At 37.4% G+C, this 72,089-nt stretch overlaps 3 protein-coding genes and 2 pseudogenes across 6 annotated transcripts; 2 read left to right on the top strand and 3 right to left on the bottom strand.

The window, feature by feature from the left end:
- Positions 1–4,382: 4,382 nt before the first annotated feature.
- LOC137735451 (rac-like GTP-binding protein RAC2) lies at positions 4,383–8,834 on the bottom strand. The gene is made up of 7 exons (XM_068474874.2): positions 8,323–8,834; positions 8,096–8,183; positions 7,132–7,241; positions 6,913–6,976; positions 6,487–6,551; positions 6,305–6,370; positions 4,383–5,868 (listed from the first exon to the last, which is right to left on the bottom strand). Exons 1-7 carry the CDS (start codon positions 8,467–8,469, stop codon positions 5,770–5,772), a joined length of 639 nt encoding a protein of 212 aa, XP_068330975.2. The 5' UTR covers positions 8,470–8,834; the 3' UTR covers positions 4,383–5,769.
- Positions 8,835–36,864: 28,030 nt separating this feature from the next.
- LOC137734967 (uncharacterized) lies at positions 36,865–39,232 on the top strand. The gene is made up of 3 exons (XM_068474309.2): positions 36,865–37,022; positions 38,482–38,558; positions 38,846–39,232. Exons 1-3 carry the CDS (start codon positions 36,932–36,934, stop codon positions 38,891–38,893), a joined length of 216 nt encoding a protein of 71 aa, XP_068330410.1. The 5' UTR covers positions 36,865–36,931; the 3' UTR covers positions 38,894–39,232.
- A 328-nt stretch (positions 39,233–39,560) lies between these two features.
- LOC137734212 (cytochrome P450 714C2-like) lies at positions 39,561–42,806 on the bottom strand (annotated as a pseudogene).
- A 5,332-nt stretch (positions 42,807–48,138) lies between these two features.
- On the bottom strand, positions 48,139–49,727 carry LOC137733161 (cocaine synthase pseudogene; annotated as a pseudogene). Its single transcript, XR_015964164.1, has one exon. The product of XR_015964164.1 is annotated as a cocaine synthase pseudogene (transcript).
- Positions 49,728–64,063: 14,336 nt separating this feature from the next.
- LOC137735704 (uncharacterized) lies at positions 64,064–68,819 on the top strand. Of its 3 annotated transcripts, XM_088696447.1 has the most exons (5): positions 64,064–64,320; positions 64,416–64,492; positions 65,307–65,686; positions 65,745–66,572; positions 68,564–68,819. In XM_088696447.1, exons 4-5 carry the CDS (start codon positions 66,145–66,147, stop codon positions 68,802–68,804), a joined length of 669 nt encoding a protein of 222 aa, XP_088552573.1. In that variant the 5' UTR covers positions 64,064–64,320; positions 64,416–64,492; positions 65,307–65,686; positions 65,745–66,144; the 3' UTR covers positions 68,805–68,819. The 3 variants fall into 3 exon arrangements, with proteins under 3 accessions (XP_088552573.1, XP_088552574.1, XP_068331249.2); XM_088696448.1 differs by lacking the exons at positions 64,064–64,320; positions 64,416–64,492 and having other exon boundaries at positions 64,893–65,686; XM_068475148.2 differs by lacking the exons at positions 64,064–64,320; positions 64,416–64,492 and having other exon boundaries at positions 65,406–65,534; positions 66,161–66,572.
- The last annotated feature ends 3,270 nt before the right edge of the window (positions 68,820–72,089 follow it).

Here is a 72,089-nt window from a genome sequence, read left to right as displayed (position 1 = left end):
CCAGGATCGACACGTGACATCATCTAAATACTCATATAACTCACATACCCCGTCTCAGGAATATGAATCACAATTCGAGAATCAAATTGCAAAGAAATCTTTCGTTTACCTTATGGCTGCATTTAACCTCCTCGTTAGACTGCCTACATACCCTCAAATAGGGATCAAGCCATTCGTAGTTCATTTCCACAAACCAAACATTTATTCTACCAAGTTCAAGCAGAAAAGCATAGCATTCCTCAATCATTCAATATAACTTGACATGTAATTCCTAGACTCAGCTACATAACCAATCCCCATGAAAACATGATATCTCTCCCATCCAACATATAAATCATTATGTCTCATCATGACATCACAATTCACAATGCACATCATATTTAAGAGCCGACTAACACAAAACCATCCTCTAGCTGCATTAATTAATTAATTTGATCAAAGTAAAACAATCATTCTCATATCTTCTAAATTCATACCTTATGAAATCATAATCAAATCATCAAAATCCCGAAGGAGTCACTCAGATGTCCAACATATTTTCTAACTCAATTACAAGACTCTCGAAACCATTGACACAAATATATATATATATATATATATATATATATATATATATATATATATATATATATATATATAACTAAGGCTAGAGTTACATAATGAGGCCAAGCCTACTTCTCCAAACAATGGAATTTTAGGCCACTCCACCAAATTCAACAACCTTGGGTTCCGAACCACTCAACGAAACCAAACCAATATGATCGCCCAAAAATGTACCATGTACAACTAATCCTCATCACCTCTAGAATGAGTATGGTCCCCCATCGGGGATATACCAAGCAGGACCATAGGCATAACTCATTGTGTTGGCAGTGATCACCCATCGCGGATATACCTTGCACGATCACCCCTGAATACATATGGTTCCCCCATCGCGGATATACCAAACAAGACTATCCATGTATCAACTACTACGTGGTGCAATCTCACCATCACACATTAAACATAATTATACACATACATGCTATCGATTCCACATATCAACCAGCATCAAGTCAGATATGGAGCACAACACAAGGAATTCCCTTAATTACTATTTCTACTAAAAATCTAATAAAGTACCTAACTCATCTCATGACTTCCATCTCCATCCCATGCTATATAATAGTGCCAAGTTCAAATAGGTATCCAATTGGCAAGCATATCCAAATAATTATCAAACAATAATTAGCTCCCATAATTGTCATAACATTCATCATAATTATTATTCATATTAATAACAAGTTAATCAAACACACCTATATCACAACATCATCAATACACAAGCCAAAATTAGCATAGGTCTATGGCTAAATATATAAAATTCACATTTCAATAGAAATCATAACTATAATACCAATTCATATTCACAAACGATACTAATATAAGAAATTAAGATAATAACCATATCACCTATGTCATACAATTACCAAAACTGAGCTCAAGGCATCTAATTTAGCCTAAGAGTGACATCGATGGCCCCTCGGCCACGCGTCGCTGCGGGTGGCGGTCGGCCGCCCGGACTGGCCGGAAAAATCCAACTATTTCCAAGAATTACCAAAATTTACAGGAATGAAGATCTCAATGAGTAGAGTAAACTTTATACCTGTAACCAAGGCCAATTTGACCGGAAAACACCCCAAACTGATCACGAACCGTCGGAAACCCTAAGGTGGGTGTGCTTCGATTCGGCATCCAATTGAACTCTGACGCCTCCAACACTGCTTAGGCTTTGTTCCTAGGGTTGAGGGGAGTCTTTTGGTGGTGGTCATGATGGTGAAACTTGTCGGAGCCATCGGAAAAAGGGATAAAGCCGCCGGAACCCCCGTAGGTTTGTGGCTTCGAACTGGAAAAATAGGAAAGAAATTGGGAAATCTAACGCCAAAAAGATGTAGGGCTCATCAAGGGCTTTCCTGGACATCAAGATCACCCAAAACGGAGTTCGGATGAAGGAGATATGGCCGGGTCAAAATTGGAGTTTTGCGGGTCAAAAATGACCTAACTTGGGTCTCTCTCCTTTCCCCTCCTTGCGCCCCTCTGATTGGGCCGTTTCTCCCCCTTTAAAAATCTGATTGGTTCCATTTTTATTCAACTAACTTAACCTTTAACTCACATGTGGGAATTAAATAATTCCCACAATCTATAGTTCACAATTTCAAACGTCCGTAACTATACCATTATAATTCGGACTTGCAAACGGTTTTCGCTTATGCGTTCGTGGGTTCAAGATCTATTCGAAAATGTTACTTGTGACTTCAAAAGGTCAACGAGTAAATAATAATTTTCCAAACTTCACTTCTCGTTACTGGTTTAATTGAAATCTAATTTCAAATAAATTAATATAAAATCTCAATAATACAAATACATAGATTATAACAGTGAAATCTAGGAACGAGATTTCACATATTTGTTATACTCTCAACTTAACAGAATTTTTTAACGGAATGACCAAAATAATGGATGGTGGACAATTTCAAGGATCAATTCTATTGATTTTAAATCTCAGGGACCAAATGTATGTGTTATGCAAATCTCAGAGACCATTTTGACCAAAAAACCTTATATAATATACATTCATTATATTTGAAGAAAAAATATGTATTTAATATCTAACATATTCATACTACTTATACTCCATATCAAATATTATATGAGCAGAAATGCTTCTGTTCTGTCATTCAAACCGAAAAACCCCTCTCCCGCCTATCATGTATTAATATTTTTCTCATCACTTTGCCACTTTCCACTACTATATGGAAATTTTTGTAACATTGGAATACATCATCATTTGAAATTATCCCTATTATGATATTGGGAATAAACCATACTCTAATAAGGCTTTCTTAGTTGTTTTTTGAGTTGCCCCCACTAGAAGAAATTTCTAGCTCCATCCTAGTCTGTACACAAGGTTATTGTCGTGCTTGTTTACGTTCAGTGCCGGCCTTGAGGGGGTGCAATAGGTGCCACCGCACAGGGCCCCAAATCGAAAGGGCTCCTGATTTTTCAAATTTGCATGCATTTACGTAAATATTGTAGTATGTGTAGAATATTACAAACTAGAGTCTTAGCGCAAGTAGTATTATTGGTTCTTTACAAGGGCCTAGGAAATGGGTTCGAAACTCGTTTCCATCATCTTTTTAGTTTATTTTTATTAAATGCATAAGTTTTCACAAAATAATATAAAAATTCTACACAATAACATGAAAATTCGAACCCTGGCCATCTAAATAGTTAAGGAAAAATAATACGCCACATTTCTACTTGTTGATTTGTTAAATTTTTTTGTGCTATTAGAATTTATAGAAGCTCAATTGAAAACTCAAATTATTTTTTTGAACCAAAAAAAAAAAAAAAAAAAAAATCTTAAGTGTTTTTTAGGATCTCCAATTTACTTTTGCACAGAACCCTGAAATTTTAGGACCGGTCCTATTTACGTCGACGATATTATCTTGGTATGCAACAATTTGGAAGATACTGAAGCTACCAAAACGTTCAAGTTGAAGCGTCTCAAACGCCTAAAGAGCCGGCTCTGTCCTCGGCTCATGAAGCTAATTCAGGTACCCCTAGTTGTGTTTTGACTACTTCCTCGTATAACACTAACTATGTTTTGATTGATCATTCGGGGGTGACAAATCATATGACTTGTGATCCCGGATTAATCGAAGATCTTCGCACATCCACTCAATATGTGGTCTAATGCGAATGGTAACCCTTCCCGCGTAATAGGGGAGGGCTTTATTTCTCTTACAGATTCATTGATTGCAGATTCAGTTTTAGGTGTTCCCCAGTGGATTATAGCTTATTAGTTATTATCTGTTGGACAAAATTCTGATACCCTATACTGTGCTATAACTTTTTGGCCAAAACATTGTTTTTCCAGGCGATTCTCACATGGAACATAATTGGTATGGTACTAGGAAGGGTAAGCTCTACTACTTGGACATGACCACCAACAAAAGTTGATGAGTTGGGTCAAGCGTTCAAGATGAATACTGCGTCTGAGAAACAAAGATTAGAAGTTTGGTTTTGGCATCAAAGTTTATGCCATGCGTCTTTTGGATATCTTTGAAAGTTATTTCCTTTGTTATCTTATAGTTTTAGTGATTCGATTTTCAAATGTGATGTTCGTGAACTTGCAAAAAACCATCGGGTTTCATTCTCTTCAAGTATGATAAAAGTGACCCACCGTTTATGATCATTCATTCCGATCTACTTCTACTAGTGCTAGATGGTTTGCTTCTTTTATAGATAATTGCACACATATGACTTGGATGTGTCTTGTGAAATCTAAAAGTGAATTGTGCTCTATGTTCCAGCAGTTCCACAAAATGGTGGAAACCCTGTTTGATACTAAAATTAAGGTTTGTCATTCAAATAATGGAGGAGAATCTGTTAATTATGAGCTTCAAAAGTTTTTCACAGGATAATGGTATTGAACACCGACGCTCATGTCCTTATACTCCGTAACAAAATGGAGTAAAAAGAACCAACACTTACTGAAAGTTGTTTGTGCCTGTCATTTTGGAGCTCATATGCCTCGATCTTTTTTTGGGGAGACTGTCTGCTCCGCTGCATATCTTATCAACCTGGTTCCCTCCGGTGTTCTACAGTTTCAAACACCACTCCAAACTGTCACTCATCATTGCAAGTTACCTTCCACCTCCAAATCTGTACCATGAGTGTTTGGATGTGTGGTGTTTGTTCATGTTCCTAAGAGCAACCGAGTAAACTGGATCCATGTGCTTTGAAGTGTGTTTTTCTTGGATATGCTCAACATAAAAAAGGGAGGAATTAATCATTGGTGCTCCCCCACAGTGGAATTTGCCTCTTCTTTGCTCCCTGCCTCTGAGCATTAGTAAGCCAAAGGATAGATTGATCTGGCATTTCAACTTGAAGGGACCTTTCACTGTTAAGAGTGCTTATTATGTTGCTCTCAGTTGGATAGAAGAGGCTAATTATGTAGCTTCTTCTTCCATCAATCCAAACCCTTGTGAAGTTCTGTGGAAAAAATCTATGGGAAGCAAGGGTGAAGATGTGCGCATGGAGAATCTGTTGAGATATCATTCCTAGTAGGGAGAATTTGGTGAGAAGACATGTTGGGATGGATCGCTTTTAGGTACTCTGGTTTTCAAGGATAAACAGCCCTTCACCTCATAAAGGATTGTCCCTATGCTATTTGGGGATGGATTTCGACACCACTGGGGTACTTTGACAGAGGAGTGCAATTGAACTCGATGGCAGATGGGCACTTCCCTTGGCCTCAAAGCTAAGTTGGGCAAATTTTAAACTCTGCTGGTGGTTTGGTGGCCAGTTTGGGGCTCCAGGATGACTTCCTATGGAATGCTGAGATGGTGCGACCAGTATCTCCATCTCTCGAGCCGTTAGCTGGTGGCAGAACTACGTAAGTTTTCTTCTCACAGGGAATCTGCTAGTGTAAGAGGCTGGGAGATCTGTAAGTGAGAACTACTCCATGCAGGCCATCTAAAAATTAATACTGACGCATCTAATATACATAATTTGATCACATATTGCAAACACTTAAGTAAACAACACAACAAATATTGCACACTTTTTCTCTCAGAAAAGAGTAAACAATAACCTTACAATTAAGTAAACAACACAACAATATTGCACACTTTCTCTCTGAAAAGAGATGGAAGCACCCAGAAAGAGAATGAGGGATGGAAAGAATGAACAAAGTGTATAATAAGCTCTCAATGAGGAGAGAGGTTAAAGAACGCTGCAGATGCTCAATTTCCTCTTTTGCTTCTCGGACTTTGGAGGATAGAGAGCCAACTTGATAGCTGCATCAAAAACAGTCTTCACATTCTGCAATTTTTAACAATAATTTTTCAACTCATCAGCACAAGCCACAAGACCTAGTGACAGATTACTAGGGCCGATTTCAATTTAGTACCATAAGTTTTGCACCAAAGAGCACTGTTTATACACGGTTTCAATTTGGACACTTTAGTACCCTTACTTCGTGAGTCAACTTTGGACACTTTAGTACCCTTACTTCGTGAGTCAACAATGTGTCCAAATTATTACCATGTGTATAGACATGAACTTCGGTGCAAATTTCGGAGTAATATACTGAAATTAATCCTTAGGTTCCTGAAGAAGTTCCTCAAGAAGACCATGTATTGACTTGAACATAAAAGAACCACATTTTTCCTTCCATGTTTATCTTGTGTGAATTTCATGAGTGCGCACACACGCATATACATACACGTGTATGTATATATATTTTTGTGAGACCTACATGCTGTTTCTTTGAGCTGCACTCTATATACGACACAGCACCTATTTGCTTCTTCAAATCTTCACCCTAAAATATTAGAAAAAATGCAGAAGAATGATTAAATTAGATTAAATTAGATTAATGCAGTAGCAATGACACAAACAGCATTAAAAAGGACCAAAGTAGCTGAAGTGGAAATCTACCTGTTGTGTAGAGATGGTACCTGCCCCGGGGTAATCCATTAGGAATTGTTTGTCTTCCCTCAGATCTGCCCTAGCAAATAAACCATAAGTTGTTGAAAAACAGCAAAGACATAAACACAGAGAAATTCAAAAAACATGAGCTGCTCCGCTGCGTTCAAATTTTAACCTTTAGGGCTCTTCAACAAATAAACCTCTCAAAAGATTATTTCGTGGCAAAAAACACTTCACACTGCTTCGAGAAAAATACTCCTGGACTCAACTGGACTCGACATTTACAGCATTCTCCAATATTTAGAGCATAGAGAAATTTATAAACAAAAAAGAAACATAAACTAGATCAATCCAATTTGCAGAGTTAGCAATTGGTAGTGGAAAGATCAATCCAATTTGCAGAGGTAGCAATTGGTAGTGGAAAGAATGGATTACCTAGTTTTGTCCCTACAAGAATGATAGGCACTGATGGGGCATAATGTCTTAGCTCAGGGATCCACTTCTCCACCATAACAAGAGGAGAAAAGAAAAAGAAAAAGAAAAAAGAGAGAGAAAACAAGAATCTGATTAGAATATACATTTGGTACATGCAATTTAGATAAAGTGATTCTTAAGATGAATTTTATAGCTAAAGTAGAGAAAAAAGAAGCTCACTTTCTTTGATATGTTCTCATAGCTAGGCCTACTTATGAGGGAAAAGGCAAGAAGGAACACATCAGCTCCTCTGTAACTAAGAGGCCTCAATCTGTTGTAATCTTCTTGACCTGCAAAATTAATTCACACAGATAGAAAATCATATTATATATATACATATATATATAAAATATATAATTTGGAAAAGCTTAATTCTGATTTTCTTTGTTTGTTACAGGCATGTTTTCTCAAATATATGCATAACATTTCAGTTTTTCTGTTTTCATGGAACCTGACTTGCTGAATCTGAAAGACCCTTTTAGGATCTCATACAGTAATGCTCATTCACTCCACCTTTTTCTCTTTACAAAAAGCTTGGCATCACACATTTCGCTAATTTTAATTCTTTTAAACAACTCTACTTTTGCAAGCGGCTATCAACATTTACGAAGTAACAGCATTTACCCCAACGTTCGAGGTCCTAAGTTCGGTTCTCTCCTCCTAGCTTGTGTAAAAAAAAAAAAAAAAAAAAAAAAAAAAAAACTCTAATTTCAAAGAATTGGCATTCATATCCTACTTATTAGGATGAAAGCTTTACAATTTATTCTTTGTTTTATTGTGAAGAACACATGGTTCATGGATACAGACTGAAAAATGATGCTGATAGATATATAGGTTTTAGATAGTTTGTTCATTTTAGTCGCATGAAGCTGAAAGATGCAGTCTTAAGCGGATAGTTTGTTCATTTTAGTCGCATGAAGCTGAAAGATGCAGTCTTAAGCTGTTTTAACTAAACCAAAATGAATTATCAGATGCCTTTGTGATGCTAAAATCAAACAAAAGTACCAATAATTTTCATTAAAAAAAAAAAAAAATTGGCAGAAAACTGTAGTACAAGCTAGCAACCAAAGTTTAAAATTCCCATTCAGCATGCAAAATATACATGAGAGAGAGAGAGAGAGAGAGAGAGAGAGAGAGAGAGAACCAGCAGTATCCCAGAGACCCAAATTTACAGTCTGCCCATCAACCAAAACGTTGGCACTGAAGTTGTCAAAAACAGTTGGAACATAATCCTGTTAATTACAAAGAAAGATCATGTATGACTGATGAGAAAACAAGAAGATAATGGGAAACAAATATGAAAAATTCAATGAAAATGACAGAAAGGAAAAAAAAGATGCATAAAGGGGTTGAAGGTAAGAAAATATATACGGTAGGGAAAGTGTTGCTAGTGTAGGAGATGAGAAGGCATGTCTTTCCAACAGCACCATCTCCAACTGTCACACATTTGATGAACTTTGATGTTGATGCTGCTGCACCTGCTGCTGTTGTTCTAGCATTAGCGTTAGCATTAGCCATATGCCTGGCTAGCTACACGTGTGCTTAAATTAAAGTGACAAAATGATTAAAACCCTATCTCTATATCACTCTCAAATGTTTTTCTTGGAGAAAATCAAGAATACAATTGAGAGAAGCCTCAGTGTTTCTATCTCATTATGAAGGTTGTTAGAGAGAGAGAGAGAGAGAGAGAGAGACTTGCAACAAAAGTTTTCTTAGAGCTTTTTGAGAGGAAGGGAAAGATGGTTTGATTATTGAGATCACTTTAATTTGAGCTGTCATAGAGGCAAAGGGAGGCAAAGGAAAGGAAAGGCAAACCCACATTGGAAATAAGTCATAATCTTAATACTTGTCTCTCCCTCATGGAGGAGCTTACTTGTCTCCCCTCCTCTTGAGATTAACTTAGTTTTATCATACAACGATTAGAAATGGAGGTGTTCATTCTTTTTATCATCATCTAAAGATCATTTCTTTACATAATTATTATTTTTTTTTGTCAAATCTTTACATATTTATTTAATTTGGAGATCATTTAACCAGGATGCTGCTTAGGAATGACTAAAAGATCTCCAAATTGAATGACCTTTTGTATAGATGATCTTTAGATGATAATAAAGAGAATGAACAATTCTGATTATGATATTTGTACGATAAAGTTATGTTAGTCATAATGAGAGGACAAAGTGGATTCTCTCAAAGAGAACACAAGTATTATCCATCTTAATTAAATAGAGTGCATGTTAGTAATACAGCCTCCATTTCAATTTCCCGGCTGCCTTTGACATTTCATTTTCCTTTATGTTGTGTGCCTAATACAATTTACTGTCTACCGTTTACTGTTTTCCACTTTTAGACCATCTCCAATGGTTGGGCTAAAAGCCAAATTTTTTAGCCCGAAAAATTTAGCTTTTAGCACAGAAACAGTTTTTCTGCTCCAATCATTCTAGCCTAAAATTTTAGCCCGAGATTATTAAAGAATGAAATTAGGTTATTTTTTTTGTTAAATTAAAATTTTTTTTTAAAAAAAAATAAATATGCAGACTATCATAAATTAATTTTATGAACATTTTAATCTAAAAAAAATTTAAATTCCGATAAATATTGGGTAGTCCACTCCGATTTCTGGGCTAAATTTTGAGGGGAATTTGGCATTGGTTTAGCATTTAGCATTTAGCACAAAATTTCCCCTTGGGTTGGAGTGGATTTGGGGGGAAATTTTGGAGGTTAATTTGGCTTTTAGCCCACCATTGAAGTTGGTCTTAGGGGGTTAATGATGCAATTAAGATGGACCATCTCCGAGAGATGCTGTAAAACAATTAAAATTCTATTTTAGAGAGTCAAATTCAAAATAAGCATTCTTGTCCAAAAAAAGAGTTAAATTAAAAAAATTCAAAATCCATTACTCTTTAAATTTATATATTAGCTAAACATTAAAAAAAAGAAAATGCGGGAGACTAAATTTGTAAACTAAATTTTACAAACCAAATGATGTAATTATTAATGATTGAATTATTACTTAAATATTGATAACTTTCTTATTAATAGTGGTAAATGTCCTTAACCCCCTCATCTATTCTCATCGATCTACAAACAAAAGGTATGTTCCTACAGCATTGTTTAAAAATAATCTCCTCTGCTACTTTTAAGTACTTAATGAAAGGTTTGGTTTTTCTCCTAATCCATTCTCTCCTAATCTGACCTAGTCTTTTAATATCAACCCTTCACAAAAATCCAATGGTTATTAAACATTAATCCTTTTCATTAAACATTGACATTTTTACATTTCCTATACCAATTTTTAATAAATTGTTTTTATTATTTCTCTTTTTTCTGTTGTTCCATATTCTCCCTTCCCCCTCACCATAAATCACAGGCATATGGGGTGTGCAATTTATTATGACTAGTAAATCTCTTATCTTTCTTCCCTTCCCTCTTCATCCATGAGCATGACTGCATGAGTGTCAATGCTATGGGTACCATTGCAGACTCAGTCCTACAATAAAAAAGAACAACTTCTCAAACCATTTAAGGATTAAATGTGTATGGGTTTATACCAAAAATTGATCAATATTAGACCATAGTTCAAGGTTTAATTTTAAAATGTAACATGAGAAGTGCAAACCCCATGCATATGGATGAAGAAGAGAGAGAGAGAGAGAGAGCATGAAAAGCAACTGGAAAAATAAACAAATATGATTTTGTTTGTTTGTTTGTTGAATAAGATATTTTTATTAAACATTTGTAGACATGTAAATTTCGTTGCATGCAAATGATGCATCACAAAACTCCACGTGGCATATGACTCATCATAAATAAACAAGTCATCAATGACATGTGGCACAAATCAAGTAAAGGAAGAATAAAACTTCCCCAAAACTCTGCAAAAGGGGGAAGAAATCCTTTAAAATAGGCAAGGGGCCCAAATCGCTCCCAAAACCGGAAAGAAAGCTAAAACATCTTCACAAAACAAGCAAGAATTGAAGATTGCTCCCAAAATAGGCAAGAAAGCCTTATAATTTGGCTAAACAAGGGAAAGTGGCTGAAATTAAGTCACAAAACATGCCTAAATTCTCCCATGGACGAATCAAGACACAAATCAAAGCCAAATCCATCGAAAGGCAAGCTTTTGAGAAGTCTATAAATGCAAGGTCTTCAAACAAGCATAAGGTTGACAATCTCTACATTCAAGGTCGACAATTCTACATTCAAGGTTGACAATTTCTACATTGAAGGGCCGAAATTCTTAGAAAAGGACAACCTCTGCCAAATCTTTGAAGACTAATACGTTGCCAAAGCTCACTTCGAAGAACGCACAACCCAAGCCGAAGCTTTCTTTCGATCAAAGTCAAAGCATTCCCTTGAAGAATCAACAAGCACTTGTGCCAATTTCTTCAAGACTTTGTTGCAAGCTTAAAACTTGTAATGACGTTCGATTCAAGATCAAGTCGTCAAGACCTTTGAATCAATAAAATCCCACATCAACATCACCTTTGCCGCAACTTTAAGGTGAAGACCATCCAAGCATTGTTTTAAGCTCAAAACTTGAAGCAATCATTCAATCGTTCGTCTGTGATCAAGTCATCGCAACCCTTGGATCAACAACCTACGCATCTACATCAAATTTGAAGACTGAATCAGAGGAAAATTGTAAACATAGATTGTAACCTACAAATTCATCAATACAAATCTACTTTGTACACGTGTTCTCATTTCATTCATTACAGAATTTTTGTGTTTACAAATTTGGCATGCCTAATGGGACCTCTCTACCTTTCATCTCTGTCTTCAAATCCACAAGAAACACACATGGCATCAAGAAAGGATCAAGTTGTTCCCACAACCAACGCGAAGCATAAGAACATCCTTGCCGCAAGTGGTGGCACTTTGGGCGTCACAACCTGAAGTAAGGCAATAACTCTCTCTGCACTTGAGGCATGAGCTTGTAATCACCCTGGCCTCGCTAAGGGCAGCAAGGGAAGAAAGCCCGAGGAGGTACTCCAGGTCATTGACTTCCAATGCCGACTCAAGCAGCAACTCGTATCCCGTAGCCATGCAAGTCATGACTACTGGTGCGACTTCAATCGAAGAGCAGCTAGCACAAATGAGTGATAGGATTAAAAGCACACCACAAAGTAGCACACAAATGTCCTATTAATTTTCCTTATCAACAATAATATTTGTCAATTGTAGCATATGAAAATAAGGGTCTTTCCCGTAGAAGATTGTTTTATCTAACTACTTAAAATGTCACAAAAACTGGGCTGCTGTCCCTACTGACCAGCCACCGAAAAATAATTATTAGACCAACTTACACTTATCTAAAGTCTACGAAATTTTATATACAGATACTAGACACATAGAGCTACACTCACACAAATTTTTGGAGTTGATTTGCAATTTAAATTAAATCGAACAAAAACAGAACAGAAACAGATTTTTAAGTAGTTCACAAATTAAGAAAAACAAGTTAGGGGAATTGCTATCCACCACCAAATAATCATGCAAACATGTTATGTTTCATTCAAATTCCTTTCATTTTTGGATGAAGATGCTCAAGTTGGCTCAATGTTAGAACTCAACCTATTACTCTTTCTTATATAGTATGTTAAGAGAATGGCGTTTTCAACTTAACTTAGTCCCTAACATGCAATCTCGAATGGTGTGTTCATAGATTTAACAAGTAGAAATCATTAAGAACGAAAAGAGTTTGAGTCATCACAAGGCATCGTAAGTACTAGCGTTGTCTTACTAATCCTAGAAATTGGTTCACATGTTAATCACAATTAACAAGTACTACTCTAGAACATATGCAGGTCCTCATTCGACAAGGGCAGGCACACACATATTCATAGCATTAGAATCCTAGATATGCTTACTAAGTATGCATCCGTAGAAAACACATAAAGAATTCATCAATGAGACAAGTAGTGAACCAATTTTCATCCATTCGTAAAAGTAATTCAAACGAAATGTCATAACAAACTTGCAATCATATTCGGGGCTTTAAAACAGCCCCTAACTACTAAAAATTAGTTACACATAATTCTCAAATTAAACCAAAAGAAAGACATGAGTTTGAGAAGATAAAACCGAGATAAGAGAATGCCAAGATTTCCTCCTTCCTTTCCTTCCTTCCCCAACGCAGCAGCCTTGCCTTTTTTCCTTGCTTTCTTTCCTTTTTTTCTATCTTTTTTTTCACACTTCTTCTCCCTCTTTTCTGCTGCAACTTGTAGCCCTTTTCTTCTTTTCTGCTGCCACAGTTTTTTCTCCATAACTCACCCCACTACCAGCCATTTAGTGATGACAATAAATGAGAGGAAATGCTAAAACAATTGTAACTCTTTGGGCAGCCTTTATGCCCATTACTCTCACTTAATTTTTCATTTCCTCTGATATTTGAATAGGTGTTAGCTGGCTTGTTCTTGGCTGCATCAGTTTTGGCTGTTAGTTTTATGGGATTTATTGCTTTCAATGCTTTCTTGTCAGTTACAAACTGCTCAGCCTCTTGGGAACCTTTCAGTGTTAAAACAGCCATAACTTCTTCCAGAAAAATGATATTAACAATCTGCGAATGCTCTAGAAAATAGACATCCGTAGCTTTCCAAGCATAGAAGGCTCATTCTCTAATTCATTCTGAGTTGTCCGCAACTTGCTTCCAAAGTTAGCTGACCTGCACAGACAGTTTTGACGAATTTGTTACTTAAAATTTCACTTGTGTTATTTTTCTTTTCTTTGCTTGACAAATCCTACAAAACACAAAAACAAAGTAAATAACTCAAAAATATAAGGAACTAACTAAGAAAAGACAAGTGAATTTGATATAAAATATATATAAATATGAGCTTGTCAATGAGCGAAGCAATCGCAAGGTTGACAAGGACCGTGGAGGAAAAGGACTTACAGATTGCTACACTCGTCAACCATCTAGAGATGCAGCACGACACGAAAGTTGACCTGAAGGTTGATCCACCAGAGCAGGAAACTGACGAAAATGAGGAGCCTCTGGTGGAGAAAGCCAAAGAAAAGCTGGAGATGGACCAAGCTACCACGTTCATGGGATCTTTCTCTATCCAACAGCTATAAGAAATGATCATAAGCACCATCAACGTGCACTACGAAAGGAGCTTGCGTGACTCTGTGTTGTACTCAAAACCTTACTCCAAGAAGATTGACACCTTGAGGATGCCAATGGGTTATCAGCCGCCCAAATTCATGTAATTTGATGGAAAGGACAATCCTAAGCAACATATTGCCCATTTCATTGAAACGTGTAACAATGTTGGGACGGAAGGAGATTACTTCGCCAAATAGTTCGTGCGCTCACTAAAAGGTAATGCATTTGACTGGTATACCGACCTTGAGCCCGAGTCCATCAACAGCTAGGACCAGCTTGAAAGGGAATTCCTTAACGGTTTTTATAGCACCCGCCGCACAGTAAGCATGTTGGAGCTGACAAGTAAAAAGTAGTGGAAGGATGAACCTATCGTCAACTACATCAATAGATGACATTCATTAAGTCTGGATTGCAAAGATCAGCTAACTGAAACCTCCGCCATTGAGATATGCGTTCAAGGCATGCATTGGAGGTTACATTACATCCTTCAAGGCATAAAGCCGAGAACATTTAAGGAGCTAGCAACTCGATCCCATGATGTGGAGCTAACTATTGCCAATCATAGGAAGAATGAGTCGATCACCGACTTCAAAAAGGATAAGGTGTTTGCCCCAAAGGTAGACAAGATTAGGAAAAAGCCCACCAAGGAAGCTTTTGCCATCTATAATACCCCTATCAAGACCTCCTCTGTGCCAGTCAAGATCTCTTCCAAAAACAAAATGAAAGAGATAAAGAAAGGTGAGCCTTCTTGCACCCAAGACAGGTAAAAAATCACCTTGAGGGAACTAGAGCGGAAGACGTACCTTTTTCCTGACTCTGACGTGGCTGCAATACTAAACGACTTGCTGGAAAAGAAGGTGATTGAGTTACCTAAATGCAAGTGCCTCGAAGAGATGAATCGCGTTAACGATCCTAGATACTGAAAGTATCATTATATAGTGAGTTATCCTGTTAGCAAGTGCTTCATCCTCAAGGAGCTCATCATAAAGCTAGCACAGCAAGGGAAAATCGAACTTGACCTTGAAGACACGACCGTAACACATACTACTACGATTATGTTTGGATTATTCGATCTTGTGCCTCTCCAAGTGACGCTTGAGCACTCCTGTCCATGCTCAAGCTATATGGCACCTTCTACACAACCATCATTGGGGGCAAGTGACCAAAATGCACATACCGACGATGAAGAATGGTGGACACTAACGACCTACAAAAAAACAAGGAAGCCAAGACCACAAGCCATACGGCCAAAGGTGGAAAAAGGGAGAAAGCAATGTTGTCGCAACAATAGGAAGCCCAAAAGGAGCGTAAGAGCTACTAAGCCAATGTACGTAAGGGAACCTATGGAGTAAGAGCCGCGCATTCCCGTCTCCTTTCATTAGTATTTTCCAAATGACTTCTTCCAACAGTGCACTACCGTTGCTTGTCACATGGTTGAAGTGGAGATAGAAGAGCCCTCAAAAGGCAAAGCTATAGCCATTGAGGAAGAGAATGTCCTCACGCCCAAAGAAAGCCTATTGACATACTTTAGCATCGAGGAGGCGTTGCGATTGCCTAAGGAGATGCAAAAAGTATGATAAGCTTATATTTATATATATTTTATATCAAATTCACTTGTCTTTTCTTAGTTAGTTCCTTATATTTTTGAGTTATTTACTTTGTTTTTGTGTTTTGTAAGATTTGTCAAGTAAAGAAAAAAAAATAACACAAGTGGAATTTTAAGTAACAAAAATAGATTGTAGTTCACAAGCTAAGAAAACGAGTTAGGGGAATTGCTATCCACCACCAAATAATCATGCAAAAATGTTATGTTTCATTCAAATTCCTTCTATTTCTGGATGAAGATGCTCAAGTTGGCTCAATGTTAGAACTCAACCTATTACTCTTTCTTATGTAGTATGTTAAGAGAATGGCGTTTTCAACTTAACTTAGTCCCTAGCATGCAATCTAGAATGGTGTGTTCATAGATTTAACAAGTAGAAATCATTAAGAACGAAAAGAGTTTGAGGCCTCAGTCGATTTCTTTCGGTTCTATTTTCTCAAACTCATGTCTATCTTTTGTTTTAACTTAAGGATTGTGTAACTAAATTTTTAGTAGTTAGGGGCTGTTTTGAAGCCCCGAATATGATTGCAAGTTTGTTATGACATTTCGTTTGAATTACTTTTATGAATGGATGAAAATTGGTTCACTACTTGTCTCATTGATGAATTCTTTATGTGTTTTCTATGGATGCATACTTAGTAAGCATATCTAGGATTCTAATGCTATGAATATGTGTGTGCCTACCCTAGTCAAATGAGGACCTACATATGTTCTAGAGTAGTACTTGTTAATTGCTATTAACATGTGAACCAATTTCTAGGATAAGTAAGACAACACTAGTACTTATGATGCCTTGTGATGACTCAAACTCTTTTCATTCTTAATGATTTCTACTTGTTGAATCTATGAACACACCATTCTAGATTGCATGCTAGGGACTAAGTTAAGTTGAAAACGCCATTCTCTTAACATACTACATAAGAAAAAGTAATAGGTTGAGTTCTAACATTGAGCCAACTTGAGCATCTTCATCCGGAAATAGAAGGAATTTGAATGAAACATAACATTTTTGCATGATTATTTGGTGGTGGATAGCAATTCCCCTAACTTGTTTTCTTAGCTTGTGAACTACAATCTAAAGTACTAGTAGCAATCTTGGCGAGGCCCGATAACCACGAAGTGCAAGAAAGCAAGGATGAAGGCTTGAAGCTTCAACCACACAAATATGTCGTGTGTTGTGCCGTCTATGATGTAATCAACTTCATGACGAAGACTTGCTGCTGGGATCAAAGCCTTATAACTGTCATCTCTTCGTCTTTGGGTACGTGAGAGAGAACAAAATCAATTGCATGCTTGTGGATAGTGGGTCAGCCATAAACATCATGCCAAAGTCAACAATGACCACAATCGACATTAAGGTGGATGAACTATCCTGAAGTTGCATCCTAATCCAATGTTTTAACTAAGGAGGACATAGAGTGATGGGCATGATCCCAGTGGAGATGACCATTGGCAAACTTAAATCAAGCATGTTATTCTACGTGATTAATGCAAGAATTTCCTACAGCTTGCTCTTAGAAAGGCCTTGGATCCATAAAAATGGAGTATTGCCGTCCACCCTTCATCAATGCTTAAAGTTCTACCAAGAAGAAGTACAGCTGATAAAAGGCGACACCAAGACATTCACTGAGGCCGAATCACACTTCGCGGATGCCAAGTTCTATATGGACGAAGACATGGTACCTAAATCTCTTCCAAAAGAGATCAAATCCACAAGCAAAGTCGTACCTAAAAAGCAGGAATGACAAGCCATGCCCAAGAAGTAAGAATGGGAAGCCATGCCATCTTCAAGAAAAGACGATGATGTGCCTGCTAAGCCTTCAACAACCAAAATGAGTGTGACGCCCTCAAAAGGACCAAACACACCTATCTTCAGAAACATCCCAATGTTTAGAAAAAGGAATGGGCAATCCCCGTTTGAAACTGGAACAAGCAAAACCGACACACAACTGCACAAGGACAATGTAAAGCTGCTTAAGACAAATGCAGTTTTACCTCTGGCACAACTAGGCGACGTTATAGTTTCAAAACCACCGCAAGGTTTTGTAAAACACGTGCCAAAAAAGGCGGAACCAAGCTCTATTCCAACCAAGAGGATCAAAGAAGGTTTTGACCTAAACCCCTACAAACTTATGTCAAAGGCTGGGTATGATTTCACCTCCCTTTCAAATCTTGGAAAGAAGGTTTCAAACACCATCAACAAAAAAGAACATGACCTCATCGAGACTCAAAAGAAGTTGAAGTAGTATGGTTATGGAGTTGACAACAACAAAGCTGGACTTGGCTTCACACAAAATACGCCCGTGAAAATTTCAAGAAAAGTGAAAAACGCTAGTGTTTAAGACATTAGCATGAGCGTTAAACAAAGTTAGGAGGAGCCTAAACCCACCCCTTGAACATTAGTCTTCGATAGGCTGAACCGTTCAAAACCCAGAATTTCGACACTTGATCGCTTTGGTGGTCAAGACGAAACCTCGGTCTTCAAAAAGCTTAACACGCCAAAAGCTCTATTTTTGAAAAGTTGTCAAAAACCAAGAAACAAAGCAACACGGCTAGCTCTCTTTTGCGACAGTCTGCCTTGGAAAAACTTGAAGAAACCAAGAAGCCTTCTAGAAAGAGGAAGACAACGCCTAAGAAAGAAAAGCTCGACGGTCTAGCAGAAAAAGATGACGTTCGAAGCTTGATTCCTTCAAGGATGAAGCGCCAAACAACCTTGGAAGTCAACATAAAAGGACAACTGAAGGTAAAAAGGTGCACCAACATCCACACTGGTCAATCTTCACGCCAACAATCCCAAGAAGACGACACTGAAGAAGAGGTCTAAGATGTTTTACACAACACAATCTGAAAAGACAAAGAAGATGTAATCCCCGAGGAAAACATCACTGTTACACCACCACAACTCGAGGATAGGGGGCAAACCATAGTTGATGATCTCAAAGAGCTTAACTTAGGCACAAACAAGGAGTTGAAGCCTATTTTCGTAAGTGCACTGCTAAGTACAGATGATATCGAAGAGTACTACTAACTGCTATTAGAGTATAAAGATGTATATGCTTGGATCTACAAGGAAATGCCCGGCCTTGACCCTACCATCGCCGTGCATCGTCTTGCAGTCAAGGCTGGAAAGCGACTGATACAGCAAACTCAAAGACGCTATCGATCCGAGCTTATCCCACAAATTGAGGCCGAGATTGACAATCTAATTGAAGCAGGCTTTATTCGAGAGGTGCAATACCCCAAGTGGATCTCCAACATCGTCATTGTTCTTAAGAAATCTGGACAAATACCTTTTTGCATAGACTTATGAGACCTTAACGATTCTTGCCCGAAAGATAACTTTCCCTTGCCAATCATCGAAATCATAGTGGACGCAACCACTGGCCACGAGACGCTATCATTTATGGACGGCTCTTCTGGGTACAATCAAGTTCGCATGGTTCATGAAATCGAAGAACTAACAACCTTCCACGCTTTAAAAGGTAACTACTGCTACAAGGTAATGCCCTTTGGCTTGAAGAACGTTGGGGTTACATATCAACGTGCAATGCAGATGATCTTCAATGACATGCTACACAAAAACATAGAATGTTACGTAGACGACGTGGTTGTCAAACCAAGAAGAGATTCGATCACTTGAAGGATTTACGAATGATGTTCAACAAACTACGACACTACAACCTCAAGATGAACCCATTGAAGTGTGCATTTGACGTCACATTCGGAGAGTTCCTCAACTTTATTGTCAAACACCATGGCATTAAAGTGGACCAATCGAAGATTAAGGCCATTCAAAGCATGCCCAAGCCAAGGAATCTGGACGAGCTGAAAAGTCTATAAGGACGGTTAGCCTTCATCAGACACTTCATCTCCAACCTTGCTGGACGTTGTCAAGCCTTCAGTCGACTCATGAAGAAGGATGCTCTATTCATATGGGATGACGCTTGCTGCAATGCCTTCGAGAACATAAAACGATACCTCGCAAGCCTACCTGTCTTAGGAGCACCCGTGCTTCGGAAGTCGCTCATCCTATACATTTTTGCACAAGAAGGTTCCATTGGACCACTTTTGGCACAAGAAAATGAAAACCAAAAAGAAAGAGCACTATACTACCTAAGTAGAACCATCACTGGTGCCGAGCTTAATTGCTCACCAATCGAGAAGATGTGCTTTGCCCTAGTCTTCGCCATCCAAAATCTAAGACACTACATGCATGCTTACACTATCTACTTGGTTGCTAAAGTAAACCCAGTCAAGTATGTTATGTCCAAACCTATTTTGATAGGTTGACTAGCTAAATGGGCATTGCTTCTCAATCAATATGAGATCATCCATGTCCCAACTAAAGCCGTTAAGGGACAAGCCCTAGCAGACTTTCTTGCCAATCATCCAATCCCAGCCGATTAGAAAATCTCAGACGACTTGCCTGGTAAGGAGGTGTTCTACGTCGACATTTTCTCCACATGGATGATTTTCTTCGACGGATTCGCACGAATAGATAGAGTGAGGGCATGAATAGTATTTATGTCGCCACAAAGACAAATACTACCTTATTCCTTCTGACTAAGCAAACTAGGCTCCAACAACATTGCTGAGTACCAAACACTGATCATTGGACTCCAAATGGCAATCAACATGGAAATCATACCGCTAGAAGTATATGGTGATTCCAAGCTCATAATCAATCAACTCTTGACTGAATATGAAGTAAGGAAAGATGATCTCGTCCCATACTTCTGGCTAGCAACTCAACTGCTATAAAAGTTTGAGGCCGTAACGCTGGAACATATGCCAAGAAAAGAAAATCAAATGGCGGACGCAATCGCTAATCTAGCCTCAAGTATGGCGTTAGGAGAAGACAAAGCTATGGACGTGCCAGTTTGCCAAGGATAGGTGATCCCACTCGTCATTGAAACACTACTAGATGATACGAACATCATCTCAGTACTTCCAGTCAACACTGAAGAGTGGATTCAACCGCTGATCGACTATTTGGAGCATGGAAAGCTTCTAGAAGATCCTAGACACCGCTCCGAAATACGTCGATGAGTACTTCGCTTCCTTTACTACAAAGGAACACTCTACCGATGTCTTTTGAATGAGTACTTCTAAGATTCCTAGGTGAGGAAGAAGCCAATCAAGCTATGGAAGAAGCACACTCAAACATACGCGGAACACATTAGTCTGGACCAAAGCTACATTTCTAGCTCAAAAGAATGGGCTACTACTACCCAAGCATGGTGACGGATTGCTTAGAGTATGCCAAAAGGTACTAAGCCTGCCAATTCCACGCCAACTTCATACATTAGCCGCATGAACCATTACACCTTACAGTTGCTTAATGGCCATTTGATGCATAAGGATTGGACATCGTAGGAGAAATCATACCAAAGTCATTAACAGGAGAAATCCTAGCCGCAACAAATTACTTTTCCAAGTGGGTTGAAACTGTACCCCTAAGGGAAGTCAAGAAGGAATCTGTTGTCCGTTTCATCAAAGAGCATATCATTCATCGATATGGTGTACCTCGCTACATCATCACCGACAATGGAAAACAATTCTTCAACCGACTCATGGACGAGTTTTATGAGAAATATAAGTTCAAGCATCACAAGTCTTCCATGTATCATGCTCTGACCAACGTTCTTGCGGAAGCATTCAACAAAACGTTATGCAACCTCCTGAAGAAGGTAATCGGCCGAACAAAGGAAGACTGGCACTAAAGAATAAGTGAACACTTTGGGCATATAGGATGACACATAGGACTTCTACCCAAGCTATGCTTTATTCTCTCATATATGGCGTGGAAGCTGTTTTGCCGCTCAAAAGTCAAATCCCCTAACTAAGGATGGCTATACAAGAAGGCTTGATTAAAGAGGAAAACTCAAAGCTACGACTTCAAAAGTTGGAAGCACTCGACGAAATGAGGCTTGAAGCTAAACAACACTTGGAATGTTACCAAGCACGTCTATCCAAGATATTCAACAAGAAAGTCCGCCCCAAGTTTTTCCAAACTGGAGATCTTGTTTTGGCATTACGAGGGCCTATCATCACAACTCATAAGACAAAAAGAAAGTTCACATCAAAGTGGGATGTACCTTATGTAATACAAGAGGTCTACACCAATAGCGCCTACTTAATCATGGCGGAAGAAGGCTTAAAGATTGGCCTCATCAATGGAAGATTCTTAAAACGTTACTACCCCTAAACCAAAAAAGTAATGCTCTTCGCCTGCATGAGCCTAAAATGCACAAGGCACAATGCTCCTTGTTCGTACGAGTTAAAGGCGACACTCAACACTCTTTGTTCGCATGAGTTTAAAAGGCGACACTCAATGCTCTTCGCTTGCATGAGCCTAAACTACACACGGCAACAATGTTCCTTGCCTACACGAGATAAACTGCAAACAACACCAAATCCACACCAAATGCTCCTTGTTCGCATGAGCTTAAAAGGCGACATTCAAAGCTCCTTGCCTACATGAGCCTAAACTGCACACGGCAACAATGCTCCCTGTTCGCATGAACTTAAAAGGCGACGCCCAATGCTCCTCGCCTGCATGAGCCTAAACTGCACACGGCACAAAGCTCATTGCCTGTACGATCTTAAATTGCACATGGCAACAATGCTCTTTGTTCGCACAAGCTTAAAAGATGACACCCAATGCTCCTTGCCTACATGAACCTAAACTGCACACGGCACAAGCTCCTCACCTGCACGAGCCTATACTGCCCACGAAAACAATGCTCCTTGTTTGCACGAGCTTAAAAGGCGACACCCAATGCTCCTCGCCTGCACGAGCTAAAACTACACTAGGCACCAATGCTCCTTGCCTGCATGAGCCTAAATTGCACACGGCATAACGCTCCTTGTTCACACGAGCATAAAAGGCGACATTTAGTGCTCTTTGGTTGCACGAGTTTAAAAGGCGATACTCAACACTCATTGTTTGCACTAGTTTAAAAGGTGACATTCAATACTCCTCGCCTATATGAGCCTAAACTGCATATGGCACAACACTCCTTGTTCGCACGAGCTTAAAAGGTGACACCCAACGCTTTTGGCCCGTAAGAGCATAAACTGTGTACGACAAAATCATCATCAAAATCACCACCAAAATTGTCAAAAAACAATCCATCATTCCTTTGAACTATGTCATGACTTGATTCCTCCTCAACCAAGGGTACGTAGGCAACTTGAAACTTTAAAACTTCAAGTACAATCACATCATCAACAAAAACACAAACACTTTGAATAATAAAGAGCAAATTCGAGAATGTGAATACTTTATTTCTTTAAAGGAATAATTCGGCTACAAAGCTGTATTACAAAATGAGTAAAAAACAAAGATGGCTCATCCAGCAGTTTACAAGGTGCTATTCTAAGTCATAGCTTCGTTACAGATGCGATCATCAAGAAGCTCAAATGAAGCCGGTGGATTGTCACAAACATGGTGTGAAGGATTCAAGATAAGAATGCTCGATGTACACGCCTTCTTCTTTGTATTTAGTCGACCAAAATCTGTCACCTCCCAAGATACTTCAGAAAACCACAACTTGATATGCTTCAACTTGTCTTTCATAGGAAGAACAAGCGCCTTAGGACAAGTCAACGACTTACAAAGCTTTAACGTCGTTCCCTTATCTTGCGAATCGCTTTCCTTTGCAAGAATGGTGATGGTATTGCTCGTAAAACATTTGAAAAATACCATGGCTATAACAAAAAAAAAAAAAAAAAAAAAGAAAAAAAAAGAAAAGACAACATAATCATAAGGTGGGACGACAAGAAAAAAAGAAAGAAGAAGATTGCTTCATTAAAGCAAAAGACATGCGAGACAAAGCTCGTGAGCGTTGGAAGATGACTATGACAAAGTCACAATGATGAAAAGAAATCAGCCACAAAGCTTGAGCAGTACCACAAAGAGGGTAGCTACAAAACGGTTCTTCAAAGCATGCTATAGTAGCAAAGAAAACCAAAATGCTAAGCAATCGCACTACGCAACCCTGCAGTGATTACATAAGTAGTTTCTTGCCATGACAACATCACCACCGAGGGAAAACTGTGACCAAAAGGCACTACACAGCGCAACCTTGCTACAACCTTTTGCATAGCACTGCATGGTAAAAAGTGATGCACTGCAACAAGATCCAAGCAAGTAGCCCACGACAGCAACATCAACAGCACACACGGCACATCAGCAAAGATAATGCATGACAAGGAATTGTGAAAAAAATACACACTCAATTGTCCTATAAATAGGGGTTAGTTTCTTCCTAATGCTATAAGGGAAAGTATATACCAAATAGCAAAAGGAAAATCAAAGAAGGAAGCACATTCCAACCAAAAGAAGGAAGCAAATTCCAAGCAAAAAATGGCAAGTTTCAGCCAATATGTGCAAGTAGGACGTTTTTGGTGATAATTGAACTTTCCGGAGGAGTTTTGATACAAGACCAATTGGAGAAGGAAGCTAAGAGGCTGATGATCATTGTGTCCAAATTTCATAATTTTTCGTAAAGCCAAACGTTCCAGTTTTCAAAGTTAATCCCTCAGAAGTTGTTTTCCTGTCAGAATTGCGCAGCTGTGGGAAAATGACGAGTTGAAGGCATTCCCGATTTTTCCTAGTGGTGTGTGATATATGCCTGAAAAGATAAAAGATAAAACTACGTTTCGCATATTTTTACAGAATTTTCCAGAAGACAAATCGACCTCGAACTTGGCGTGCAAATCAGATGACGTGTTTTCCAAACCAAATTAAAAGCATGCTGTTTTTTACAACAAAATCAGCAAAGAAAAGAAAAGGAAAAAAAAAAGAAAAAGAAAAAAAGGAAAGGGCTTTAAAATTTCCAAAATATCAAAGGAAAGTGCTTTTCCTTGCCAAAATAAGAAGGGAATCCTTCCAAAGCAACGACAATCTTTCAAGTTTCCCAAATCAAAGGGGAAAACACTCCCTCTTGCCGTGGAAAAAGAGAAAGGGAAACAAATAAAATACAAATCCTACTTACCCAAGGATAAACATTAAATCTTTCCAAAACCTTGAAGGAAATCACCAAAGCTTTCCAATACTTTGAAGGAAGTCACCCTCAATACCAAAATTGAAGGAGGTTCTTAGCTAAGGAAGGAAAAACATTTTTTTCCTGCAACCACAAGGAAAAAAAATTCAAAATACACCAAATTTATTTTGTCAAAATTATGAAAAATCAATACGCACAATAAGTATGTGCCGATTTATCCATTTCCAAAATTTCTTTCAAGATCAAGCGTTTACAACCCTTGAAGAAAAAATTTTGTTTCTTTCAAGGTCAAGCCTCTATGGCCCTTGAAGAAAAATTTCATTGCATTCAAGATCAAGCCTCTACAGCCCTTGAAGAAAAATTTCATTTTCACTCAAGATGAAGCCTCTACGACCCTTGAAGACAATTTTAATTTCATTCAAGATCAAGCCTCTACGCCCCTTGAAGAACTGTTTCGTCCAAGGCATATGGGGTGTGCAATTTATTGTGACAAAAGTAAATCTCTTATCTCTCTCCCTTTTCCTCTTTATCCATGAGCATGGCTGCATGAGTGTCAATGTTATGGGTACCAGTGCAGACTCAATCCCACAATAAAAAAGAACAACTTCTCAAACCATTTAAGGATTAAATGTATATGGATTTATACCAAAAATTGATCAATATTAGATCATAGTTCAAGGTTAAATTTTAAAATGTAACATGAGAAGTGCAATCCCCATGCATATGGATGAAGAAGAGAGAGAGAGCATGGAAAGCAACTGGGAAAATAAACAAATATGATTTTGTTTGTCTGTTTGTTGAATAAGATATTTTTATTAAACATTTGTAGACATGTAAATTTTGTTGCATGCAAATGATGCGTCACAAAGCTCCACTTGGCATATGACTCTTCACAAATAGACAAGTCATCAATGACATGTGGCACAAATCAAGAAAAGGAAAAATAAAACTTCCCCAAAACTCGGCAAAAGGGGGAAGAAATCCTTTAAAATCGGCAAGGGGCCCAAATTGCTCCCAAAACCGGAAAGAAAGCTAAAGCATCTTCACAAAACAAGCAAGAATTGAACATTGCTCGCAAAATAGGCAAGAACACCTTATAATTCGGCCAAGCAAGGGAAAGTGGTTGAAATTAAGTCACAAAACATGCCTAAATTCTCCCATGGATGAATCAAGACACAAATCAAAGCTAAATCCATCCAAAGGTAAACTTTTGAGAAGTTTATAAATACAAGGTCTTCAGACAAGCATAAGGTCGACAATCTTTACATTCAAGGTCGACAATTTCTACATTCAAGGTCGACAATTTCTACATTGAAGGGCCGTAATTCTCACAAAAGGACAACCTCTACCAAATCTTTGAAGACTAATACGCTGCCAAAGCTTTCTTCGAAGAACGCACAACCCAAGCTGAAGCTTTCTTTCGATCAAAGCCAAACCATTCCCTTGAATAATCAACAAGCACTCGTGCCGATTCCTTCAAGACTTGTTGCAACCTCAAAACTTATAACGACGTTCGATTCAAGATCAAGTCATCAAGACCCTTGAATCAACAAAATCCCACATCAGCATCACCTTTGCCATAGCTTTGAGGTGAAGACCATCCACGCATTGTTTCAAGCTCAAAACTTGAAGCACTCGTTCAATCATTCGTCCAAGATAAAGTTATCACGACCCTTGGATCAACAACCTACGCATCTACATCAAATTTGAGGACTGAATTAGAAGAAAATTGTAAACAGAGATTGTAACCTACAAATTCATCAATACAAATCTACTTTGTACACGTGTTGTCATTTTATTCGTTACAGAATTATTGTGTTTACAACATCATAGACAATACAAGCAAGCAAAATAGTTATCCAAATCTCAAATGTGAATATCAAAAAATACAACAATGTCTTAATTAATTTGATTACCATCTAAAGCATAATAAAATTACAAAAAAAGTCCTACTAACTATAAAGTACAAAATATTTCTAAGAAAACGGCAGGCTAAATTGTGTACGCTAACGATAAGGGCGTCAGAGAGAAGAACAAAAAAAAAAAAAAAAAAAAGGTTGCTTGAAGAAAACTACTTGAAACAAAACTTCGAGCAAAAGAATAAAGAGCAGCGCACATACCTAAAGTACATTATGAACCACTTAATCATTAGCCTATAACACCTCCAAAGTATTGACTTTAATGAGGCTAAGTCGAACTTGTGTTGACTACCCCCGGTGAGAAAAAGTAGAGGATCACTAATTCCATCTCCAACGCCTGAATCGTCAACAAGCATACGTCATCTACAACTCCAACTCTCTACCCCTGCCCAGATCTCAAACCTAGCCATGGTAACCACAATTGTTAGGATTTGAATAAGAGGGAAACACAAGATTCGAGTTTAAGGTGGAGGAAGAGGGAACGTAGACCTTGAGTAAAGCCATTTGGGAAAGGAGAGAGGGAGTTGAGACTGAGAAATGGACACCCAGTGCGACCTTGTTATACTTCTTCAAGAGTTTTTTGAATCGACCGTTGGTAGACATAAGTCATTGATGGACAAAAAAAGATTTAAATTTTTTTAGGGAAGTCGATGAGGCTTTTGGGGAGAAAAAGTGTAGAGATGTAGGGCTCATTAAACTGACACAAAAAAAGAGAAAGGAAAGTTAGAGAGAGAATAAATGAAAGGTAGAGAGGGGAGAGAGTGAGCCAGACAAAAATATGTGGATTAAGAATAATAAATAAGAAGATCACACATTTTTGCTGGAAATGTCTTTGCAAGGATTGATATTCATAAAGTCATCCCTATCGAATGATATGTTCCCAAAGAACATGTCGTTTCTAACGAACGAAGAACGATATTGGTGATCAACCATTCTAGTGTCTCATCCTTGAAGCAAGGAAGACCCGTTGATTTGAAAGACAAGTTTCCTTGACAAAGTCCTAGACACAGGACCTAACAATCCTAATCTTGAGAATTTTAAGATCTATATCAACTACACTTCTTTGGAAAACATGTGGAAATGTAACGAGATCATCATCGATGACGTATCTGCTTATATGGTGGTCACGAAAATAGTAAAAAGTGATGACGTCGAATCACGATTTGTTGTTGAAGCACAACATCCATCTGACTGGCCAAAATGAGAAGAGGCAATCTAGGTTGAACTTGATCCTTAGCCAACATCGTGTGTTCAGACCAGTCATTCCAACACCCTCAGATGTAAAACCCACATGCTTTAAATGGGTATTCATAAGGAAGCGTAATGAGCATAATGAAGTTGTACAGTATAAGGCCAACCTTATGGCTCACAATGCCTTGGGATTGATTAGAGGATATATGTGCTCCCGTAATGGATGTTATTATGTTTCGATGCTTAATCAGTTTAGTATTTTCCAAATAGTTGAGCATATAGCTTATGAACATGGTCACTATGTATCTTTATGAGGATCTAGATACAGAGATTTATATAAAAGTCCCAGCATGACTAGTTATACCCAAATCAATGCGTTTCGACCATGGAACACACTTTCAATTAGGTTGAAGCATTTGCTATATAATTTGAACAATTCGGACGAATATGGTACAAACATATAAGCGAGTACTTGATCATAAAATGGATATGTGACTTATGACCACCATTTCTGGTTTTGCAATAATTTTAGTATATATCAATGACATGAACCTCATTGGAACTATAGAAAAATCCAAATGACTGCTATGCACCTAAATAAGGACTTTGAGATGATGGATCCAGGAAAGACTAAGTATTGTATCGGCCTGCAAGTCGAGCACCATGAAAACGAGATCTTAGTCCACCGATCGAACTACACTAAAAAAGTGTTGCGTTGATTTAAATTCTTAGAAGTAAATTCATCTAATACTTTGATGGTCCTTAATGAATTAAGAGTGTGCTATTTGGGCTCACTAAGTTTCATTGGGCTAGACTACACTAATTATTAATGTAGTCCCATGTTTGGAAAACACACATATTACGTTTAATGAGATTAAACCCGACTCGCTTCGATAAACTCTTTCATTGGGAGTTCTTAGCAAGAACCCCCAACTTTTACAGGATTGGCTAAGACCGAGCGAATGACTCATCTGCTTGGTTTGAACTCAACCTTGGACTTGTCTGCATCGCTTCAATGTCGACCTCGAACTCGTCGGCTTTGCACAATTGACGGGATCTTTGTGAAACCAGTGGTGGGTGAGCCACTAGTGGGCTTGAAGGAGTATGGGAAGCGAAGAACGCACACTGGGGCCTGCTACGATGATGAATACATTGGCTGGATTAGGAAGACATCGACTTAGGGTCGCCGATCAGTGGTGTGTTCTGCGTCAAGGATAACAGCTTGGGATTGTTGATTTCATTTGGTTTTGATTTAAATTGGGTTTTCATTTCGAATTGGGTTTGATTTGATCTGAAATTGGCATTTAATTTGCCCAGTAATTATGAATTGGGAGTTGGCTTTTGACTGATATACAGGTGTGGAAGGATTTTCGAGAGAAAGGAAGAGATTGTTAGAAAAAAAAAAAAGGAAAAAGAGACTCAATAATAAAATAGTAATAGATATTAGATTAAATAGAATATTATTAGAATTTGTTATTCTCTAGCTTCTTAGTCCATAATGCACCAAACGCTTCATTAAGTCAGTTCAGTTAGTTTATTCTAAGCTAGTCCAGCTTAGTCCCTGAAGCTAGTTCAGTCCAAGATAGTCCGGTGCAACAAATGCACCTTAATAATCTCATGATATTTCTTTTTTCAATAATGTTGTAAAAATGCATGGTAAATATGGATGTCCACTATGTAGTAGGTAAAGGCTTAATGAGTGTAGTAGATGAAGACATTAAGTGAGTGTGGTATGTTTTGATTTAACATTTTGCCTATCCATTTGCCTATATAAGGAAGGCCAAAGTGTAAGAAGAGGAAACAACATCAAAGAGAGGAAGAAGAGATGAGAGAATAGAAAGGGTTATCTTTGTACTCCTATTATTCCAGACTCTCAATGAAAGCACCACTACTGTCCTGATGGCGTATTCCAGTCACACTGACTGTAGAGGAACCTCGCAAATATTGTGTCTTATTTATTTGTTCCACTGGACACATACCGACGATTTTACAATACGTTAGCAGCACGAAAAACTCTCGTGTTAATGGAAAGCACAATGCCACAAATTCAATGAAGCACTACCTACCTCTCACCTCTGTCAGCTGGAATCTCACAGATAAGAAAATATTTTCATTTCATCTTCAAATATTTGTACTACTGATTTTCTTGAAGCAACTATATATATTATTGTATGACTGTATATCATCCTTTGCAGAAGCAAAAGGGTACAGACTCAAAATTCGTAAAAAATCTGACAGCCATGTAAATAGCCTCCAAACTCCAACTTTCTGACGTCGGATTGAAATACTTTCTTCTTAAAAGTTGTTCATTCACCCAGTACCTATAACATATCAAATTTTCAGAAAATTCCAACGGTACGATCGTCGCAGATGTCTGAAAGACCAACCCAGTTTCCATTTCCGCAGAAAACTGGACAGCCACTTTATGAGTACCAAAACTCCATTTTTGATAGCTCAGATTGGAATTGGTTCTTTACAAAAGTTGTTCGGTATCCTCCTATCCATATCATACCAAAATTTGAACTAAATCTAACGGTTTGATCTTCTCATAAGTTGTAGATACTATTCTTGACTCCAAAATTTATGGGAACCGTTTCAATTTTTTCGAAACTCACTAGAGGAGAAACACAAATTGAGACTCATTGTTACTATCACTTCTTGGGTAACTAAAAAGACTTCAGAGCTGTAAAAATAAAATAAAATAAAAGGGATGAAACAAAAGCAAGTGGCGTACAAAGAAAAAGAAAAGAAAAAAATTGATGGAAACTTAATCATCACCCTTTTCTATTATTGCTTTATTTATGTGAATGGTGCTGGTTTAAAGCCCTTTCACAAGTTCCATTTACTTAAAAGCAATTTACTTACAGTGTGAGGAATCATCACCCTTTGCTTTAAGTTTTGATTTATTTATGTGAATAGTGCTGAATTAAAGCCCTTGTCACAAGCTTTATTTACCTAAAAGCAATTTATTTATCATGGCTGGAATTACTGCCTATTGCTTTAATTTATTTATTGTACTTCTTTCATTATGATGAGTATATACAAGACCTGAAGTTCCTTGATCAGATAAGAACCTGCAGCTTCTTGATCCTGATCTTATAAAATGATTGGACTCGAAGTTCCATCATGTAAACAGATCGGACATGAATTTCTTTCATCATCATCATACAAAAGATCGGGCATGAAGTCCCTTGATCCTCAAAATCGAACATGAATTTCCTTGATGGGTACCATAAGTTTGAAGTGCCACAGTGCCACAACTTAATTGTAATAAAGGCCATAAGAGTCTGTTGACCCTAAAAATTATCAAGCCTATATGGCGCGCAGGCCGAATAACTAATAAGCTAACTATGTCCTTCGGTTGATGCGGGGCGTGCCAAATCGTCGGCTGAGCTCGGCCGAGGAGTAAAATGTATTGATGTTGCATTGAGGGTGCTACTAACTTCTTAATCTTGTGATTGCAGCTAAGGAAGAAACATGTCTCGGCCTTCGAGTTCTAGAGCTTGAAGACAAGGCTGCTAGTTTTTCGAAGTTCAGGGATTGTCGGCGCTGGGTTTGGTCATAGTGATTATATTCATAAGAGTATAAGCATGCCGAATCGGTACCAAACTATATGGACACAAGTACTTAAAAGAGATGTGTGTCTTGATGGTGAATGTCGTTTGGCCCTCAGAATGCCGAACTCTAAAACTTACTTGTGAATATCCAATCATAAACAACTCGGCGTTCAAGGTGCCGAGTCCACTAACTTGTAACACATCACTTCGCCGAGAAAGCTAATGAGAGGACCTCTACCAACAAAGACTCAAAAATCCTTGTCAGCCGAAACTTGGATATGTAATCAGTCAGCCTCGACGTAGTGCTGTTTATCCAAACTGAAGATGTGTTGGCGGAAAAGGAAAATAAAAATCTCAAAGTTGTTGAGAGGTTTCACGTTGAGCGAGAGTTTACGCAGGCCAGTTTATGTGTTGAATTGGAGGGCTTATAATGATGCACCCCTTTCTTATTTATAACAGCCAATCTCGTCATGGCTGAACCAGAACTATACTTGGATTAAGATTCTTTATCCTAATCTAACCAAGTCTTGGCCAATCCTACCTTCATTAGGACTTTGAACCAAACTCTTTATCCGGCCACATTCATTTCTCAAATCTCAGCATCTTCATCCCATTGAGACTCCTTGTTATGCTAGGATTCGACTTTCCCATTAATCCATCTCATACTAGGACTCGGCCGATCCTAACCGAGCGGCTCATAATAACTAGAATTCGCGATGATTCTAGAATCACCCTACCAAGCTGAGAACAACTCCTAACTCAGCCCACTTATATTTTGGGCCCAAACAGAGTCTCAGTCCAAAGACTATTAAATAAGGACCAGAAGTTCCTTGATTCATGTAAATGATGATACAATCCATGTATATTTGCTAGAGAGTTTACATCTCAAAATTTTGATGATTATTGCATGTCATTAGGCATTAATGTTGAACACTATGTTCCTCATGTCCATACCCAAAATGGTTTAGCAGAAGCATTTTTTAAGCAGATGAAATTGATTACACGCGCTTTACTCATGAAAATGAAATTGCCATTTTCTACATATGGACATGCCATTTTACATGATGCAATATTAGTTCGGTTAAGACCTATTGCCAACCATTACTAATTCTCAGTACAACTTGTGTTTGGGCACCAGCTAAACATTACACATTTACGAGTTTTTGGTTATGTTATCTATGTGCCCATTGCGTTGCCACAATGTACTCAAATGAGGCATGAACGCAAACTGGGAATTTATGTTAGATTTGATTCACTATTTATCATTCAATATTTGAAACCGTTGACTGGGGATATGTTTACTGCGCAGTTTGCAAGCTGTTATTTTGATAAGATAGTTTTTCCTGCCGTTAGGGGGAGAAAAGACCATTCTAGAAGAACGACGAGAATAAAATACCATTCTAGAAGAACAACGAGAATTGTCATGGGATGTACTCACTTTGTCTTATTTTGATTCACGAAGCAATCAATGTAAAAGTGAAGTGAGAACAATTGTTCATCTTCAAAGTATCGCCAATCAAATGCCAGATGCATTTAATGATACAACGAAAGTGATAAAGTCACATATACTAGCTGTAGATGTGCCTGCAAGAATTGATGTCCCTATTGGACAAAATAAAGTGGCAGCAAATGATTTATCTGTTACACGCCTGAAGCGTGGCAGACCCTCAAACTCAAAAGATTCAGTCATTCGAAAGAAAAAGAATATAACACTACTAAACTATTGCATTCCTGAAGAATAACTGTTGCATGCCAGAAGCATGACAGTTGCCACATGGATACATGTTCTAGAAAGGATAATCCGCGGACATGGGAATGTTGATGTCTCATGCATTAAGCATGATAGACGTATGGGTTCCAATGACTCAACTCCCAAAAGTGGAGATTAAAATCCAAGCTCTATAACGCTCAAGAGGAGGCTATGATCCGCATTCTCTAAATTATGACTGTCCTAGAAGAGATAATGTAATTCCCTTAAAGAGTGCAATGGATATCCAAAGAAATGAAAAGTTTTTTATGCATGCGCATGCACATGAGAATATGAGATTACGGATTGATGATAACAAATGGTAATTTTGGTTTTTACAAGTAGCTACTAAATTCATCAATGAGTTGTGTTGACATTGAGTCCCATTCTTTTTTTCATCGATGAAAGAAAAAATTATTGGCCAAAAATGGAGAAAGGCAATTCCATAACAATATTGTAAGAACGTGGAAAAATGGACCTATATATTTGTATATAATACAAATAGCCAAAAGATGTTGAACCAATGAGGTTACATATGGGCATATGTAATACAGTGAAATACACCCACATGATATGACACATGGTTACTAGTTGAAACTTGAAATTGTACCCCTGTAAACGAGTTCATATGAATGGAGAATTATATACAAAGGGTTGTGAGATGCCCACATCATATCTCCATAAGTAAATTCCCTCAAGTATATATGGGAGCAAATTGCTCTGTATAAATTCCAAAGGAGAATGTGTCATGAAGTGTAAAAAAATCCTTGAAGAATTCAAATTGCTTGAAGTAAGCCTCGGATGGGTAGAACATAAATTATGTCCTCAATACCAATGGATGGTATAAATTGCCTTAGTGAGTACTTTCATTATGTTATTGTTGCAGCATACTAAAATCTTTTGCAAGAGTTGATGATATTAGATTGGAACTCCTGAAAAGTCTAGAAAGATTATAAAGTGTTGAAAGAAATATTGTCACGAGCTGCAGATCGAACAATATGCCAAGACGAATCTTATCCATGTTGTTTATGATATTAAAGAACCATATGGATTGAAGATTATGAGTTGAATACTCAAATGATTAACCAACATTTAGACACTAAGAAGGGTCATTTATCTTCGTGAGGGAAAAGATAAATTGATATTTGGTCCAGAAGTACCATATCTTAGTGAAGTATATACTTTATTGTATTTAGCACAACACTATTCTTATCCGTTAAAAGGTTCATTGATTTATATTCTTAGAACTAGAATATTTCATCGTTTCCTCATTTATTTATTGATTATGAAACCAGAAGTTTCCATGGTTTTTTATATCTAACAAGTTGGAATAAAAGTTTTCAGGCATAAGGGAGGAAATTTTTGTACATACATTACTTGGAAGAACCCTAGAAGGAGGAGGCACTTGAGATAGATCATGTGAAGCCTCAAGTACTTGGCAGAACCCCAGAAGGGGGAGGCATTGAAGATTGATCATGTGACACCTCAGTACTTGGCGGAACTCTAGGAAGAAGAGGCACCAGAGGTTGATTATTTGGAGCCTCAATACTTGGTAAAACTCCAAACGATGAAGGCAATTGGTGCCTTTGGAATAAAGCCACAAACCTTTGATGGTCACTTTGAATCCAACTTTCGGATTCCTGCAGTTGGTCGAGCTTTCTTTTCATGCTCGTTGAGTAATTATTTGCAAGCATGTGCAACTCTCTATTTTTGTGCTTAAGCCCTATGATCTCTTGTCTAAGACTTGCCATCTTAGCCATTAATGATTTGACTTGGCGAGTTTGAGCAAGTAGACGTTGGCCCATATTGGATATAGAGCTTGCACACTGAACACTGAAAGCCAGAGAGTCCTAAACAGCCAATTAATCGGACCGTTTTGAAAGTATCTTGTTATCCTTAGGAGTTAGAAGATTCCTAACTACCATTGTAGCGGTTATGTCATTCTTCATCACAGAGTCCCCAACTGTAAGAGGACCATTAGAGGATAAGAAGGATAAGTGACATATATTGTCTTGAGGAGACATGTTTGCATCTTCCATAACATTCAAATTGAAACAAAGGTCAGATGGGCAAGCTATTTTTAGAAATGATAAAGGAAAATGAGGTCAGATAAATTGAAATATCAGAAATGCAAAAAGGGGAAATTTCTACAGGTAGCAACTTTCCAAGCGTAAATTTTGAACACAATTGATGCATCTATAAAGAAGAGGCAACATGGCCACTTGTTCAAAAATTGAAGAGGCACTGCTCTCCAAATTTCAAAAGCCAGATTTCCTGAATAAAGTTCATTGACACTTTTTAGACGCAATATCTGCTTTTCGGATATCACGGGCAACTTTATCAAAGATCTCTGACAAAGTCGAAACGCGTGAATTTTACAGTTCCAATTACACCACTGTTGCTGACAAGCGTAAAAGAATAGCACCACTACTTGCTTAAATCTCTATATATGTCAACTTTTGTCCTCTATGGCAAGGCAGACCTGTAAGAATGCCTAACTCTTCATCCTCTCTGAGAGTGTATTTTCAACGAAGCATCTCAAAATACTCAGTTTTCTTCCTATCCGAGAATACCTCTTCAACCAAGTCACTCAAAATGCTCAACTCATTTCCTCAACAAGAAAATAGTTTTTATCGAGAAGTTTTGCATCAATATCAAAACCTTCTACTGTTTTCTTCAAGAGCAAAAGTATCTCATATCATCAAGGTCGAAAGCAAAAGTATCTCATATCATGCTTTTTCCCTGTCTGCTCTTACATGCAAGACAAGGAGAAAGAAAACAATCAATCAGAACCTGAAATCAAACTTCCAGTCAAGAACCGACTGCCTAGGACATTTCCCTTATTGCTTACCTTGCATTGCTCTCAAGTAGTCATCTTTAACTGTTGTTAGATCTCAGATTTCCTCAGCAAATACCTCAGAATAGATGATATGATGTTGGCTCTTTACATTGAAGATGCCAAGCATGGATGAGTCGCTGATAATCGATGTTTTGAAGGATCATTCAAAGGCAAAGGTTGAGCACCACTTCTACTATGCAGGAGACCAAAACAGAAGGATCAATGATGAGCCCACAAAAGTTCAAGTATTACATTGACATGGATCAACCTAAAGAATTTGAAGTCAAGGGGAGATATTCATCAGGGGAAGCATCCAAAACAGATCAAGATCTTAACGAGGCAACCATTGTTTACATATGGTCATCCAAGGAGGAATGTTGTAAAAATGCATGGTAAATATGGATGTCCACTATGTAGTAGGTAAAGGCTTAGGGGGTGTAGTAGGTAAAGGCTTAATGGGTGTAGTAGGTGAAGACATTAAATGAGTGTGGTAGGTTTTGATTTAACATCTTGTCTATCCATTTGCCTATATAAGGAAGGCCAAAGTGGAAGAAGAGAAAACAACATCCAAGAGAGGAAGAAGAGAGGAAGCAGAGAATAGAGAAAGTTTCATATTATTCTAGACTCTCAATGAAAGCACCACTGATGCTATGATAACGTATTCCAATTACACTAATTGTAGAGGAACCTCTTAAATATTGTGTCTTATTTCATTTATTCTACTGCACACATACTGCCGATTTTATAACAAATAGAGTAATACTTGTACTTGGTACTGATCAGGCAATATCCAATTTGCCAACGCAATAATATTTGAAGCCATGTATTTTTAACAAAAAAAAAAGTTTGATTAAATAATTTAAATGGCTCAAAAGGAAATATGAAAAGATGAAGGGCTTCAAAAAGTGAATTACACGAGGGGTAACGTGAATTACAAGAGGGGTAATTGTGAATGAACTCAATTGAGGGAGACAGACACACAGAATAGAACTAGAAACAGCAATGGCATCGGGAGCGTCAACACCGCCGTATCCAAGCGCTGCTAGAATCTCCGATTCTCAGTGTTATCCTCAGTACACCGCCTCTTTAAAGTGTATACTACTTCCAACCCTTTCGTTGTTTTCTTCCGTTTTACTTCCGTTTTCCTCTCAAATTTAACCTTTTTGTTAACTTTTCTTGATTACCCCCAATTATTATCAGTTAACTTTGTTTTAAACTCCAATTTTCATTTGGGATGGGGTTGTTAATTAAAGCTTAATTTTGAGTTTTGAGGCTCAAATTTGTTTATGGTATCCGATTTGCTTGTTAGGGTTTGTGAAGTTTTGCGGAGTTTGTTTCAAAAGTTAATATTTTTATTTGTGACAGTAAATCTGGGTTTAGATTGCAATTCATGTAGGAAGGTGCAGCATAAAATTTAACACTTGACAGGTTATTTTGGTCAGACACTTCAATTTCTATTGGTGGAAAATTGTATAAAGGTGTTAGAATTATGAATTTTTTTATAAATTTGAGAGCACAGAAATACCCATGATTAGTTTAGATGAATTATCTATATTATATTTGCATATTCATTTTTAAGAACTGCATTGCTCGACAAGTCTAGTGGTGAATCATTTGGTTTGTACAACTGCCGAAGTGGAGAAAATTCTTAAATTCGGTGTGCCCACTGGGTTAAGTGGAACCGTAAAATTTGCCACCATATTTTTTGAAATGCTATTTCGAACTGGATTGATGGTTAAATTGGAGAATTTAGGAATGAAGATTAGGGTCGATAATTAAGTTGATGCAGTTTTCCAGTAAGCTCTTCTAATTGCATCCCGTCCACTCTGGTATACTGGTCTCTCTGTAAGGTTATTCTTAATGTTGATAGTTGCTAGCTAAGGGCTGTTATTAGAGTTGGCTCATCGTACCAACTGACATGATGTCTCATTCTCGAGCTTATATTTTGTGTACCAGTATTAGCCTTTTGGCCAGGCATTTCTAAGACCAACTTGATTAACAAATTTTCCGCAGGATTTTTCATCCACGCGGTATTTAACTTATGTTTTATTGGACACCATAGAAGCATACATTATTAACTACTTTTGGATTAAGATAGTTTTCTTCTCTTAATCCTCCACGCGGTATTTAACTTATGTTTTGTCGATTACATTTTGTTGTCTTTTAAGTTAACCATCTTCTCTGTTTTTTGACATTTTTTTATTTTATTTCCCTCTAGTCGATTTCTTTCTTGGTTAGTTTTGATGTCTAGGTCCGATATCTTTCTCCTTTATCCTGTGGTAGTACTGAAGGGTATGTGTTGATATATGCACACCAAATTCCCATTTTATTTTATCAGATAATGATGGAGAAAGCTACACTTCTTAGTTTTTAGCTGGCAGCTGTACACAGATGTGCACTTAAGTATTAAGGACACACATTGGGATGGAAAGATGTTAGTGAGGGTTGGAACCAGTTTATTAATTATGTTGTTCATGAGTTTTACTTAGCTTTGCACACTCAAAATAAAGCTCAATTATTTGAAGTATTCATTTCTTTTGTAAACTTTGCAGGTCTGGAAGAAAATAACTCGGACAAGATCAAATGCCAAGAACATTTTGATATTTACAAAGAGTGCAAGAAAAAGGAGGTATTGACGCTTTTAGATACTTAATTCCTCTGTAGTCTATTGTTTATCGTACTTCGGAATTAAAGACTGGACATCCTATCTCATTGCTTGAATTGTTAAATAATTGTTTTCCATCATGCCTATGAGGTTCTTTGTGACAAGAAATATATCTAATTGGTTATTATATATTTCAATAATCTTATTGTTTGCCAACATACTCACCAACATTCTGAAGACAGAAGGCATCATCTGTTTATGTTGGTACACTGCTTGTTTCTTATATGGTTTACGTTTTTTTGTTGCAACAGAGGTTAGCTCGATTGGAGCGCAACAAGACTAGGTCACTTTTCTCTTGAAACTCTTTTTGGGATCTTCCGCTCGTATCATAAGGCACAAAAGTTATTTTTGAGCTCATTAGGAGTGGCATTAGATTTATAGAGTGCTATACTTGATACTGAGACAAATAATAGAACTGGCTCAATTCTTTGTTATTTAGAAGCTCAGAAGTTGCTTTTCATTTTGTGCCATTAGTGAAACGGTGACGAGTGATTTAGATTGTCTGCAAACAATGTTAGACTTGGTTTTCACTTCAAGTCTGGACAGTTGGTGTTTATTGTGTAGTATGTATCTCATCTTCATTGCAGAATTTTCACAAGAAAAGAAATAAAAAAACCAGCTTGATCATTGTAGCCAAATCTGATTTGTGAATTCGCGTGTATATTTGTTCGGCTACTCGTTCCACGTTTCATTGAGTAGCTTACCTGTGTATTATTCCCTGCTGTACGGGGATCATGTTCGGGCAATAATTGACGGAATCAATGGTTAGAATTCGTAGTATAGTAGCATAAACATTTTTACAGGCTGCCATGATAACTTCTTTCTATATATATATACACACAGCTATATATAGGGTAACGTTGTCTTTCCGGCTATTTGATATTTGACATTATAGTGAGAATTTCTTATATGTTTGTGCAGATTAGTGCCTCTTCGAAGTTTTACATTCTAATAAAATCGCTATCATTTCACCTCAAAAAAGAAAAAAAGAATAGTGCTCGAGTAGAGGCGTTAGAGCCGCCCTGATATTTGCTAGTAATGGATGGTAATTTATGCAAACCTTTATAATCATGGAGAAGCATGAGTTGGATACAAGAAATCCAGCATATGGAACATTATTTTCAGACACAGAAGACATCCAACATATGAGCCCTAAAGCTTCTCAAACTTCAGAGTCACACTCGTTGCGTGGAGAATTATGCCATGCTCAGGCTCAACGACCATGGTATAAACTGGCGAACGCCGGTATGTTGGCGAGAGGGAGAAACTGAACTTTGACAGAATCAAAGCAAGCATCACCTTAAGTTCTATCATCGCCAAGTGTCGGCCAACACAGATACGAGGACCATTTCCAAATGGCATGTAAGCTTGTGAAGACTGGCAAGCCGCCAGAATTCCGTTGGCAAATCTTTCTGGGTTGAACTGATGTGCGTTCAGCCCCCATAAATCTGGGTTCTGGTGTAAAAAGGGGACTCGTATTTGAAGTTGCACCCCCTTTGGAATCACAACGTTTTTGAGTGTGACAGTTTCAAGGGCCTCTCTTGTTACAAAGACTGCCGGTGCATAAAGACGCAGTACCTCCTTAATCACCATTTTTAGCTGCACAAAAATGCAAGACGGTAAGGCAGTACCTCCTTAATCACCATTTTTAGCTGCACAAAAATGCAAGACGGTAAGGCTCTCACATCCTTGTGTATTGTGGAATGCACTATCTGTTTGGTGACATACCACTTTCATTTTTCGAAGCGTCTCATTGTTTAGCGGTTTATCTCCACAGATTTCAAGCACCTCAGCACGAACACGAGCTTGCCAATCTGGATGTGCAGCTAGTAACATCAAGCTCCATGACGCAGTACTGGCAATGGTCTCATGGCCAGCAAAGAAAAAAGTCGTGCAGTTATCAACAATGAACTTATTGTGTGCTAGGCCATTGTAATCAGCAGAACTTTTGGCGCCCTCTAGAATCATTTGCAGCAAATCTTTCTCATTCAAAGCTTCGACGCGTTGTTTTACTAGTTTTAAAATTATTGACTCAACTTCTTTCTCTAATCTCCAAATTTCTCTATTGTCTTTGGTAGGCAACAATCTATCACCATGGTGTAAGAAGAAATCAAAGTTAGGTAGAGAGCTAAGCATAACTAATGAGCAGTCTGACAACCATTTCGTTTTTAGTTTTTAGTTATTTATTTATTTTAATTGAAATCTTGTTTGGTAACTATTTTCAGTTCTGCTTTCTTGATTTTTCAGAATTTTGCCTTGAATTTTCACTTTTTGGTAGTTTCCAAATAAGATTTTAGTATTTAATTTTCAAAAAAGTGAAAACTAGAAACTAAATATTGAAAACGAAATGGTTATCAAATGGCCTTTTGAGTTTTCACTTTTTGGTTTTCAGTTTTTTTTTTTTTTTTTTTTTTTAAACTGAAAGTATTTACTAAACAATATTTTAGTTTTCAGAAGAGGGAAAACTCAAAACCAAAAACTAAAAAGTAAAAACTGAAAATTGAAAACGAAATGGTTATCAAATGACTTTTAAGCAAACATGTTATGAAATATTGTACCTAAAACCAGGAATTCCCATCATTCCCTTATTCACAACTTTCTTCAGAGCCCTAAATTTTACGAAAATTTCTTCTCCTTCATGGTAACTGCTCCGAAAACAAGCTCTTGCGATTATATCTGCGGATAAGTTTCTCAAATTCTGATCCACCCTAATTTCTGCAAGTCCTCCCTTACTTTCGATTTCTGATCAACTATTACGTCCATCATGCCCTTAGAAAAAGAGTTGCACGATTATTTGTATTTGAATTGAAGGCATTAAAAGTAGATGCTTTAAAACGTTTCGTAAATAAAATTCGAACTTCATTCACGGTTAAAGATGATTTAGAGCAAGGGACTTTTAGCTCAAGTAGTAAGAGTTAAAAGCATTTGCTTTTGTCCTTGAGGTCAAGGATGGAGGCAGCTACGGCCAACTTGGGGCAGCTGCCCCATTGAAGTTTCGTCACAATGCTTATATAACTTGAATTTATTGTATTTAAATACTTTAACATTAATTGAAAATTTTAATTAATATGTATGAAAAACTATAATTGTGAAAAGATGTCTACAAGTTGGCTTAATGAAATTTGAGAAGAAAAAGAAAGGCAATGAAATTATAGAAGAAATTCTTCTAGCATGATTTTCTTCTCCCTCAAGTATAACTGAAGGTTAAGGTCGCCCCCCACTAAAGAAAGTTTCTAACTCCGTCCCTGCTTGAGGTCTTTGGTTTAAATCTCCTCTCCACCAATATCGCTTGTATATATATATAAAAAATGATGTCCAGCATTTTGATAGTTTAAAATATACCTTTACCTTATCAAGGTATAGCTCGAGAGCAATGATTTTCCCTTGATGTGCCCAAATTATGCCATTCGATGATAAAAGGCCCTGCCAGAAAAGTGGCCCCCCGATCGTCGAAGTTAATGAAGACTTGCCTAAGTTTAAGGACTTGCAGAAGCCGATTTCCTTCAGCACTTCTACATCTGTTATGCATAATTGCTGTTTGTGTGCGAGTCCACACACATATATTTGCCCTGCAACAAACACCTTACACTAAATCAGTATCTTTGACGCCGAAGGAGATGAAATGGAGCCCAATAGTTCCTTCCTGACACCAAGTTTGAACAATTATTGTTTTTATCAATATATGTTTCTTAAAGTTTAATCATGAACAACTATTGCAATGAATATTTGAGTTGTTTGTGTGATACTTTTTCTTTCCTGATGAAGCATCATCTTAACAAGGAATAAGCAAATTAAGCCAACTAGCTCTTCGTCCAGAAAGATTTCTCGTTTCAATGTTAAAAAGTAGGTTAGATAAGCAACAGAGCGCTTACCGTATTCGTTTCACCACTGCTCTATTTAGGGGAAGAGTTTTGAGGGCCATTCATGGGAAATACAAGAAGCGACATCAACATCACAACTAGTCCTTGTTTCTGTCGACGACTGGGTCTTGTGTTGGATGAGGCTCTTTCTCATTGCAGGGAGGTTTCCCAAGAGAAATGAAGGAGGAGGCCCTTCAATTCCTTGCTTTTGGAGCTTTGACCTTAGCCGTTTAGGCCTCAAAACTACAAGTTCAAAAAGATGTAGGAGCCATACCAAAAACCCACCTAGATATACTGAGTGCAATATCAACTTATTTGCTGCTACCGCAGCAGCTACCTCATCTCCCGCCATTTGATTTGTGGGAGTAGGGGTGGGTTTGAAAAACCTAAAACCGAAAAAAATCAGACCGAAAACCAAACCAAATCGAAACGAATCTGGTTGGTTCAGTTTGGGTTTTTGAGGTCCGAAAACCGAATTGGATTGAACCTAACCAATATATATTTAATTATTTTTTATAATTTTTAATTATAAAAATTATAGAATTTCTCAAAATTTCCCGAAATTCGGTTGGCATGAGGGTTCGAACCCCTCCAGCTCAAAAAGCTTCGCTCAACCCAACTTGGCAACATGTTTTGTTTAGTTATGATTGTACAACTAAACTATTTATAAAGATTGAAAGCCTTAGCCAATAGGGATGCAACTTGGGGTGGGCCAACCTGAACCTGCCCATGTTCAACCCGATTTTAAACCCGAACAAGTGGGTTTTTTTTAGTTATAACCCACCCGAACCCAATCCGATTTCAACCCGTTCATTGATTGGGTTGGGTTAGATTGATCATTTGTCCAACTCGACCCAACCCGATTAACCAAACCCAATTTGGTTGAGCTATGCAACATGCTTCTCAATGACCCTTGCACCTTTGTGGAGGATTCACCAGTGACTTTTGATGGATTATGATAGAAAAGTGCATGGAGTTGCAGAAAGCAATTGTTTTTCCGGCAGCCACACTTTGATTTTTCTGCAGGAGCTTCGAAGGACAAGACTTGAGTTGGGTATTAGCTTTAGACAATGAAGTGTTCCTCTTTTTTTTTTTTTTTTTTTTTTTTTTTTTTTTTTTTTTTTTTTTTTTTTTTTTTTTTTTTTTGGTTTTTGGGTACTAACTTTGGTATTTCTTGTATTTTAATTCAAAATTTGCACGTGATGTGATATATAATAGCACACAAATTAAAACCTTATGATTGTAGCATATGAAAGTAGGGATCGTTTAAGCCGAGGATTAGAAGGGATGCTAATCTACTCAATTTAGACTCAATTACACTTAAGTAGACTCAAAAACAGAAAACTAAACTTATATGACTCAAAACAAACTAAATAGACTCAAAACACCAAACTAAGTTAAATTGACTCAAAACAGGTCATAGAAAGTGATTTGGACGGAAATTGAACTAAAAAGACTCAAAAGACTTAATATGGATATATTCTGACGAATTGAAACAAAACTAACACAAATAAAAACAAAAGGGTTATTTTGACGAATTTTGACCTTAACTTAACTCTAAACACTAATAGAACTAAACTTAAACATATTCTAACTAAGTTAAAATACTAAATATTAAAGGGGGATTGATTTTGACGAAATTAACTAAACTAGGCAGATTGCAAAACTAAACAGGTTAGACACTAAATTGGTTGAATTAAAGGTGAAAGACTAGTTAGAGGGTCCTTCTACACACATGACATATGCATACAAACCAATTTCCAGTTATTATTCCTTTAGCCTATGAATGACAACGTCCCAAGTTAATTGCATCGCCCAACCAGCCATCAGATTTTCTTTATTTCATTGAATTGAATGAATACGCATTACAATCAAATTATCTTTCTCAAGTTCACTATATGAAACGCATAATAAAGATCCATATCAAAAGTCATTAAGTTTTATAAAAATCATAAGCATTGACAAAGCATTCATCACTATGAAACGCATGAGACTCCTACCAAGGATTCACTTAACACAATGATGACTAGTGACTTCCACTACTTGTGAATATAAACAAATAACTATTACGTGAAACTCCCTTATATTCTAGCATCAAATTCATGCATGCAAACCAAGTATCGATCCTCAGTCAACATACATAAACAAGTTTTAATAACTCAGATAAGCAAATCACATTCAAGACTCAAGAAACAATAACTGGATGTAATCAATTCATATAAAACATATAATCTTGGCTTTGAATTCAACTCCAACTATAAAGAAATTAGTTCCTCATGTTTGCAAAACAAAGATAATTAAACTGAAACATTGAAAACAAAGATAGAATACACCTAGAAACACTCCAAGTGGCTCCTCCTTCCTTCCTTGCTGCGGCACAATGGGGATTTTCTGAATTTAGGCTCTTGAGGTGTGGTGTGAAATTGTGGTAGAGGGTGGTGCTTATGAGTGTTGCGGCATAATGTATATATAGGGTGAAGGGAAGGCATGAAATTGGGCTGAAAAGGAGAGGAATTAGGACTCCAAATCACCAAAGAACAATGACACTTTCAATCAGATTCCATGGAGGACAAGGAATGGTCCTTGTGGCAGATTCTAGAACTTCTAAAAGGATTACATGTGGCATAAACTTAGGGCACGAAAATAGGGCTTCTAGAACCTGATATTTAGGTGATTTAATGTGAAAATGAGTCCTCTTTGTAGTTGGTATTAAGGTAGCAAAAGATTAGGATAGGATAAGATAGGATAAGGTTTGGATAAGATAAGATAAGATTGGATAATGTTCCATGTTTCTTGCTCTTTCCTTATCTTCTTTGTCTTGAACTTGTTTCTCCAGATTTGTAGCATGTTCCTAGCCTCTTTTGACTTCAAATTTGTCCATCCACCTTGCTCCATATGCAAGCTATCTATTCCATGCCCAAAACTGCTCCAAATGGCTCCAAAATGTACTTTCTTGTCAACTTTGCTATTAGGACCTACAAACACACGAAAATAGCTTAAAACACTATAATAAATGAAAACTAACTATGTAAATGCAAGAAAACAAGCTAACTAAGTCACATAAATATGCTCCTATCAGCATGAACTCGATTAAAACTTGAAAAAGTTGGGCAACCCGAAACCAACCCAAGTAAACCCGAACCCCGATTAAACCCGAACCTAAATGAACCCAATTAAAACCCAACCTAAACCCGAACCCGAATTGTAAAAATTGGGTTAGGGTTGGGTTGACCTTCTAAGCCGCCCGAGTTGCACCCCTAGCCACTAGCAATAGTAGCTGTACTTTCATTCCCCTCTTCTCTTTCTCGTCCCCTGTCGCCATACTCCCTTCGTGTCCTTGCCTCCAATTTCTCCATTCTTCTCTATAACCCGCATCCAGCCTTCATCCTGACAGCCCACTCTCGTCGTCTCTCTGTCTCGCCGTCTTGACAGCCTACCCACATCCCTGCGACATCTAAGTTATAATTTCTTCACGATTGGTCGCTTCGTTTCTCAATCTTCTCACTCTAGGCTATGATCCCCAGTCTCTCTTATTTATTTTGTTGATTTATGAGTTTTTTTTAGGGTAAATTCAAGAGAGGGAGACTGAAATTTTGGTGTAAATTTATGGGTTGTTGTTTTGGTTCGTATTGCAAATTTGTTCAATTTTTGTGTTGTGGGTTTGTTAGTTATTTGAATTTTAGATGAATGAATGTAATTATTGCTGTGAGTTGTGGATTAAGATAGTAGTTTGATCAATTATGTGTTTGTGTTGCTCTTTGTGTTGCTCTTGTTTTGGTTCGTATTGCAAATTTGTTCAATTTTTTTTCATGATTTTATTTATTTTTTATTTTTATATTAATACCGCACATTTTTTTTTGGACATATGGTGGAGGAGAGGTTTTTTCTTTATACTGGACACGTTCTGGTCCTTCTGGACCCTCTGGATTTCGTAAATGAATAATTGGATTGCTCATAGCGGTTATAGTTAGAAACTAATATATGTTTATACACGAAGTTTGTGAAATTTATTATTTTTTATTTTAAAATTGAAGGATAAAAGAAGAGAGAGCATAAGAGTGGGGGAGAGAGAAACGGGTTTAATTTTGTTATTTTAATGTTTTTTAAATTAAAGATGTTAATATTATTTGTAGATGATACTTCAACAAAAAAAAAAAAAAAACAAAATTTTAGTTTGTGATATTACATTATTGTTCTTAATTTTTTTTTTTTTTTTTTTGTGATAGATAACTAATTATCTTTTCATTTTCTTTTAGTTGACAAAAAGAGTTCTATTAATATATAGTTTAGATTAGAAAGAATTTTTATTATAAATGATCATTGAAATTGACCCACACTATTAAGATAATTTCTGAAATTAAAAATCAATCAATATCTTTCATCTGTTTGAATTCTATTAAAAAATTCGTTACTATTCTGATGTGGCACATTACAAGCTCCCACTCAAATATTATAATGACATGTGGATTAGAAAATCAAATTAATTTTTTTAATTTAGCCCTTACACTCCTACCTCTCCTCCTCTTCTCCTTTTCGTGTTTCCATCAATAAAGAAGACAACCATAAAAAAGAGCGAATTGAGCGATTCCAACCGCAATCTCATGAGGTTCGGCTTTGGGTTTCCTTCCCCGATTGCGAAAAATAAGAGGGGATGGTTGCTTGAACTGATCTCCCTCGCCAAAGATTCTCGCATTTCAGGAATACTCCCTTTCTTTTTCTGCAATTTTTCTGTCCTGGTCCTTCGAGAAAGTCGATTTTTCGCCAAATATGCAATTGAATTTTGTTGTGAATCCACAATATAATTTAGGTTCTGGGTCCCTCAGCACCTTGGCGCATTCCTTCTGCGTACCACGAAAACGGGACCTAAGGCAGTTCTTTATTGGATAAATTACATTTTTAGGAAATTAACGAAAAATGTTTGAAAACTTTGAGTTTTAATGTTAAGGACAAAATAAAAAGTAAAGTGAATAGTAACATGATTGACTTTTTAGTATAAAAATGTGATTTTTCGTTAAAGTGAACAGTACTGTAAGTTTTTTGTTAAAACTCCCATTCTACCTCAATTTTGAGTTACATAATAAACTCATACTTTAATGCTTTGAACATTATAATGTCCTACATTAATTTAGAGTTTCATTATAGTATCATACATCCGTTAGCCAATCCATCAAATTGATTGATGTGTCAATGTAAAACCCATATTTTTGCTGATGGGGATTTATTTTCAGACACAGTAGAAATCTAACATATAACCCAAAAGCTTCTCAAACTTCACAGATTCACACTCCCGTTGCGTGGAGAATCATGCCATGCTCAGGCTCAATGACCATGGTATAAACTGGAGAATGCGGGTATGTTGGCGAGAGGGAGAAACTGAACTTTGACAGAATCAAAGAAAGCATCACCTTAAGTTCTATCATGGCTAAGTGTCGGCCAACACAGAAACGAGGACCGTTTCCAAATGGAAGCTTGTGAAGACTGGCAAGCCGAATGAATTCCATTGGCAAATCTTTCTGGGTTGAACTTATGTGCGTCTGGCCCCCATAAATTTACAGATGACTTATAAGGAATTTATCGTTGGCTTATCTAACATCTATTCTAACAAAATATATTGTTTGACCTAAAAAACAAAAAAAAATGAAGCAGATTGAACCTTGATTGGTTGTGCTTGCTATAATACTCCAAACTTAAAAATAGACCAAATTCCTAAAGAGCAAAATAAATAGACCAAATTCCTAAAGAGCAAAATTTATATCCTCGCCATGGTCCTTGGAAAACCCTGGACCAACCCGGAATGGCCAATGCTGGGGTTGACAGAACAAAATGCAAGAAGCTCTTGATCAGACTCAAATATGGCCATTTCTTTTTCATCCAGGGTCACCCAAGCTTCGATACCATCTTGCTCTTTTGTGGCAACCAAAACAATTATGTTCTTGAGGACAGTTACGCTGGTGACCCACGCAGGTTTCTCCCATCCAAAATCTATTTCATACAGAGGAAGCTGGCACAAACTTGTGGTTTTATAAACATTTACGATGTTATTGCTATTAAAAATATCAGCACTCTCTCTTAGAGACTCAGATACCACTAAGAATCCATTCTCACCTTTAAATCCGCTGGCCTTCTCATTGCGAAATTCTGTCATTCCTTGCGTCATTTTGCTCACCAAATCGTGTAATTCAGTCTCATTTTCTTTTAACAACACTGGAATTGACCAAAACCAATTCCCCATGACATTTTCTGATATCTCCGGGATGATTCTTTTGCGGAAGCTCACCATTTGGGACACCACCGTTGGCTTGATCGAACTCTCAGGCTTGCACTGACGAGAAGCAGCAATAGAACATCTCAAAATCATAGCCAAAACAAGTTGTATGGTTGATGGGATGAAGGTTTGGACAACACTTCCAATTTTTGTCTTGAGACTGACTACCTTCGAGACATCGAATACAAACCTTCTTGCAACTAAACTTTGACTCTGGATTTCCAAGGATCCCTTGATGGACGGCAAGGATAGCTCTCTAGGCGGCAACAAAGACCCTCCAATAAACTCCGGCGGAACCAATTGCTGTCCGAGGGCTCCATCATCACGATTTATCGCTGCCCATGCTTGCACGAACGTGAGGACTGATGCTGCATCTGCAATCTTGTGCGAAGGGGACACAGCAACAACAATTCCTCCACAGTTGAAAATGCTGATTTGAACCAGCAAAAGTGTAGATCCCAAAGCTACGTTGGCAGTTTCAGGATCATTTAGGGCCTTTAAGCGGTCGAGTAACTCGGGATTGGGTTGTCTGAGAAGGTCTGAAAGCTGGCAGTTAACTCGGGCTTCCAGAAAATGAGCCCCTTCATCATTGCACTCAACTAACGCCGGGCTTTTGAGTTGGCCAGCCATTGGATAGAAATGAACTAGAGTTTTGGATAGAGAATCTTGCAAGCGTTTAGATTTTCTTGCAGTACTCTCTGAAGGTTTGGAAGCAAAATCCGAAGCATTGTGGTTTGGGAAGAACCATAGGATGGTTCCATACAAAGTAGAAGGCATAAGTTGGTCCACAAGAGAGAGGTTAAGAATTCTATTGTGAGGAGGAGTTGGAGATGATGGTTTGATGGTCTTTCTTGAGGTTATTTCCACCAGTGAATTGATATCACAACTACTGAGTACTGTACCATGTCGAATTGCCATTTTTGATCGAGTTGGAGATGAGGGTTTGAGGGGATTGGTGGTCTAGATTAAGGTAGAAAATTAATTAGGAGGAAGTCGTTTGTCAGAGCGATCTGGGAGAATCTATAGAAACCGAAGAGATTGTTTAACATCCACCGACCATTTTTTTTCCTTTAATATTTCCCCTCTTGTAGGAAAAATTTTTCGTTATGACCGAAACACAGGTGGTAAGAAAATTTATTTTTTATATAAGTGGTGAGAAAATTTATTTTTTAAGTTATTAACATTTTAACACACATATCCCACCATTTATATGCTGACACGTGATGTAGCATCCTATGTTCCGATTACACCAAAAAATCTCTCACATTATAGATAGAGTGCGCAAGTATTGATTAAGTAATGTTCATTAACTAGGAAAAAAAAAAAATAGACCAAAAATATAAACTAGAAACAAGCATCTGACGGTTGGATTTGTAATCGTTTTAGGCTCTTGCAAGCAAATGTTGACCCCAGTTTAATCAGCAAAATTGCACGTCATCTTCACATCATATAGCGTTAATAGAACTTTATATGGCTGAATATTTCATTACCCTTAGATCAACTCTAATGATAGGCTAAAAGCCAAATTACCCCCACAAAATTTTCCCCCAAACCCTCTCCAACCCAAGGGGAAATTTTGGGCTAAATGTTAAATGCTAAACCAATGCCAAATTCCCCCCAAAATTTAGCCCAGAAATCGGAGTGGACTCCACCCAATATTTATCGGAATTTAAATTTTTTTAGATTAAAATGTTCATAAAATTAATTTACGATATTCTATATATATATATATTTTTTTTTTTTTAAATTTAATTTAACAAAAAAAAAGCCTAAGTTCATTCTTTAATAATCTTGGGCTAAAATTTTAAGCTAAAACGGTTGGAGCAGAAAAACTGTTCCTAGGCTAAAAGTTAAATTTTTCGGGCTAAAAAATTTGGTTTTTAGTCCAACCATTGGAGATGGTCTTATTAATTCTTTAGGATTTACAATATATAGGCACATATTCTTTAATCTATAAGAAAAGATATAGAATGATTACAATTTAATATGGACAAATCCTACTCCTGGTGAAAAAGGACTTCTGAAATATTTACAATTTATTACTTAAGTCAACACTCTCCTCATGTTGGTGCATAGATATCTTACATGTCCAACTTGACAAGTAAGTCATTAAACACTCTACTACACATTGCATGAGTAAGAACATCAACAAGTTGTTTCTCTTAATTTATGAATGGAACCGACACAATTTCCTCTCAAGATTCTCCATAATCATCAAAGCATCTATCTATCACGCCCTACAAGAGTATCTGCTATTTCTCTTGCAAACTATTGACACATAACAATTTCATTGCTTCTTTTGGTTTGAAACCAAGACATTGCAAAATTTTACGTAATCAAGGGAGTTCACACATTCCTTGTGCCATGCCCCTATATTTAGCCTCGGCAGAAGACCTTGACATCATTTTTTGTTTCTTAATACCCCATGTAACCAAGTTACCTCCAACAAGCGCAGTGCCATACCCCTATATTTAGCCACAACAGAAGACCTTGTGCCATATCCCTATCATACTCATTTTTTATTTATTACTTTGTTTATTGATATATGTGTTTGATGCATATGAATATTATCTAATTGATTGAATTTACATGCAAATTATGAGTATAATGATTTTTATTATCCTACAACTAGAGCCGTAGATTATGATGATAACTGTTTCGTAGTGATTTGAAAGCCCCAATAATTCTGTTTTTTCTGTCATTGACTTCCTGGGCAAGGCTAACCCCTGCCCTACGTTGATTGCTTCAAATAGAAGTTGAACCTTCTATACGCCATTGCATCTTCTAGGGTTATCAGACGCATAAGTCAACAAAGAGATTTTCTGGAATCATATTTTGTAGATTTTTTTATTTTTATTTTTATTCTTTTTTTATTTTTTTTTAATTTTGCTCATGGCACCACTACTGATAATAGTACATGACAGGAAGGCATCAATCATCATGGGATTTTTTTTAATTTTTATTCTGTCATCTCCATCGCCTCTGTCTTTCATAAGGAATAATCTGCACTGGTTTTATCCCTTCTCTTAAAGGCGGAGGCAGTAACAAGTGGGATCTAGTACAGAGGGAATTTTAGTTGTTTAATGTTAAAAATATTAATAATTTAGACTATTTTATTATTTTTAACCGTTATAACCTATCCTATAAGTAAATTTTTTGAAATATAAGACTACTTTTTAGAAAAAGTAAGAGTTGATAACTATTAAAAAAATATTTATTTTAATAAATATCAAAATTTAATAATTTATATTTCCAATCAGACATACACATCTCTAGTTTATAGGTTTATAGGTCTTTTTATTTGATTAGTTTCTAGAAAGTAGTCTATAGTGATTAGTTTAAGTTTCTAGGGGTAGTCATCCGGTTTTAAAAAGTAGGTTTAATATTTTATTATTTTTGGTTTCTTAGGAGTACTTTCTTAATTTATTTTTTACTTTTGGGGTACAACAGTGGCCTTTTTTCATTTTTCAAAAGGCTTTCTTCTTGTTTGTAGTTCATATAAATCAAGCATACAAGCGAGAAAGTTTATTGTTTTTTCTCATAAATAGGTAAGTTTTTGGCCACTTTGTTCTTAAGTCTTGATGGTTTTATTTGTTTATTGCTTTAATTTTAAGAGTTTGTACTTTAAAAATTCAGTTTCAAGTTTAATATATTTTTTCTGATAATCTGATAGATTTCTTAGAAATATAATTTATTATATAAACTTGTATTATTGTTGTTCAATTTGTTAGGTTAACGTTAATGAAGAAGTTAAGAACTATTGATTCATTCTTTAAAAAAAAAGATGATGGTGATAAATTAGAGAGTGACATACCTTCTGAATAGGTACTTTTTCAATTTGTTAGGTTACGTTCAATTTCATTAAGGATCAAAGGGCACAACTTGAATATGTATTTTTTCTTTTATTTGTTAAGTTGTTATGACAAGATTGATGATGTATATTTCTTTCTACTATAAGTTGCAACTTCAAATGTTTTCTTTGTTAAATCTAGTTGAAACTTGCTTTATTCATAGTTAAATTTCTTACTTTAAATTATTGCTTTCAAGCTTGTTATTGTGTAACTTTATGTAAGTAACAAAAAAATTTAACCATTTGATCTCATAGTATTAATTTAGTTTTAGCCCACCCACCAAATAATTCTTGACTCTGCTATTGCCTTCTCTATCCTTTTTTTTCGATCCCATATCATGGGATTTGGAATCAAAGGCATCAACTATCATCAAAATCAAGGGCATGAATTTAAACAACGTAAGAAAATGGTAGCAGCGACCATGGAAGGGATAAAACGCACATGAGATGGGAGATCAGTTAAATTAGGGTAGAGAATAAATGAATGTGGAAGGGAGATGGAGAGTTGTTTTATTTCTTTCTCATAATAATTTAATTGTAATTTATGTTTACTTATTTCCATGTCATTGCCACATCACCTACTAATTTAATGATTATCATGTTAACTTTTAATTATGACCAGTAGACGTAAAAGGATTCAAGAGCTAAACCCGTAGAATGTGGTAACTGTTTCGTAGTGATTTGAATACCCCAATAATTGTAGTTTTTCTGTCATCGACTTTCTGGGCAAGGCTAATCCCTGCCCCTCGTTGACTGCATCAAATAGAAGTTGAACCTTTTATCTGCCACTGCACTTTCTAGATTTATCAGACGCATAGATTGATTTATCAAAGCAGTTTTTGTAATAGGATTTTTGCAGGATACTTATAACAAGGTTTATTTATTTATTTATTTTTTTTTTTTTTGCAGTTAATAAAAAAAAGAATTTCCAACCGTAGAAAATTGTTTGGTTATTTAATCACTAATATAGTTGCAAAGAACTATATATATAGGAGAAATCAGGTTCTCATCCCTCTTTCTTCTATTTCATTGATTAAAACCTTATTTCTTTGCAATTTTTGATCTAGGTCTTTAGGTTTTAATGAATGTCATTATTTCAATTATAAAATATTTACATATTACAATAATTAAATAAAATTTTAAAATATATTAATTTAGTATTAGAAATGTTACATTTGGTATATTTATATTTATGGCTATACTTTGCATCATATATAATTAATTTTTAATTTTTGTAACCAATTCCCTTTTTTAAATTTGTACTAAATTTATTTTTAGTTTTAAATTGTACCCATATATTAATTTCTTTTTGTGACCTTTTCTTTAAAAGATTTATTTGTAGTTTAGTTTTTTTTTTATTTGTACCCGTAATTTATCCATAATGTACCCATTCTACTTTATAAATGTACCACCTCTTTATATGTAAAATGAACCCATTCTTTTAATGTAAAATTTATAAATGTACCCCTTTTTCAATTTCAAATGTACTCTTATTTAAAAATATAAAATAAAACATTTTATTTTGTGAAAAACTAAAAAAATCTGAAAAGTGTAAGATGAATTATCAATCTTTGTAAGATTATAGGGAGAAATTAATACTAAAATTTAACATTTTGTCTATTAATTAATGTATTCAAATTAATAAATTTATTCTAAGATTTTTGTGACAATGCATCCCTAATTTCATGATTTTATAAATTTTAAAAGAGTGATTTTACGAAAATGTCCTTAGAGGCAAGGATGTTTGACTTTTGTTGACTATCATTTAGCGACGCTTGCAAGTTACTATTTTAGCGTACTCTCAAAGTTCTCGACAGGACGATCGTGTAAGCGTAATTTGAATCGAAAATTTATGATAGGGTTTTACAGAACTACAAATCTGAAAAGTACTTTTGTAAAAATTACTATTTATTATTTTATATATATCTCTCATAGTTATTATATTATTATTGTAATATTAGTTGAGAGAAATGAAGGAAATGAGAAGGATGGACAGAGGAAAGAAGGGAGAAATGAGAGAAAATAGGGGGCTACTACCTAATCGGAGGAGAGAAGGGAGAAAGGAGAGAGAGGAGGGTGGATGCCCAATCAGAAAGAAGAGAAAGAGAGTGACCAACCAGAGAGGAGAGAACGGAGGGGAAATGAGAGAGTAGAAGAGCACCGAATCACCCTTGACCTGGTTCCTCCCCGCCGACCGGACCCGATTTCAAAACACCCCAATGCCGATTCCAACATTTTCCCGGCGAAATGACCGTCGCCACTACCCAAAACCAACTCCACGACTTTCCTTCTTCAAGTTCCACACCAAACCTAACTATTTTGAGATCGGCGGAAATTTGTCATTTTTGAATGTGATTCCTTCAACCACCACCACCATTAGCCTCCTTTTGAACCCAAGAACAAGTCCTAAGCCTTGGTTGGTGCGGCAGAACACCAGAGTTAACGAATTAAAACACACATTTTATAGGGTTTCTGGCAGTTCGTGGTAATTTTAGGCCACTTCCCGGCTGAATTGGACTTTAGCCCAGGTATGAAAGTTGTTCCTCTCATTGAGATCTTCATTCCTGTAAAATTTGGGAATTTTTGGAGTTGTTCGATTTTCCAGCGAATTAGGGTGGCTGACCGCCACGTGTAGCGGCGCGTAGCTAGTGGGCCGACGTTGCCTTTTTAAGTTAAATTCGATGTTCTGATTTTAATTTGATAACTGTTTGTTATAGTTCGATAGTTTGAACCTAGTATGGAGTACTATCCACTTGACTATTTTATGATTTGACGATCCGACCATTGGATCGTCACCAAACTTTAATATATTATAGTACGTAATAATTGAGGACCATAGGAACTAACGGATTGAGAATCCGACGCACGGATCTTCCCAAATTGAATTTCTAAGTTTGTAAAACAAACGTTGATAGCAACCTAATTCTAGCAACTTGTGGAGATCTGACCGTTGGATCGTGAGGAAGCTTTAGCATGTTGTTCTAGAAGCTTAGTGTGGACTTTGGGAAGTTACGGATTAGAAATCCATGGGCAGAAGTTCTAGATTGACTTGTATGGGGTTGTTGGCCCTCCTTAGCGTATTTCGACGTCCTGATTCCAAATTTGCACTTCGTTTTCCCAAATTTAATTGTTTTAGTGGAGTTTAACTAATGGGTCCTACTATTATACTTAGATGCGATTATTATCGGTGACTTCGGCTATTCTAGTTCAAACGGGTTCGACTCAACGATATGATCTGTGAGTGGACCTTTTCTTTTATATAGTATAAATATATAAATATATAAATATATAAATATATAAATATATAAATATATATATATGTATATGATTGCTAGTTTCCATTTATACACTGAAAAAAAAGAGTTTTCCACAATACTTCTAGATTAGCGTGACATTTATAAGATTTAGCACATTGATAGAAATCATGACGTTATGCTACATCTTAAGGGATGCACAGGTATGCGCATTATTATTAATGCCTTAATTATAATTATGGCCATGAATAATGTTATGTTGAATAGAATTATCGAATCACTATGGCATGACTATATACATTTTACCTGCTCATCATACATTGCTGCACTCGATGTTAGTGCTTGCCCAGGGCCAGGGTCAGTTTTTCAAGTGTATGTTCACAACCACACCGCACTGGAAAGCAATTAGTTTATCCTTTCGCATTGGAAAGCAGACCCGTATGGGTGTTGGGAATTGGTTTACCATCTCACACTGGAGAGCAATTAGTTTATCTTCTCGCATTGGAGAGCAGACCCATATGGGTGTTGGGGAATTAGTTTACCCTCTCACACTGGAAAGCAATTAGTTTATCCTCTAGCACTAGAGAGTAAACCCGTATGGGTGTCGGGGACTTGGTTTACCCTTTTGCACTGGAGATCAATTAGTTTATCCTCTTGTATTGGAGAGCAGACCTATATGGGTGTTGGGAAATTGGTTTACCCTATTGCACTGGAGAGTAATTAGTTTACCCTCTCGCATTAGAGAGCAGACCCAGATGGGGGTTCGAGTAATTGTTGTAGACAGCAGTTGACCCTGGCTTATGAATAACTTCTTGAATCTTCATTAAGAATAAAGAAATAGATTAACTGTGCTGGAAGGTAGAAACTGCATAACAAACTGGATAATCCTTGGCTTGCAAAGTCTTGTTTGTTGAGTTGCTTGAGACTTTGAACTTATTTGGAAAAGCCCTAACGAGGTTCAGGGGGTGATGAAGATTTCCCCTGTTTTCGTAGGCCATGTCGTTGACCTGTCAAGATACTTGTCGCACCGGCCCTTACTTGTCAGTTTCTCTAGGTACTGCTTCCACTTCTAGCAGTCATTGGCAGTACGGCCTGATCCTTGATGGAATGCGCAATACTTTGTTTGATCCAGCCTTGTAAGATTGCCTTTCATGGGTCGCGGCAGTTTAAACCAAGGTTTTTTCTTTAGCTTACGAAGAATTTAGTCGATTGAAACTGTGAACTTGGTGAATGTTTCAGGCGTTGAGTCTTCTCTGGTCGGGGGACATTCCATGTGCTTCTTTTCTGACTCGTTTTGTTAGATTTCTTGGCCTTGTCCCATAGTGCATGCTTCTTCGCCTCCTCTAAAGCATACGAATTTGCTATGGTCAGTTCTTCTCCTATGATTAATTTTATGAATAAAGGGTGTTCGGTGGGAAGCCCATTTCTGATTGCTGCCGTTGCTATGTCTTTGTTGCAACCAACAATCTTGGCCTTCTCTGCTTTGAACATCTTGACATAATAGCAAATTGTCTTCTAAGGGCTTTTTGCGATGCTGAAGAGATGGTTGAATGTCATTTTGATTGAGCGGTTAGACGAATACTCCTTAGTGAAAACTAAGGAAAGTTCGTTGAAACTCCAGATTAATTGCGGTAGTGCTTGAGATGTCGGTCCAGATCTTCGTCTCCCTTGTAAGGAGTGAAGTGAGGCATAGTGTACCTACGAGGTGGATCTGTCTGCTCGATCTCATCCGTGAATAGTGACCTACTTATGTTGGTCATGTCTCGTCGAAACGCATAGTTAGTAGCCTCGTTGCGCTGAAAATTACGTTATCGTTCAGTAAAAAGCCTCTCAACTTCTTTTTCAATTTGCCTCTACTGGGGCAATGAAACTAACGGATGCCCCTAGTCGTGACCTATTGGTCTAGGCCGCTTTTCTCTATGCTTAACTCATTTATCTCGTGGTTATGGTGTATGTGGCACATTCCTGGCAAGGGAGCGGGCTATTCGTAGGCTACTGGTTGAACTCAAGTTAGATTGAGTAACTGCTTATTTCCATTCGCCATGCTGCCTACTCCGATGTGAGGTGAAGAATGCTCTTTGCAAGTCTCGTTATGAATAAACACTTCGCTTGGAAGGTTGTCCATGTTGATAATCGGAGTGTGGCCTCAACCGTGAACATATGCTTATTCGTGGGCTTGATCAGAAATGCACGTTCCTCCGCGAGCTAAGACGAGAGTATACACTATCTCGAGGACCCAAACAAAGTGTAAACTGCTAGAATGTTCGTATCATGGATGGTTGAAGGGTTGATTGTCGGGACACTGCTGGAGAGGTCCGTCGCCTACCCTTGTCACGCTTTGGGACACCTCATCTAGGGCATGTTGCATCTCCGTGCACTGCAAGAGCTAATTCACCAAGGTCGTCTGCTGTGCTAGGGCGCTTGTTAACTTTATGACTTGTCGGGATAAGTGTTGTTCACCATTCAAGTTGGAAGAGCTTGGACAGTATACGTATTAAACCGAGAGCATTTTTACCCCATTTATCTAAATATGGGATAGTTGAATAGGTCTTGGATTGGTTTGGGTTGCTTGAAAGGCCATAGAAGTAAGCTGGGCTATGGGAATAAGCTGGATTTTGAATTGGGCCACGGAAGTAGGTCGGATCATTGGAGCGAATCGGATCACTAGCGTGGGCTGAGCCACATGTAGGGCGCATGAGCGCTGGGCTTGCCTCATTCTCGACGCGGCTTGGGCCGGCTGCTGTGCGTAGCGGGCCTGGGCCAGGCTTTGCAAAATGATACAGGCTTGGGCTTACCGTTACTTCGTGGCGTGGGCCTGGGTGTTCCAGGCTTTGGCTGTTGGGGTGTGGGCCTGGATTGCTGAAGTGGCAGCAAGTTGGGTTGCGTTCAAATGTTGTACCTTTTAGGTCGTGGCCTATTCAATCTGGGATGGCTGCCTTGTGGCACGGGCTTGGGCATGTTGCTATGAGGTGGCCTGCTCATCGTGGGTATGGATCTTGCCATGGGTGGCCATGGTGGTTACTGCCGTCGTGGCCATTGTGGTGGCTGCTGCGGTGGTGCCACTTCACTTGTCGTCGCATTGAGCCTCACAGATCGCCGTAGTCCCAATTCTTGAACGTTGGAATTTCCATTCGTCAAGGTTTCTGAATCTCTTGTCATTGTACTTTTCTTTTACGTTTATTCAAAGAATTTTTATAAAAAAAATTCTAGGAATAAGAATGTAAAAAAAATTTACAAATGAACAAGAAAGCGAAAAACCTTGAATGCGAGAGTCTTCTTCGAGTGTGTGAATCAAACTCTCAATGAAAGCACCAATTTGTGGGTGCAAATTTCTGCCTTCTTCTTCTTGGACGAAAATGCACCTGCAAAACAATTAACACCTTAGGTGTAAACACGAAAATTCTGTAACGAATGAAACGAGAACACGTTTACAAAGTAGATTTGTATTGATGAATTTATAGGGTTACAATCTCTGTTTACAATTTTCCTCTGATTTAGTCTCCAAATTTGATATAGTATATAGGTTGTTGATCCAAGGATCGCGATGACTTGATCTCGGACGAACGAATGAACAATTACTTTAAGTTTTGAGCTTGAAACAACACTTGGATGGTCCTCACCTCAAAGCTACGACAAAGATAGTATGAAGGAAAAATTTGTAAAAAACAAGTTTATTTGAGCAACATCTATGCATGCAGTTAAAGGTGGAATCATGCTTCTATGCACTTAAAACAAAACTTTACCCATGAAATTCATGGCATAGTAATTGTGGTGAACCAAGACTCAACTCAAGAAAAAAGTGAGTTGAAAAATATTATACCTTTGTTGAATCCTCTTTGCATAAGCAAAGGCTAATCACCCAAGAAAGAGGGCCTTCATTCCTTCTTAGCTCCACTGGATTTCTTGGAGGAGGAAGGTAGAATGGATTCTTCAAGTTCCCAAGAAATGGAACCTCTAAGTTTCCGCACCAAGGAGGGACCTGAAGAAGAGATGAGTGACATTGGAGGAGGATTGATACTAGTAAATCCCCTCCAAGGGGGCCGATCTCCTAGAGAGAAAAGGTGAGCTTTTGTTCTATCCAGTTTCCTCAAGAGAGAACCCTAATGAATTTTGGCTATAAAGTTCTTTATATAGTCACTTCACTTAAGTGACAAAGAGAACCAAAACCCTTCATGATATGGCCGGCTTTCTAAAGGCTTTGGGCTGTTTGGGCCCTTTTAAGTCTTTATTCATCAAATTGTCATGCAACTTAAGCTAATGGGCTTGACGGTTCTAAGCCCAATGGGCCTTGAGGTCCACCAATTACTCAAAAGCTAAAACGAACTTATTTGTTTGATTAATTAACATATTAATTAATCCTAGCCATAAATAATTAAACCATTTAATTATCCTTACTCATCTCCGTTGTTTCTTCAATCTCTACCTTACATGGTGTATGATCCATTAGGTTCCTTTTAGAGAGGCAGTGGGCGATTAGAACTTTTCAAATTGATTGTGAATTGAAACATACTTGCAATTCTCCCTTTAGCGATTATACACCTTTAGGGTTTCCACAAACCATGAGTGACACCTAGTAGTATGTCATGGTTACCCAAGCTAATCAGAAGAGATGGAGAACCTATTCAGTTTGGGATTACAATGTAATACGGTCTTTCTCTAATACAATACTCTTGACCACATTGTTTGGTTTGATAGTTTATTCATGTTTACTATCCAATGTGATTCTCTTACTTATATGAATACCTTGAACGTGATTTGGAATGACTTCCTAAATCTCATTCATACTCTAGCCAGAGATTCTTAATCATATCATAAAGTATTCTCCATCAAACGGTTTGAAGGTTAGAGATCCCTTGTTGTGCATTCATTTGCCTCTGTGGCTAAGTGGCTTAATCCCAACTATGTTGGGGACACTCTCTGACGGAGTGACTTTGACATAGTCAAAGATCAATGACCTAACCATAAGACAACTATGATGCCTCAGGTCAAATGACTACTTTGCATTATCCTAACCATGAGTTCTCATGTGACATGAGTATGAGAACTCCTTGTTGATCGTGTTCAGTGGACTCATTCTCTATTAAGCACCTACATGTTTGTCTTGGTGTCAGTCACGCCAATGACATAGCACGTACTGATCTTAACGAACTGTCAATGCCCAATTGACAATCCGTTAAGATATGTATACAAAAGAGAATGGTCTCATGAATCTAACTTCTTTAGATCACATTCTCCCAATCACATATTCCTTGGACTTATCGTGTTAAGCATATAACATTTATATGAGATGGCTTTAAACAATAATCTTTGCCTTTTATATTAAGCTAGATTAGTTTAACATGTGAAATGTCCGTAAAGTATCATTATATGATTGGCTCTAGGGCACATTTCCAACAATCTCCCACTTGCACTAGAGCCAATCATCTTGGTCATCAGTGATGATACCTCTTCTGAATTCATAGAAGCAACCTTGAGAATAACGACATCATCTTGTACATGATTCTCAATCATGTGGTTTAGTCTTTCATTTGAGTTTGGATCTTGATGAGACCTTAATTCCCTGGCTTGAGCTATCACCCCATTAGTGTCGTAGTGTGGGTACACTAAAGATACTTTCTGGTTGGAATCGAATAGAGAGTTCATAAATGAACTTTCCCATCCAAACAACATTGTTGTAAGCTTCTATATGGCGATATATTTTGCATGCATGATGGAGCACACTAAAGTCATTACTTATAACATTTCCACCCAAATATCTCTTTAGTTATAATAAAGAGATATCCAATGATGGATACGATATTTGATTCATAATCTAATACATTTATGCTTCCATTGCGTTACTCTAATTATTCCTCATTCTTGAGGAATCTATCCTTTAGTATTTCTTAAATACTTAAGGACTCACTTGACAGTTGCCATGATTATGATCCTAGGCTTACACTGATATCGTCTTGTACTGATCTTGGTACAACTCGTATCAACATTTTTCATACAATATGAAATACGTAAATCACCTTTCTGCGTATGCATAAAGGATTCTATTCAAGAACAATTTACAACACCTTCGAAATGTGTGTTCTTGACGCTTAGAAGACATTTCTTGCAGATACTCCATTATCCATCCTTTCATAAAAGCAGTTTGTTCCTTTGGAGTTATTTTGCCTTCTTCATTTGACTTCTCCATTGACTACAATAGTCATGGTCCCTAAACTCCCACTATCTCTCTTGAAACTTATTTCAATTGTGTCATACACATCAAATGATTTGGAGAGCGTGCGGTTATTATTCACTATATAGTTTACAATAAACTTTGTGAACCATTTGGATAGGGACACAAAGTTGAAGTCCTTGCCTAGTTTCTGTCTCTTGAAGTGGTTTAACACTTCAACACTCAATGATTCAAAATCATGATAAGTCCATGTTGAAGCACTATTTTTGTTAATCAACCATTATGTTCTAAACATGATTACAAACTTTCGAGAGTTGTTCAAGGCACCTCTCATTTCTTCATAGAACAATTTGTAAGTGAAGAATTATGACACTAAAAGTGTCTATGTCTTTGTGCTAATATTCTCAAGTTCCTTTGTTCATACAACAAAGGAATAAGCATTTGTTGTTTGTGTTGTCCTCTTTATGATATACTTGTCTAACAAGTTCTTCCAATGATACATTAACAATAGGAAGATTGTAAGGATGAGACTACTTAGGTACATATACAATCCATTCAAGACAATCTATGGGATTGTGGTACCAAGTCTGTAAACTAAAGCCTTTGGCTTTTTCTTTCTCAAGTTTTGGATAGCATTTGCAAATATATCGGTAAATAAATACATAACAAATATAAATTGATTGATTTCAAGCTATTTGATCCGGGTCTTTAAATCAAATAGCACCACCCATTATTTTTGGCAAATTTCGTATCCCTCATTGGAATTCGAGAGTTTTGGAGGAAACTCTTAGTAGGGTATGGGAGACTCACTATTACCAAGCCTACCTCACAATGATATGAAGTTGGCTAGCATCAATAATAATGAGAGAGTACGCTTACTCATTTACATCTCATGTAAGTACCCATCTTATTTGGCCTTTAGAGAAGATGCATCATAACGATATGATGTTGGCTCCATTGCACTTAGTTAAGTCATTCCCACCATGCAAGTTCGGGTAGGGGTTCAAGAACAACCTCATAATGATATGATGTTTATCATTCTCATTGCCTACCTTCACAACTGGTGTAAGTGCAAAATTCCCAGTCGAATTTTTATTAAAACAAATAGAAGAAAATTTTTAAGATATTTTGTAAAGATCAACCATGACATCCATGCTTTTGGTAAAAATAAAAGTTGTAAAAGCCAAAGTCACATTATTGGAGACACTTTACACCACAATCGAATCTTTATTAAAACAAACAAGAAGAAAAAGCTAAGATGTTTAGTAAGTTGATCTGGAAAGACCTATTCTTTCATTCTTTATAGATTTCCATTTTTCTTTTCGCATGGAAAGTCACATTACAGGAGAAACTTACATTTCAATCAAATCTTTATTAAAACAAAGAAGAAAAGAAGTTTAGATATTTTGTAAAGATCGATCTTGACTTGTAAGTGAGAAGTCTTAAGTTCGATTCTCGCCAAATGCGAATTTGAACCACATTATCGCTAGCCCATTGTGAGGCTTAGCCCAACCCTCTTAGTGTAGACAATATTGTTTGTTCAAAAAAAAAAAAAAAAAAAAAAAAAAAAAAAAACGAAAGAAGAGTACTTTTAAAGTAAAGAAGAGCTTGTGCTCTTTTACAACGTTTGATCATATCAAATTACAATAAAAATCTAATCTACACATTCCCATGGTTCAAACAAATTTGAGAGATGGCCTTTCACATAGCTTAATTATCGTAGGTTTAGGTTCATAATCACCCGTTCTTTAATTAATTAACGCTTTAACTAATTAAACTTGAATGCAACATTGTCATTTGATTTTTGCATCCATAGAATTGGTTTAGATGGAGCTAAATGAAATGAAAATCCAATTCTTATTTAAAGATACAAAACTATTTTGTTCTCAACTAATTTGGGCCAAAATGCAATAACCTCAACTTTTTGGGCTATATTGCAAAACACAAACTTTTGAGGTCACTTTGTAGAAACACAGAAGTCCACTACTTCATGTAATTACAACTTGAACCCAAAAATTTCAACAAATGCAAAAACTTCATTAAAGGAGCAAAACAATTTCTCTCTCATTTTGTATGAAGGTCTTAGTTGAGAATAGAATAAAATGCGTCTGTGTTTCCCTCTGCCCTGGGTTGAGTATGGCCTCTTGACATGATATCTTTTGAGTATCCATGTATGATCAGATAAGATGTAGTTCCAATGGCCAACTCTTGGTGTACGCAAAAGGGATAATACTATAGTTGCTCTTGCTTTCATGGTTTTTATTTCAGGAGGGTTTAACGGCTGAGGAGAGAGCAAAGAAGGAGCCTAATGATTGGGAGCGTATGCAGGTGATTTTATTTGTACCTGTAGTCGGTTTTGAGTACCTTGCACTCTGTAGTATATACATTCTGTGCTCGTTGTTGATTTCTTGTCTGTGAAACAGATGACTGATGCTCATGCTCGGAGTTCAAGGTGGGAGTTAGGGACATTATTCAATCAAGAAATAGTGCTCGGTATCAGGTTTGTGCATATAAAGATTAATATATGATATGGTCACCAACCAGAGTCTGAAGGCAAGTGGCAATTGCTTTTGCCTCTACATTTTTCTTTTTAAACTGGGATTATACACTATTGGGAGCATACAAAATAACAGGTAATGTTTGAGGACTAAGTCTGGTGTGCAATAGTCCAGGTCCGACGAAAATACCAAAAAGAAAAGATGTCTCTAGTAGTATCATACCAACGGCGGAGTAGGGGTTAAGTTGAGTAATCTGAAAGTCTCTTACCTACTGTCTAGACTCTATAGGCAAGCATCAACTATGGGTTGGTGGGCATTGATTTGGCAACTCAAAACCACTTTTCCCATTAAATTATAACGTTGGATATCACGTGTGCATCAAAGCCTATGATCAGCTTAATTAGTTGTTCTATTTGGTTTCTTATGTTGCCTTGTACCGCCCCTAATTTTGCCAAGGCGTTTGGCTTTGCTGGCTACGTTCAAAGTTTGAATTGCATACTTTTCAGTCCCTAAACTTTTGATATTAGCTGCATTCTGACTAAAAGTAGGTGCTGATGATGGATGAAAGACGTTTGTACATTATCTCTATCTACCAATTTTTTTTCTGGTTCTGGCAAACTATCATTGAGTTCACTTTCCAGTATATGATTTTTTTTCACTAAAAGATGACATCGCCATGGATGTCTGTAGCCTCATTTGCTTTTCAGTCCCTAAGCTTAATGCATGAACGTTGTTTCAAGGGTACTTTAGATTGTAACAGCTATATCATTTGTTTCCTTCTCGCAAAAAGAATTTACTTTCTCATTCATTTTTCAGCTGGAGTGTATTTCCTGTGGTCATTCATGGTATGCCGCCCGGGATGCGGTTTCAATGCTCACAATTGACGCACCCAGTTCTAACAAGAACGTTGGGACGGCTCCTTTGGCCACTGCCAAGTTCGAAGACGTTGAGAAGAAGCTGGTGAGCCCTCGTTGCTCAAGATGCTCGGACTTCAAAGTGGGAGTTAGGCACATTATTCAAGCAGGAAATAGTGGTCGGTATCAGGTTTGTGCATATAGAGATTAATATATGATATGGTCACCAACCAGAGTCAGGCAATTGCTTTTGCCTCAATATTTTTCTTATTAAACTGGGATTATACACTGTTGGGAGCAAACAAAATAATGGGTAATGTTTGAGGATTAAAGGCTGGTTTAGTATTGTTGAAAGCAAACAAAATAACGGGTAATGTTTGAGGATTAAAGGCTGGTTTAGTATTGTTGAAAGCAAACAAAATAACGGATAATGTTTGAGGACTAAAGGCTGGTTTGGTATTGCTGTACTTTGAAAAAAAATTGCTTATGCTATATTGTGAGAATAAGTAGCTGTGAAATAAAGCAGCAGAGTGTTGGTAAACTTTTTTCTAAAAATACTTTTGAAAAAAATAAAAAAACAGTATTATAATGTTTGGTAAACTTTTATATAAAACAGATGTGAAAAAAAATCGATTTTTCAAAGCGGGGTTTTGCAGCTTCTTGTTTTTGACTTTTTTTTACCCAAAACTGTAAAAAAAAACTGAAACTGAATATTTACCAAACACAAAAATAGCTCATAGCTTTTTTTATACCAACATTTTTTAGAATCACCTCAGTATCAAACCAGATCGGGCAATCTGATGTGCAATAGTCCAGGACCGACGAAAATACCAAAGAGAAAAGATGTCCCTGGTAGTATCATACCAACGGCGCAGTCCAACTGTTCGACAAATTCCCCAAAGAGAAAACACCCCCCAAAACAAAGCACCTCCATGGGCAGGAGAGGGGGAGGAGGAGGAGGAGGAGCTAAGAGGGTGCCAAACACTGCATTCACGTCTACCAACAACATATCACTGAGAGAAGAATTGACCCGGCAAAAGCAAACCAAGGGCGGCTCCTCCATCAATGCCAAGGCCGTGCTGAAGCTCGAGCACTTGCAGAGACTCACTGTGTGGACTGGCGCGGAGGCTTCTGTTCCTTCTCTGGGTGCATTCTTTGGGCGCACCTGGGCCGCTGCCCAAGAGGCCATCGTTGTGCCCCCTGAACCTTCTCTCTTCCCTTGCCAGAGGTATGCCAAAAATCTATAGATTCTTGATTGAAAAACCCAAAAAGAAAAAGAGGGTTTATCGGATTTGAATTTGGTGTGGTTATAAGTGGATTTAAAAAGAGGGTTCAAATTGTCATTAAGATAAATTATATTTATATAAAACCCATGATTTGTCATTACTTATATTAATGACACTTTACATACAAAAAAAACTTTATACGGTACATTTTATATACAAAAAGTTGGAACAGTTTATACAAAAAAAGTGGTAAAGTTTTATATGAAATAATGGATACATTTTATATTAAAAAAAATAATGGGTACACTTTACATAAAAAAAAAAAAAAAAAATAGTACCTACAAAAACAAAAATTGGCACATTTTACATATAATAAAGTGGTACATTTTTAAAGACAAATAGGTAAAGTCTTAATAGGTTAAAAAAATGAGTACAAAATAAAAGTTTGAAAAATATGGACACAAAAAGAAATTAATGGGTACAAACTAAAACTGAAAATAAAATTGGTATAATTTAAAAAAAGTTTATCGTATTTGAATTTGGTGTGGTTATAAGTGGATTTAATTGCAAATTTAATTGCCTTTTTAGTTCAATTTTGTGGGTTTTGCATGTTGTAGGATTGGTTGTGAAAAAATGGGGGAAGATTTGATTTCTGTTAGGAAGTGATCATGAACTGCTCACTGTTAAGGTGGGATTGTGAACTATTGGTTTCTTATGATCATTGTAATATCTTTGTGATTGAAAGTTTGTGCAACTTTTGATTCACTTGCTTGCGTTAACAGTTTTCGGTTTTAATAGGCTTGCATAGTTTGTAGTAGTTAATTTGTCCCTGATACAAAATTAGCTCTTTGAATGTGGCATGAATTAGAGCTGTGGAGAAAAGAAACAAGAAAACGGGCTTTTCGCTTTAGTCCCATCCAAGTCGTTTGGATTGGATTGCAATAGAAATCTATGAAACCAATGAGATAGATTCGTTCTACCAAAATGAACCAAACCAATCCAGCTATAACCATTATGGACTTGCGTATCTTTATAAGGAGTCTTGAGTTTCGTGGGATTACGTATCTTCTGTATGATTTCATAATACAGCCTCATATTTAGCTTAACCATACCCGCATTCCACAAAGATAATTGATTGTAATCATGATGCTTACTGAAGTTACATTCTGCCTTGATTAAGCCTAGTACACCATAAAGATGGAAATCTTATTGGTTTGGATAGGTTTGAAACTGTTTGGCATGGCAATGGGGGTGGCGTTTCTGGTCGCATAGCTAAACGTGTTGGAGTTCTGAAATTCTTAATTGTAACATAGTTATATGGGAACAACATGCATCTAGGATTCACCATCGAAAGTCAGATATATAAACTACGAAACATCTAATGGAATGTTAGACTCGACAGGTGGAGAGAGAATAGGATTCTGACTCGTCTAACCTGAAAGCCTAGTCAACTACATGTTTGTTTGTTTTAATTTTCAGAAAGGTTGTTATTGGTTAACCCATGAATGGATAAAATCCTAACAAAGTTCTCACAAACCGCAATTGCAGGGTTTTCTTTTCCGCTTAACTCGGTTTGCACTGTATATTGTATTGGCATGAAACGTGAATCTGACTGAGGCATGTATCATTTTTTGCTTTACTGATGTTGGCTTGTCCTGTTTGTGTAATTAGCACACAACACTGACAACACAAATAAAGATATTAGTAAACCTTCGTGTTTTGGATTTTATGTAACCTTGAATGTATGTTTTCAAACAAACTGAAGTGCTTTTGAGATGAGCATAGAGCTTCCCATGACTTTGACTCTGAAATGAGTCAGCCATTACGTTACATTAAAAAAAAATTATTGGAATCAATTTGTCTTTGGATGCGTGTAATGTGTGTTGTAGCCTGTAGGTTTTATAATGTTGGACAATATACATTTTCAAATGAATGATACTATAAAGTATATTAAAAGGTACTGACCTGTGATTAGCGTTTCACTAATTTGCAGATGTGAAACTGTTCTTCAGCCTGGCTTCAACTGCACTGTTCGAATTGAGAAAAATAGAGCAAAGGCACGGCGACGAAGTAAGAAACTTATTAATTTCTCTCAAAACAATGTAGTGTATACATGCCACTTCTGTTCACATCGGAATTTGAAGAAAGGGACTTCGAATGGACATATGAAAACGATATGCCCCACTAAGGCCAAAACAACTTCGAGCTGTGTGGCTTGCATGACAACGTACTAAACATTTTTGGGTCATGAAATTTGCTTAGCTTTCATATCAAAAGTACGCGGTTGTATGGAATTTCATAAGCAAAGGTTCGAGAGAAATTTTTGCTCTTTATGTAACCAATGATGTGGGTTGCGTAGCAAGTATCACAACCTTTTAGGAATTAGTGTAGATATGAATGATCATTCCGAGCTTGGCAGAAGTGAAACTTATCGACTGCGTAGCATGTTGGCAATGAATAGAGCTTCGCATATGCACGCTAACCTTTTACCTTTCACAAAAAAATGTGCGATTGTACAAGTTTAGCGTGGCTTACTGCTCGAAGGGCAAGCCTTAGGTAGTCTTCTGGAAACTGTAGGCTACCTTAGTGCACTCGGTAGCAACTTTAAGGTTCCAAGGCAACCGTTTATAGGGTATACTGAGTAATGTGCCTCATTCATCTCTGAGGCCCGGTTCCTCGCAGATTAGGCCAAGAGACCAAAAATCCTTCAATTAACTAATCTTTGAAAAAGACCATTATGGCTACTTCTAGGAATCCCAACACAAGCCATCGTGCACCTAGTCACACCAAGGTAGCCCGGCTCATCCACATATGGATATTCGAAGTGCACACTTTATCCTCTTGCATCGAAGAGTAGACCCATATGGGTGTTAGGGAATTAGTTTACCCTCTTGCACTAGAGAGCATGGTTGATCCCCAAGGGGTGCAATTCCTGTAATAAGTCCCTAAGAAGGGTGCGATCTTATTTTGAAGTGTAGAAGTGATTAGTTGTTGTGAGCATGCAGCTGAGCCAAGTTGTAAATTACTTCTGAATTCCTCATTGAAAAACGAGTGAAACGAATGAAAACTTAGCTGTAAAGTAGGAACTGCATAACAACTAAATAGTCCTCAGGTTGCAAGGTGATGCCCGTTGAGCTGCTTGAGTTTCAGGCTTTGATGCAACGAGAGGTCACATATGGTACTTCATCATATTGTAGGCATTCCACTGCTTTTCGATCTCTTTGTCGTTCATGGTGGCGAGGGTGTAATTACCCTTGCCGTCTACTCTGCTAATCTTGTACGAACCTTCCCAGATGGGATCTATCTTTTTGGACCCTTCTCTGCGGGCAATGATGAAAGCTTTTCTTAGGACTAGATCTCCGGGGTGGAACTGTCGAATTTTGACCCTTTTGTTGTAGCTGGAGAGTTACTGCTAGTAGGCTGTGATATGGGTGATGACTTTTCACGTTTTTCCTTTGCCAAATCTAAGTTTGTAGCCATCTCTTTTATGTTGTGCTCGACGCTTGGCAGTAGAGTGTTGATACTTGGCACAATGACATTGGGAAGAATGATTGCTTCTAAACTAAATGCCAAAGAGAAAGGTGTTTCTCTGTCGCTCCTCATTAAGTTGTGTGATACGCCCATAAACATCCAGGAAGTTCGTCTGGCCATTTTCCCTTCTTGTCGGAGATGGATTTCTTGAGGCAGTCGAGAATTATCTTGTTGGATGTTTTAGCCTGCCTATTGCCTTGTGGATACCTTGGCATGGATATGTGCTGCTTGATGCCATATTTATGGAAGAACTTTACCAAATCTTGGATTGAGGGATGCCAAATTGGGAAATGATGTTCATTCATATGAAGCGCTCTATGTCTGTCTAAGTTGTGGTTGTCATAAGCTGTGCTTCCACCTATTTGGTGAAGTAGTCAATTGACACGATCATCATGCCTCTGCCTCTAGTAGCGAACGACCCTACGAAGTCGATTACCTACTGCATGAATAGTTAAGGACTCGTCTGCGGGCGTAGTTTGCAAGCAAACAGTGCTGGTACCGGCTTGTAACGTTGGCAGTGGTTGCACTTTTGTACTAACTCCTTAGCGTCTTAATGTATAGTAAGCCAACAGTAGCCTGCGTTAAAAGCCTTCTATGCTAAGAATCAGTCTCTGGAGTGATTTCCACAAATGCCTTCGTGGATTGAGCTTAGAATCTTTAGGTCGTCGAGAGATGCTACGCAGTGGAGATGTGGTCCAATGTAAGATCTTCGAACAAGAATGCTGTTCGACATGTAGTAGCATGTTGTCTTTGTTTGGAGCTTTCTAGACTTCAATCTTTCCATGAGGAGTGTGTCATTGACCAGGTAGTCTATAATAGAATCTTGCTAGTTTGGAGTTGTACTAACCTATGACACTTCAGTTGCTGGCTCCGCCTTTATGCTTGGCTTTTATAGATATTCCACCGGAATAGAGCATTTGAGTTAATGGTGGAGGGCAGAGCCTAGGCCAGCTAGCGCGTCCGTATGGGCGTTGTCTGCCCGTTAGACTTGAATAAAGGTGTAAGTCTGAAACTTTTTAAGTTGTTTTCCTACCTTCTCTAGGTATTATCCCATCTTCGGATATTTTGTTGTATACTCCCTAGTAGTCTGGCTGGTGATTAGCTGAGAATCAGAATGAATTGCAAACTTTATCATTGTTAAGTTTTTTACCATTCAGAGGCCTGCTAGTAGGGCTTCATACTCTGCTTCATTGTTGTATGCTGTGACACTCAGAGTTATTGCCTGCTTAAGCATCAAACCGTTTAGGGTGACAATGACAACACCTGCTCCCGAGCCCTTGTAGTTGGATGCGCTGTCGACGTGCAAATGCTAGAAATTTCCATCGGGTGAAGCAAGCATGGCTAAGGCGTGCTCGATTGCATCTGGAGCATCGCTGGGTCGCTTTATTGCATCACCTAGGCTAGGCAAGAATTTTGCTATGAAGTTTGCCAAGGCTTTGGCCTTTATCCCAATGCGGGGTTGGAAAACTAAGCCATATGACCTAGTTCCAATGACCATTTCATTACTCGTTGAGAAGCATCTGGACTATTTAGGATTGATCGTAAAGGATACTGAGTGATGACGATGACTATATGAGCTTGAAAATATGGTTTAAGCTTCCGAGTTGCAATAACTAGTGCCAAAATTAATTTCTCGATCTTCGGATATCTGGTTTCCACATTGAGAAAAGCTTTAAAAGAGTAGAATACCAATAGTTGGGCCCCCAGCTCTTCTTCCATGAGGGCAGAGCTCACTGCTACTTCCAAGACTGCTTAGTAGATATATAAGTCCTCCACTACTTCCGACTTATATAGTAAGGGAAGTGATGTAAGATACTTCTTCAGGTCTTGGAAGGCTCTTTCGCACTCATCATCCTATTTGTCTCGTTATGCCCTCTTGATTGCTTTGAAAAAAGGCTTGCATTGATCGGTAGAATACAAGAGGAAGCAGTTGAGCATGACTGCTCGTCCGGTCAAGCTTTGGATCTCCTTCAAGGAAGTTGGAGACT

Source organism: Pyrus communis, chromosome 7 (genome assembly GCF_041283825.1).
Source record: "Pyrus communis isolate YQ-2024b chromosome 7, ASM4128382v1, whole genome shotgun sequence".
Taxonomy (NCBI): domain Eukaryota; kingdom Viridiplantae; phylum Streptophyta; class Magnoliopsida; order Rosales; family Rosaceae; genus Pyrus; species Pyrus communis.
Note: the sequence above shows the minus strand (reverse complement) of the source record. Positions and strands in the feature narration are given on the sequence as shown.

Bases quoted from the DNA above. Each gene is read 5' to 3' on its own strand.
- LOC137735451 (XM_068474874.2), bottom strand. From the start codon at position 8,469: ATGGCTAATGCTAACGCTAATGCTAGAACAACAGCAGCAGGTGCAGCA. The intron at 7,242-8,095 runs GTTCTCTCTCTC...TTAATTTTGCAG, and splicing joins GGGTCTCTGGGATACTGCTG to GTCAAGAAGATTACAACAGA. The intron at 6,552-6,912 runs GTAATCCATTCT...TTGCTAGGGCAG, and splicing joins TCTTGTAGGGACAAAACTAG to ATCTGAGGGAAGACAAACAA.
- LOC137734967 (XM_068474309.2), top strand. From the start codon at position 36,932: ATGGCATCGGGAGCGTCAACACCGCCGTATCCAAGCGCTGCTAGAATC. The intron at 37,023-38,481 runs GTATACTACTTC...TAAACTTTGCAG, and splicing joins GTACACCGCCTCTTTAAAGT to GTCTGGAAGAAAATAACTCG. The intron at 38,559-38,845 runs GTATTGACGCTT...TTGTTGCAACAG, and splicing joins AAGAGTGCAAGAAAAAGGAG to AGGTTAGCTCGATTGGAGCG.
- LOC137735704 (XM_088696447.1), top strand. From the start codon at position 66,145: ATGTGCAATAGTCCAGGACCGACGAAAATACCAAAGAGAAAAGATGTC. The intron at 66,573-68,563 runs GTATGCCAAAAA...ACTAATTTGCAG, and splicing joins TCTCTCTTCCCTTGCCAGAG to ATGTGAAACTGTTCTTCAGC.